Raw genomic sequence first — 72,089 nt, 5'->3', positions numbered from 1 at the left:
AGTAAACATTGCTTTTCTAATTGAGTTCTTGTAAGATGGAGTAAAGTGTGTTTCTACAGGTGGTTTATCAAGCCCACTTACCTGTGTGAAGCACACTCAGAAATGCACAATATTTTTTATAGAGATATGAAGTGATTTTACGAAAGTGTCTGGTGAAAATTTTCAAAATGGTGATGTTATGTGCATGAATATTTTATTTTGTCTTTAGTAATCAGCGAGCTTTTTGCAAGCAAAAAAAAAAAGTAAAAACGGTCAATGCAAAATAAGTAAGCAGTATAAAGAATACTGTAAATAAAATGCTATATAACAGTACACTCATGAGTTTTTTATTGTGATATTACCACAGAACATTTCATTAAACAATTAAAAAAAAAAACCCTTTTTTTTTACTTGGGGTAAGGAACATTTTTAATAATCCAAACAATCAAAGAAATTCTGTTTACCATGCGTTATAGCTCAACCAAATTAGTACAGTGTTTCATATGTTATCACTAAAGTCGATATCCAGGAAGCATTTTCTGTGAATGCTGAATAATTGTTTCATTCATAATCAAAAACTTTTAATTTTGTGATTCAATGCCCCATGGACACCTTTAATTTTAAATAGTACTAAAAGTCAGATCTATATGCTGTAAAGCCATAAATATATTTTAAAATCATAAAATATGCTTGAATTAAAATGTTTATACCTTATGCAGATCTAAATCCATATGTGTCTAGATTGTAGATAAAAAAGAAACAATTAATTTGGGATAAGAATCAAGCCCATTTCCTTTGAAAACAGAGGCAGTCCTGTGAAATGCCATAATCAATACAGTATCAGAGATTAAGATAACAACAGGAGAATCAACAGTGAATTCATCTGTAAAACTGTTTGCTTCTAGATGATTATCTTTGCTGGAACATTACGTTAGTCAATAAATGAGACCTTTGTTGTCTGTAAAACAAGAGAGGATGCAGATGTTTTCCACCACATTACGTTTTGTATACATATTTTGTATAGAATATACTCCTGTGTATTATGCGTAGTCTACAGCAGCCACAACACATGAGGAGGTAAATAATGTGTGGAGGCATGAGCAATTAATGCGCTCGGGTCACAACAGCTAAAACATATATAAGGATGCGGTGCAACCTGTTTATACAGTCTATTGGTGCGACTCGCGTGAGTGATGGTCTCTTTGAATGTATTTAGGCCTTTTTACATATAACAACTGAAAGTTCTGTGTTTCTGACAATATTGCAAGTTCACTTAAAGCTGGCTGCAACTATTAGAAAATAAAACTTAAAAATATATTTTTTTTATGAATAGTTAACAATATAATTCTTGTATTATTATTATTATTATTATTATTATTATTATTATTATTATTATTATTATTATTATTATTATTATTGTTATTATTATTTTCTGTAAAGCTGCTTCTGGGCATGACATGTTCACACCATAATCGTTATAAGAGATGTGTTTAAGTTATTAAATGCAGCAACCTTAATTTATTCTCTTAGGTGAGATCAGAATGTTACTCTGGATTGGCCGATCACCATGAAAAAGAATCGGTACTCTGTATCGGCCACATAAATCCTGATTGGAGCTTCCCTAACTGATGCATATTAGGGGTGCACAATATATCGTTTTAGCATTGATATCGCAATGTCACATCACAAAGATATGCAACGTCCAGTCTTGACAAGGAGCTACAGAATTTTATTTAATCACTGTATTTGTGTGGGGTTTATACAATTTATGCAAAAAATACTTCTTATATTTTTTATCTCGTTTCTAGCCCAAATATCCACATTTCAAAGTGAAAACATGATTATTTTCTTAAAACAAGCAAAAACTCTTCCACTTATATTGTCTGACGGTAAAAACTAAACAACATTTTACATGGTCTATGAATTTTTTTGATATTTAGACTAGAAACATGACAAAACAAAGACATTTTTTATATTTTTTTTGCATTGTGATTATTCAATTTCTGTACTTAAATACTGTTAGACTCCCCAGAAAACTGTCAAATAGAGCTGTTAAAACCATCTTCTGAAACTGTATTCATATCACAATATTTATCGTAGAAAAATACAATATTGCAAAATCTGATATTTCCAATATCGTGCAGCATACATGCTAACTTTTGAAAGTGCCATTACTGTTTACAAAAAAGACAGTAAATATATATTTAAAATACATATTGTTTTCATAATCATTGAGACATTAGAGTAGATAGTTTACTTGCATTTAGTACATTTTCATATACTATCACATTTGTAATTTAATTTCATTCAGACAGCAAACTATATTTGTTTTGTTGGTAAATTACATTTGACGTGTTGACTTGCTGATTGGCCTGTGGGGACAAAGGCAAGGCAAGTTTATTTATATGGCACATTTTATAGACAATGATAATTTAAAGCCTTTACCTACACAAGAATAAAAGAAACAAGAAAATAAAAAAGGTTACATATGATTAAAGACAGATTAAAATGTGTTAAATAGGTTTTAAACGAGTGAAAAATAAAAGCACAATAGTGTGATCTGTTGGACGTAGCACAGTGCTCAGTTAGTAAAGGCACAGCTAAACAGATGTGTGTTAAGTCTTGATTTGAATGTGCCTAATGTTGGAGCACATCTGATCATTTCTGGAAGTTGATTCCAGCTGGGGTGCGTGAGAGCTGAAGGTCGATTCGCCCTGCTTTGACTGAACTCTTGGAATTTCTAATTTACTCTATCCTAATGATCTGAGTGATCTATTGGGTTTGTATTCAGTGAGCATATCTGTAATGTATTGAGGTCCTAGGCCATTTAGTGATTTATAGACAAGTAATAATACTTTAAAATCTATTCTGAATGTAGCTGGGAGCCAGTGTAAAGACCTGAGGACAGGTGTGATGTGCTCTGATTTTCTGGTTCTGGTCAGAATCTTGGCAGAAGCGTTCTGGATGAGCTGCAACTGTCTTGACTGTCTTTTTGGGAAGGCCAGCGAAGAGTCTATTACAGTAATCCACCCTGCTGCTGATAAAAGCATTGAACAAGTTTTTTTTAAGTCCTCACTGGAAACAAAGCATCTGATTCTTGCAATGTTTTTGATATGTTAGTATGCTGATTTACTTACTGCTTTGACATGACTACTGAAATTCAGATCTCCAGAATCTCACCAAGATTCTTGACCTTGGTGTGATGAAAAACATACCTATACATAGCCTACAGACAAAAAATGTAATACAAGAAAAAGTGATGTCAGCAACATCAAGATTACATTACCACTATGAATAGCACTTGAGGCGCTGATGTGTGACTTCAAGTAACTGGTCTCCATCTGTCATGCACAATTGACCCAGATAAAAAGCCTTTACAAGTCAAATAAAGTAATACACGGGCAACTCATTCTCCTTTTATTTGAGACCTGACTATTGTTTTTATGATATAATTGTTCATACTTAGCCTTTGTGCCGGTGTGTATTTTCTCACGAGTCAGCCAACTGTAAAATGGGAGGTTAATTGACCCAGCCCACGGGGGTGACGCGAGGTCACCGCCGCCGTCTCCGAAATATCCTCTGTCAGTTTCAAGTTCTCCAGGGATCTGTTTTGGGCCCCCTCCCTGTTTTATTTTGGAGGAAACCGTTAAGTGTCCCTCGGGTAATGCTGAGTGATGTAGCCCCAAGTCTGCACACATGAATAAGCACCTTGAAAATAAGCACACTGCCTAGGCTGGATGGGGGAAGAGAGCGAGCCTTTGAAGTGCTGTAATGTACACCTACCCCTCCCTCTTTCTCTTTGGCTTATTTATGGTATTTGTTTCAAGTGTAGTTGAGAAGAAAAACTTTTCCCCCTTCCTTGCATTCATATTTAGAGTGAGGGCCGGTGAATGGGCCCTGGGTAAGGAGCACGGTTGCTCCACCGAGGAGATGGATGGTGTGCTCTTTTGTTTGCGGAGGAAGTGTATTTGAAAAGGTCATTGATGGAGACCCAAGGATGCCCCTCTTTCATGTGGATCCAAGCAGCTTGTTTGTCATTAGCACTAGGCGCTGAGGTGCTAAATGTTGTTTGCCTTTCGACAGTGGCCAAAGCCGCTCTTTTTGAAGTGGCCCCTCCAAATTAAGGCTGCCCGCTGGTGCTCTCGGATGACACAGATAAACTTCATCGACACGTATTCGGTCGCCCTGAACCCTTGTGCAAACGCGCAGAGAGTAATGCATGGGTAATAGCCGGAATTAGGGCCAGCATTGTTTCGGTCACCGCCTCACGCAACGGCATGCGGACCAAGTAAAGCCAACACATTTGCACCTCACTGAGATCAAAGATTCGAGGCCTTTTCGTGGATGCAATCACTTAGGCAAATGAGATTCTGTGTAACCACCTCTTTGTGTAGTTTAAGTTGGGCTTTTGTGTAGAACAAATGGGGGCATTATGGGTTTGGCGGAGGAAGAGGTGATATCAAAGGGAAGCGGCCTGCCCTATTAAGCCCAGTAAACTGTACGCGCTACAAAGGAGACAATTGAGGAACATTAAATTGGCTTTGGCTACTTCCCTTCAGAGCGGGGAGAGTAGAAGTGAATGTGACATAATTGTCTTTAATGATGAAGATCTGCGGTCTGAGCGCTCCTCTGGAATGACATTGTCTCCTTTCAGAGGGAGACAGGAGATATGGCTTTCTTTTCCAAAGCGATTGTGTAAACCTCTGTTGAGATTTGCAGTGTTATCTGACTTCAACTTTGGGTGACCTACAAACCTCAAAGAGGAAGACGGCTAAAGCGTTTTACCTTCAGGGAATCTCAGATCCAGACTCATGACGTCAAATGTGAAGCACATTGAGATATTTAGTTTGACTATATTTAGTTGCTGTCTAAATGGATTAGTTCACATGACATGAGAAGACCATTGTTAAGCAGTCTTTTACCTTTTTTAAACTGTCTGCTTATTCAGAACATATATAAATAAAAAAACACCATAAAAGTTGCCTGTATATTACATGATTTTTGCTATCTGCTATCATTGGGATCGTTTCTATTCTTTAAATGTCAACAACCCAATTGAATTCAATCCAGTTTCATATTCAAGTTGTTTGCATTAACCCTAAACTTTGCACTTCTCATTTTCAAGTATTCTGTATATGCATATGTATTTGACTAACATGTGTCTGAGATAGATACTGTATATGATGGTATCTCTATGAAGAAAGTTGGCACACAGTTTGGGCAAGATTGATATCTGGATGAAACATCTGCATAGTATTTGCTTTTAATGACCATCAAGATATAAGCAATGGGTTATATTGAGAAGTGGATGACAACACTTAATTTTGGAAAAATTGACTAATTAAAATGTTTATAAATTATTTGGCGAGAAGCATAAACTAAAGTTTATCGAACAGTTTATTTTATTATTCAAAAAAAAAAACTAAATGAAAGTCACAGGAAATAAGTAATATACACTCTCAGAAATAAAGGTACGCAATCACTAAGGTGGTACCTTTTCGAAAGGTGCAAATTTGTACCTAAAAGGTCCATATTAATAGCTCAAGGGTACATATTAGGACCTTAAAAAGTACAGTGTTCCCCCTAAAATTTTTAGATACTAATATGTACTTTTGAGGTACCAATATGGTCCCTTCAGGTACAAATGTGTTAATTTTGAAAAGGCACCACCCCAGTGACAGCTCGCATACCTTTATTTCTGAGTGTACTGTCAATACAACATAATATTGTTAATATTTTATTGATTGTCCTTTGTGTTTGGATATCACTATCAACCACTTTCCTTTACATTTTTGTATATTAAGCAAAAACATTTGGGCTATATTTACACAACAAAATTTTTAAATCAATTCAGAAAACTTTATGCAACAACACTATTTTGGTTGCCTGAAAATGCTTGAATTGCAAAAAAAACTATATATATATATTTTTTAATAATGTGAAAACAGTGATGCCTTGCACACACATATTACATGTTCAGTTGTAGGCATGCTCAAGTACTGTACTTGACAACCAAAATAAAAATAGCAGTTTAGGAAATTATGTGTGGCAACCTACTAGCTTGGCATGCATAAAACAGCTTTTTTTAGCCATTATTTATTTAAATAATTTTAATGTTGTAGTATTTACATGAAGCTTTTAAAAAAACTAAACTTGCAATCATAATAATCTCATTTATAAGAAGTAAAACTTGCAGATCTCGCTCTAAAACGGCTGTGGTAAACATATTGCAGCATTGTACATGTAAGGCGTTTTTTAAATTTAATTGAAAAATCTGATTCAGACATTTGTGTTCCTTTTTTCCTTATTGCTCATAATGTGTCTACAGAACTGTTATTGATCTGTTTGTGATTTGATTTGGATCAATCTTAGTTGAACTGATTGGGTGTGAGGGTTTTAAGGAAGTTTTTTTTTTTAAATGTACCCATCAATCGTATTAACCAGTTAAACTCCGGGTCCGTGACATCATCGAATTTCGCTTTAAGATTTAAAGGGCTAACATTGCACCAGACCCCTTTAAGTGGTTTTGTTTGAAAGTGTAGAAGCTATATTTTATGCACATATGCATCACTTTGGTTTTTATTCTACTGTTCAAAAGTTATTTACACTGAAATACACAGTATTTTGGATACCCGAGGTAGGTATTGAACATTGGTTCATTTTCATAGTTTTCATATAATTCATATTTGACACATGTACCAGTTATAGCTCAAATGAAAGCTCCTGCCGGTGCTCATTCAGTTCTAGCATTCTTTTTACTGTATTTTATTCACATATCAAACAGTTGTCGAATGAATCGTGGTGTTTCAATGGCGCCGAAGTGAAAACAATACATTTATGATCAATAAGCAGCCCCAGATAGCACAGTCAGCTGATTTTTATAGGATCGTAACTAAAAACGTAATATTTAAAATAAAAATAAGAAACCTTTTTAACTTGTATTTAATGTTTATAATGCAAATCCAATTAGATCCACTTTGTTTGGTAAACAAAGCAAGTCTCTTTTTATAATATATCTACTAAAAGACAGAAAATATTACTTGACAAACTGTATTGTAAGTAAATCATACAAACTTTGTAATATAACTTTTATTATATCACAAAATATTAGTAAAATTAATTTAAAAACTGAATAAATATAAATTTACACAAGTAAATACATAGACTCAATGATTTCTGCGTGCACAGATTCTGTGTGGGCCATCCATAACATTATATGACCACTCACCTTTTGACCAATTGAACCTGCTTTGGACCAGAAAAACAGCCACAAAAACAAGGCATTGATTTACTGAAGGGCATTAGATATATATCGAGCATGTCAGTATAGCGGTGGGATTTTTGCCCAGCGTTCAGAGGGCGTTTGAGATAGTCAAATCTGTGTGTATTTCATCAAAATCACAATAGATGTATTTTTATATAGTTTAAGTGTAAAAAAAACAACAAACATTTATTCTCATGCACTTTGTGTTCGCTATGAAAGAAAAAACATACCAAGTGCTTGTCGGAATCATAACTCTAATATGTGATATGATCATTTAAATTACAGTTGAAACCAGAAGTTCACATACACTGTATAAAAAGGCACATAACCATTTAAAGTAAAGTCAGAAGTTAGGGTGGCTAAACTTTCTCTGTTTTAGGTATTAGGTTTATTTAGGTTAGGATTATCAAATTTTATTTCTGTTATGCCTAATAGCAGAATAATGAGAGAGAGATTTGTTTTGAGAAATTGTTATAACTTTTCTTGAGAGTCAAGTTTACATACAATAAGATTATTATGTCTCTGAACAAGCTCAGATGATGGTGTCAAGGTTTTGGATGTTTCTGATTGGCTAATTGACAACATTTTAGTTAATTGGAGGCACAACTGTAGAATAGTATTTAAGGAAAACCTCAAACACACGGCTTCCGTTTGTGACAACATGGGAAAATCGACAAGCCAGAATCAACAAAAAAGCCAGATTACAATTTGCTTAATTACACTGGGAAACAGACTAATTTTTGGAGACATGTCCTGTGGTCTGATGGAACATAGATTGAACTGTTTGGCCGTTATGGCCACTGTTACATTTGGAGATAAAGGGGAAAGCTTACAAGCCTAGGAACACCATCCTAACTGTGAAGTATAAGGGCGGCAGCATCATGTTGAGGGGCTGTTTTGCTGCGGGAGGGACTGGTCCACTTCACAGCATAGATGGCATCTTGAAGAAAGAACATTATGTAGAAATACTGAAGCAATATCTCAAGACATCAGCCAGGAAATTAAAACTTGGCCACAAATTGGTCTTCCAAACAGACCATGACCCTAAGCACACTGCCAAATTAGTTAAAATGTGCTTTAAGGACAACAGAGTGAATGTTTTATAGTGGCCATCACAAAGCCCTGATCTCAATCCTATAGAAAATTTGTGGGCAGATTTGAAAAAGCTTGGGCGAGCAAGACAGCCAACAAATCTCTCAAAATTCCTTCAAACTATTTTGAGAAGCTTGTGGAAGGATACCCAAATCATTTACACAAAGTTATACAGTTTAAAAGCAAAGCTAAAAAAAAATACCAAGGAAATGTATGTAAACTTTTGACTGTCTAGAAATCAATAAAAAATTCTCTCATTATTCTGGCATTTAGCAAATTTAAATCATTTAGGTAATCCTAATGGACCTAAAATAGTAAACGTCTGATTTACCATCAGACATTTAAAAAAAAAATGGTTATGTTCCTTTTTTTAGTGTATGTAAACTTCTGGTTTCAACTGCATCTGCGCGCCAGTTTCACTTTCACTTCCAAGTGCGGCTGTCGTCACTGTGAGAAAAAAAACACGCATGCAAGTCATACTTCCCACGCGGCTCCCAAATGATCGCTCTGTGCAACAAACTGAATGTTATTTACAGCCTTATTACCTGTTATTGACAGACTATGCAGGTTGTGTTCACTAAAGTAGGCATCATTGGCAGCCACGCGCGTGTCCTCTCGGTAGTAAACAAACAGCTCGCGGTCAACTCACGTGTGATTTTGCGGCCACGTCATTACATTAACACAGAAATGACATTTTTGGGAGAATTAAATCTTATAAATAAAGTATGTGACACTTTCAACACCATTTGGAGGTGCCCATGTTGCTGTGAAGACTTGTGGGTCCGCCTTTACACTTCTCTCCTGACCTTGAAAATATAATTGGTTGAATAGCAGAAAAACTGAAATAAGATCGCATGTAGGGTAGAATCAGGATCGCGATCTTTTTTTGATTAGTTGTGCAGCCCTACAGTGGAATTTTCATAATTTTCCACTGAGGGATCAAGGAGTGAGCAGAAATTTAGGATGATTGAGAGATGGTGAACCTGGAGGGTGGATCTCATATTTTAATCCAGAGACTTTTAGATTATTTTTAACTAAGCAACAATCATGTTGGCTGGATTTTAGACTTTTTAACCAATAGAAACACAAAGAGTGCAAATAAACAGTTTCCTGTCAGAAAGCCTGTGCTTCTCCACCGGATCACCTCAGGGGTGTAGGTTATGCCCACTTTTATTTATTCTGTACACAAACATGTGTCAGAGCACATTTGAAAATCATTTTATTTTAAAATATGCAGACGACACTGTGATTGTAAGCCTCCTCCAAGGAGATCAAAATTGTCATGGTCCCATAGTGGATCATTTTGTTCAGTGGTGTGAGGAGTCTAATCTAAAACGTAATGCAACAAAAACTAAGGATATGATTATTGATTTTAGAAGGAATCAAACAGCAGCTGAGGTGACTAATATCAGGGGTCAAAAAGTAGAATGTGTGGATATCTACAAATATTTGGGTACCATTATTGACTGTTTTTTGAGGTACAATTTGAGGTAAACTGTGATGCTGTGTGCAAGAAGGGGCATCAGCGCCTATATTGTCTCAGGAAACCATCACGTTTTCACATTGGCCCCAATACGTTTACTCTTTTCAATCATGCTTTTATTGAGTCTATTCTATCCTATGCTCTGGTGGCATGGTTTGGAGGTCTGTCTCTCAAAAACAGGAATAGACTGAGCCATATTATTAGGTGGTCTAGCAGGTTGATTGGTGAATCACAGCTGAGTATTGAATCCCTGTATAGTAGGCAGTTTTTACGGATTGCCTAAAACATTAGTAGCTGTAGCTCTCATCCTCTGTTTGAGGCGTTTATCCTGCTCCCTTCGGGTCAAGGGTTTCAGATGCTTTTTAGTAGGACAAAACTGGTTCAGGAATAGCTTTGTCCCATCATCTATTGTCGCTCTGTATAATTTTGTAATCTTTTATAAGGTACTTAGTATGTGTATATGTGGATATGTATATGTGGGATTTAATTGTTTGTATCAAATGCCAAACTTTGCTGCAAAAAGAATCTATCTGTACTAATAAACTCAACTCATTAGAAAATTCTTTGAGTGCGGTGCTGAAATTCTTGCCGCTTCACACCATTCATATTCTCTGGTGTGCGTGAACCTGCTTTTTCAAACTGAATCGCAAATATTTGATTGGGTTCATGCATTGACAGAAATTGAGCTGCTTTTTCCTTGAACCATTCTTGATTCGAGCATTCTGGTATGGTGCATTGTCTTGTTGCTATGAATGTGTGAACTTGGTCCACAACAATATTCAGCCAGAAAATGGCTGTCTGGGCTTGTACTGTTGGACGATTGTGGCTTATTTTGTTCCAAGAAAACCTTGTTGTGTTTTGCAGTATTATATCTAGTTGCCATTAGTTGGTAATTGCCATATCTGTGCTTGGCCATTGACTCGATGCACCAAGAATCTTGATTCTTTAGACCACTTTCTTCCAGGCATCAATGGACCAATCTTGATTATCTGGGCCAATTTCATGCACTGATGAACTCTGTGCTGTCACATATTCACCTGGTCACCACTGTTGTGACTGCTGGTGATTTTTGCACTGTGCCCTGCAGTCGGTGTGGAATTATTCCAAATAAAAACATCCCAATAGTCTCACATGCATTTCAGAAGAGATTAGAGTAGTACACAGAACATCAAATTCACTTCAAACCTGTATTAATAATCTCTTCCAATCACTGATTAATTCATAAATAAATAGTAACAGAAGTAACCATCAGTAACCACAAAAACGGTTGAAATTGCACTATAGGTTTAGATCATTTAATTTGTTTACATCTGGTTTTAAATTTAATGTTTGTAGTTCTGATCCCAAGAGGAATATCTTTGAGTACAGATAAATGATATAGAAAAAAATTTAAGTCTATTTGCCTTTCCACTTTTGTAGTTGAGTGCATAACAGCTAAACAAGAACTCTTCTTGATGTTTAATATTCTTAAACATTATTGGATGTGTTGATAAAACATGCTAACCAGATGTGATTTAATCAGAAATTGCAGTTTTGATTGAAAATGAATAAATAATAAAAGTTTAAACATTATTTACCAGGAGTAACATGTCCTAAGAAATTTAAACTCAGTAACATCTAAAAAAACATGACAGGTGTTTGAGTGATGTTTTGCATCAAACTTCATAAAGTTGTTCTAGCATCTGCTCTACATTAGTCATCTGAAAGATAAAAAGAGGCAGCACAGTGGCTCGATGGTTAGCACTGTCAACTCACAGCAAGAAGGTCACTGGTTCGAGTCCCGGCTGGACCCGTTGGCATTTGTGTATGGCGTTTGCATGTTCTCCCCATGTTGGTGTGTGTTTCCTCCGGGTGCTCCGGTTTCCCCCACAGTCCAAAGACATGTGGTATAAGTGAATTGGGTAAACAAAATTGTCTTTAGTGTATACGTGTGAATGTGAGAGTGTATGGGTGTTTCCCAGTACTGGGTTGAGGCTGGAAGTGCATCCGCAGTGTAAAACATATGCAAGTAGTTGCCGGTTTATTCTGCTGTGTGGCGACCCCTGATATATATGAACTAAGCCAAAGGAAAATGAATGAATGAAGATAAAATGAGGCTGTTTATACTTTTTCACACTTTAAATTCTCCACCAGTGTTTGAAGGCAAAATACTGCAGTTTCAGAGCCAGTCATTTGTCACCACTTCTGAAAATCAGTTTTCCACAAGACATCGCAACATGACAAATATTTATCATGTAATTTAGGTAATTATGCTGACAGGCCTTAGTAACCGAAACGTCTATAAATCACTTCGTAAAACTGTGTGGAACAAGAGCCAGTGTTCAGACCATTCTCAGATGTTCCATGACATAACAAACCCTTTAACGACATACATTTTACTAAACTAAAAGGTTGCATTTATTTTATGTCTAGTATCCTAAGTTTTGGAAGATATATCAACAATATCTTAAACTGCTCTCAGATTTGAAAAAATTATTGAGTTAGAAGTCAGATATCTCAAAATAAAATCAAGCATTTTAGATCAAAATCATTTTGAAGTGTATAATGAAATTCTGTTCTTATACTTTTTCATTCTTCGTTGGAGGGCAAAATGACATCAGAAAAGACTGATCCACTGTGGTATACTGTTTTTAAAGTCACACTTAAAACTCGTAACTATACACCCGAACACAACCACGGCAGCTGAGAAAGTGCAACGGTTTCATAAACATAGACATATGCCAATATTCAATAATTTGATATGATGGAAATGAACGTACACAAAATTATTGATATCGTGGGCACTTAAAAACACAATGAATAATTATTTATCATTTAAACCTACTAAGATTATTCAAATAGCTGGTTGTATTGGCGGTGATGTTCATAACAGCACCAAATGACTGACGATTTTATATGCCGTTTAATTTTAACATTAACATTTTTATATAATGACAAAATTATTGGTACCCTTTCATTTGAAGAATGAACAACTACACTGGTCTCTGAAATAACTTGAAACTGAAAAAACTAATGATTAATCAAAAATAACTGAAAATAAACTCTATTCAAAATCATATATTACTTTCAAACTGTGATTGAACAGTAGTATTTGAAAAAAATAAAAATAAAATGAAACTGGCCTGGACAAAATTGATGGGGACCAACAATTTTGTGCACATCTGTAACCATATTGACGTTGATTTTAATACATTAATTAATATTTACTAATGAGACTTTGTTGTAAAGTACCACCTATTGTACTTTATCATTCTTGTGCAAGTAATTTCTTTAAAACCTTCATTTACTCTGATCATGTATATACAATAAAGCAGTACACTAAGTATTTTTTTTTGTTTTATACCTGTTCTAACTACACACGACTTGACAAGATTCCAGTGACTAGCATTTTGCCTGTTGGCACCAAATGTGATGTGACAGAAACATTTAAATACCAGAAAATTCCTTTAAATATCAGCCACTGCACTCCTGGCGAAATGGTAAGCGTTATAATATATTTAATACATATTTATTTTATTAGTTTATTTTCAAGATCTGAGGTAAACTTTCTGCTGATGTTTTCAGTTTTGGCAATAAATGTCAGGTAAAATGGTATTCAAACTCATATTGGTAACATTTAACTCTGTATGAATAATAAATAAATAATAAAGCACATAATCAGTACCTATATAATTGTCATAGTGGTTTATGCTGTTGTTTTGTTGCCACGTCACGGAAATAGAAACTGTTTCTAAATTAGAAATTTCACACATCACTGTTGCTGATGGTCATGACAAAATTTCAGTATTAGCAATAAGTGACACTTAATATGGTATTCAGACTCATATTGGTAGCATTTAACACTAAATAAAGCATATAATCTGTACCTGAGGAGATAATTGTCATGGTAGTTTATGCTTTTGTTTTGTTGCAATGTTGCAGAAATAATAAACGTTTCTGATGGATAGGACAAATACTCAATTTAACATGAAAAATATTGTGTCGCATGTAGTTATGAAACAGTGTTAATCTTTTTGCAGCTTAGGTCAATACCATAATAATGCCATATATTGTGATAAAATCTTCAGCAATTAGAAAGAAACAACAAGAAATTTTGAATACTGGCAAAAACCTATTGAAAAGTAAACGCACGTTAACGATTCAGAACACACCCACTGATTGCGTCATTTCTTCTGGCTTCAAAGATGTTTAGAACCCATAATGAACTCTGGAATGTCCACTGGTGAGCTGTTTTGATATGGATTTTGTTCAAAATGCCATTTTAGTTTAATTCGATTCTGTTTGAAGTACACTGGGGCCTTAATTTCTAACCCATACAGTCTCAGAAATAAAGGTATTGGAGCTGTCACTGCAGTACCTTTTCAAAAGTTACATATCTGCACATAAAAGGTCTATAATGGAACCTCAAATTTATATTTTAGGTACATTTGGGTAGTAAGATGAACTTTTGAAAGGGTACTGCCCCATTGGTAGCTCTTGTACCTATTTCTGCGAGTGTAATTTGTCATAGTTTTGCATCTACTGTTTTATTGTTATCGCGTGTGTTTTGCGTGATTTTGTTTCAATATTAACTCTGTAAAGATCAGAAAAGGGGCCTTGTGTGGTGTGTTTGTGTGTGTATATGTGTGTGACAATATGTTGTGTTTTCCATCGTGACAACTAATGTTATATGCCAAAATTCTTATGTTCACTCATAGTTGTTGACATTGTTGACTGTGATTGACTGCTTCGACTCGAGGTAAACAGATCCTTTAGGGAAGGTGGCGTTCTGCTCTTTAACTTGGTGTTTGGACTCTGTCAGGCTGCCGTCTGCCGCTGAAAACCATGCATCTTAGAGAGCTCATATCTGTGACGCCTGCCATCATTACAGTCGGATCTCGCTGTCTGTAATTTGCGTGCATGGCAGTCAGTCAGCTAGTAAAACAGCACAGGGTCATTCCAAGCCATTCTACAGCCAACGCTGACCCACAAACCTCTACTGTAAGTGACATAGACGATACATCTCTGTGTTTATGCACATTGCTTGCGTATAAAACACTAAATAGGCTTGTTAATTAAATGCAATATACTGTAAAATAAATTGTCCTTCAGTGTATTGAAAGGTTAATGCTGCTTAATGATTTTCATAATATACTACAATCTGTTTTAATCACCACATCAGTGTTTTCACCTCTTTGATGCAAACATCTAACAGTGATGGGTAGGTAGGTAAGATCATGCTAGTAATTACACACAACCCTTAAATTAAAGGCAGCCGCTTAAATGTCATTCATTTATGAAGCGTATCTGCCATAAAAATACAGAGCAATGAAAAAACATCTCTTACCACACATAATGTTCAAAATGTTTCCTTAATTGTATCCTGTCGGCTCACTTCCACCTGCTCACGGTTAATTAGCATGAAGACATCTGATCTTGAATGAATTCATTTTCAAAGCTGGATTTAGATTGTGTTTTAAGAAGAATGGAATTTGCATGTGTAATTTGTTTAAAGTTGGTTAACTTGTGTAATATTCGATTTTTAGCTTGATCAGTTTTCATATTTAGTTTCTTCTTTTTTGAGAAATCATGCAATGATTTATAGAAGACAACCACTGAGACGTCATTCAGTGTAACAAAACTTTATGACAAACATATTTTTATTTATTTAGAGCAAGAATCATTTGGTGAGATAGTAAAAAAAAAACTTTAAGGATTGCAGTGCAACACCAGAATACTGATTAATTGTCATTTTTAACTATCGTTTCATTATCGATATTGTAATGTGCTCATTCGCAATAGTCAAATCGCAAGATATGCAATATTAAGTCTGAATTATAGTTAAACAGAAGCTACAGAATTAGGGGTGTCAAAATGAATTGTTTTTTTTCCTGATGCACCGCAATGCGGACGTGGACTATTTGATATCGGTTCAGTAATAAATCATAACCGATTATTACGTACTGACGTCATTTATGTCTTATGCGCTACGTTGCGGTAGAATACTATAGCGAAGGAGGTGAGGCTTCTACTGAATGTGATAGATCTATAAAAATATATTTGACTGTTTTTCTATTCTTAAAATGGCTTAATTTGAAGTGCTGTAAAAAACAAACTCAACTACAGTCTCAGAAATAAAGGTACTGGAGCTGTCACTGGGGCAGTACCTTTTCAAAAGTTACATATCTTCACATAAGGTCTATAATGGAACCTCAAATTTATATTTTAGGTACATTTGGGTAGTAAGATGAACTTTTGAAAGGGTACTGCCCCATTGGTAGCTCTTGTACCTATTAAAAAAGATAGTAAAAAAAACTTTAAGGATCGCAGTGCAACACCAGAATACTGATTAATTGTCATTTTAAACTACATCGTTTCAGCATCGATATCGTAATGTGCGCATTCGCAATAGTCAAATCGCAAGATATGCAATATTAAGTCTGAATTATAGTTAAACAGAAGCTACAGAATTAGGGGTGTCAAAATGAATTGTTTTTTTTCCTGATGCACCACAATGCGGACCTGGACTATTTGATATCGGTTCAGTAATAAATCATAACCGATTATTACGTACTGACGTCATTTATGTCTTATGCGCTAAGTCACGGTAGAATACTATAGCGAAGGAGGTGAGGTGTCTATGATAGATCTATAAAAAAAATATTTGACTGTTTTTCTTTTCTTAAAATGGCTTAATTTAAAGTGCTGTAAAAAAAATTGGAAAAAATATGTTTTTAAGGTACTTTATGATATGTTGCCATATGGCAACAACGTCCAATAGTGGATCTAACTTAGAAATTTCAAATTCCATATAATTAATTATTTAGTTGTTTGAAATGGTTACACTTTACAATAAGGTTCATTAGTTAATGTTATTTAATGTATTTACTAACATGAACAAACAAAGAACATTACATTTACTACAGTGTTTGTTCATGTTAGTTAACGCTACTTAATGAAAATACAGTTGTTCATTGTTAGTTCATGTTAACTCACGGTGCATTAACCACTGTTAACAAGCATGGACTTGGATGTTCATAATGCATTAGTAAATGTTCAATTATGATTAATAAATGATGTGCAAGTGTTGTTCATGTTAGTAAATACATTAACTAATGAACCTTATTGTAAAGTGTTACCAAAATGATTTAATTGGTGTTGCAGTATTATAAGCTTTAACACAGAACTTATAAATGACACCTTATACATACTTGCAACAACTCAAATTCCAACAGCTTTAAAAGTGAGTAAACTGGTCTTAAAAGCGACAAACAATTGAGTAAACTTAAGGCAGTGAGTTTATTCCCTTTTTTTGTAAATTCATTTAATCACTTTAGATGGATGGATGGATGGATTGATTGATAGATTTACAAAATAATGTTTGCTCAAACTGCTTATTTTAAATTAGCTGAAACAACCCAACTGTTGAGATTTTTGGGGAGGACAACTTAATTGTATTATGTTAAATCCACCTAAATTTGTAAAGACTAATAACTTTTGATAGATAGATAGATAGATAGATAGATAGATAGATAGATAGATAGATAGATAGATAGATAGATAGATAGATAGATAGATAGATAGATGTAATGTAATTAAACTGTCAATCAAACCAAAAGATTCATCAACAAAATGTTATTAAATCGGATAGTTCTACACATACAGCCTCGTGTCCTATTCCCTTTGCAAGTGGTTGTCGTCGAAAGAAGCCAGACTACCTTCAACAGCACACACATTTGAGGGTAAATGCTCATTTCACATTGATGTGTCTGGGCTCTTTTTAAGTAACTCTGCGTGTGAGCCCCAGTTACTTAACTATTTACTGAAAAATAGTATGTGCCACGAAGTGTTGACTGATCTCAACTTCAAAGTGAAGCAGGCTTTAGGGGCAGTTCACAAACATTCACAGTGCTATGTTCAGAAGCCCTGGTATTGCTGCTTTATTGTACCTAGCTTGAAAAAAGGAAGGAAATCCACCTTTTCACTCTTGTTTACTTATGATTTCTGCCGAACACATTGATTCCTCTTAGTGAAGAAGATCAAATGGCCTTGACCATGCTGCAAAACTCAAAAGACTTAACTGCTCGACTGTATGCTAGACTTTCGAGGTTTGGGTTTCTTTTGCGCCATTGTGCAGCTCGGGATTCCTTCCACAGATGTTTGTGGTCTTCAAGCTGTTGACGGTATTGACAAAAGCTGGGAGAAAGCCTCTCCAGTACCAGCCGAGGCACATGGATGGGAAAGAGACAATTGCAAACTGTATATCCTGTGCTTTGAAATGCTCACCCCACTGCTTTGTCTCTCTTGACAGCTCCAGGTAAAAGCCTTAAAGTTTCCAATTACAGCTGGGAGAAATGCAAAAGGAAGCATGAACCCGCAAAAAAAAAAAAGGATTTTGTGAATGAGGGCGTGCTTTTTTTTGCTCGCTTACAATATTGCGTTCTGTTTGAACTATACTATTATGTTAAAAATGACTTCCTTATTTAACTGTGCATGTATTTACAGTACAGTAAGCTCTATGATGATTTGCTGGAAGGTTTGAAATGCAATAAAAGCGCATCTCAAGCTCTTGCTATGAGCAGACAGCGTCATTAAGCGCTGCCACTATCAGTAAGCATCCTTGAACTTTAAAGAGAAGGTGACCGTAGTCGGTCTCCATGTGCTAGACCATATTAAAGCCTCTCACCTTCAAAGAGAGAGAGCGAATTCACAAGCAGACCTCAAACAGATGCTTGTTTGTAATGTGTGACCTGTCTGTATAAATGCGTTTGAAAGCATTGGATCAATCAGACATGGGTGTCTTTTTAATCTCCATTTTAAGGCGTGTTGGTTTATATTACTGATTGTTGTAATGTTGATCTTTCAAGTTTTTTTTCATGTTATATGCTTCAAATAGATTCAATTTATATTTATTTCTATAGTTCTTGTAGTGCCAAAGCAGCCTAACATAAGCTATGTTAAGCTATCTGAAGATGCAAATTAAATTTATATAGATTAGAAGATAGTATGCCGACATTCAATGAATGCGTGGGGATGTTTGAAGGCGTCACACGCGGAGCACACACACTCTTGACAATTCTGGTGGTAATTAATAATATAAAAACACTAATATTGAAATGGTTAAGGCATTTTAGAATGAACAAAACAACATTTCAGATGTTTTACGATGTGCTCAGCCTGCTAGTTTCTCCATTCACACACATTTTTTCCAATTTCATCATCCAAAACACGCATAAAAATAGGTGGATGGAAACTTACCTGTTGATGAATAAAATAAAATAAAAGCCATAACAATATTTCGGATTGTAAAACATTCCTGCATATCAAACAAGCAGGAGAGTAGATTGTTGGTGTAGTTCTAGTTCAATTAAAACTGATTCAGTTCACTTTAGTTTAAATGCTCAACAACAAATAACAAAATCACATGACTTTTTTATGCGCATACTGGAATTTGATGGGTAAAATTGTGTCCATATTTTATGCGCATCTTTTCTTATCGAATAAAAAGTTTATCCTACACTGTAAAAAACCCTGCTGTTTAAGAAATTTAAGGGAAAATTTTAAGAAATTTTCTGTAATTTAACGTCTGTTGTTTTATGTTAAATGTCTGTAATTTAACCTCCGTTATTTTATGTTTTTTTTTAAATAACAGGTTTTTTTTTTACAATGTACTCAGTTGTCTAGATGTTTTTTATGTGCATTTTCAAAATTTATGCGCATTATGGCGTTTCCATCAATCCTTTTTTTTATGCGCATATCCAAACACGCATAAAAATAGGTTGATGAAAACTAAGCTATTGACAAAGAAAATAAAATAAAAGCCATAACAATATTTCCGGTTGTGGAACTTTGCAGCATATCCAACAAGCAGGGGAGTAGATTGTGGGTGTAGTTCTAGTTCAATTAAAACTGGTTTAGTTCAATTTAGTTGTCGCTGCTGATGTTCAATTTTAAAAACTTTTTCAAATAGCAGATTCCTTGATTTGATTCTTTGATAAGATCCTTCAACCATGAAAACTGGACTGACAGTTTCATTTTACTAGAACTTCTATGTTAATCTGCTTTGACACAATCTACATTGTAAAAGCGATATATACTTTAGGGTTGGGCGATGTCGACCAATTTGGCATTGTACAATGTCTAATATGAATCACGGTGGATGATGGCATCGTCGTCATAGGCGGCTGTGAATTAATTATTTATGAATAATTAATTAATTCATAACGAATTAATTATTTGTAGCCTACCGTTTCAACTACCTGACCCGCGTGGTCTTTGTTTTACCCATAACCAAATCATAAATAAATAAAGATAAGTTACACATAATTTGCCACCTATCAATCACTTTTTCCACGGCATGAATAGGCAGAGTGATCTATGTCATTATAATGGCATCGACAAACTTGGTCGGTAAAAAAGGTGCACAACCAACAGGAACCAACAAACAGTATCTGAGGTTTTCTCTAAAATAGCTAAGTACTGTCGACGCCAATAGCCTAGTGGTTAGTGCGTCGACACATAGCACCAAGGTGCTCACGGCGACCCGAGTTCGATTCCCGGCTCGAGGTCCTTTGCCGACCTATTCCCTATCTCTGCTCCCCACACTTTCCTGTCTGTAAAATCTCCACTATCCTATCCAAATAAAGGTAAAACCCTTAAAAAATAATTATAAAAAAAAAAAAAATAGCTAAGTACAAGCGTGAAAGCGAAAGATTGAAGCAGTGTACTGATGCTGTGAGCCTGTGAAAGGTCTCTTGTGGCTTATTAAACATAGACACACCATATTAAATGCCTTAAGCTTCCAGAATGGAATATTGAAAAGGTTTCTGGCTTTCTTTATATAATAATATCATATTTCGTATCCAATAATAACTCAAACAGGTTTGGACCAAGTGAATAGAGAGTAAATAAATGATGAAAATAAAGATTTTTGGGTGAAACATCTATTCTAATGCCTTTTACACTTTTTTAGACTATTTTTACCATATTCAATATACATTTATAAACACCCATAACTATTTTCTGATATTAAAAACAAAAAAAATGGTAGAAGTTGCAATTACAGTTGGAACAATAAAACTATTTCAATTTGTTTCATCGAGTACAACATAAAATGGCTTTAAAGTAAAAGTAGCATCTCAGATTTTGACTATGAATATATCTTTCAGTAATGGAAAGGTCTCGTGTGGCTTATTAAACATAGACCCGCCTTATTAAATGCCTTAATTAAGCTTTTCTAGAAAGGACTCTATAAGGACTTCAGCTATGACCACTCCTTATTTTAGCATTCTTTACATGCACCAACAAAAATGGCCATTCGAAACATGTACACACTCTTAATTGAAGCATGATCTCAGACATTGTATGTTGTATATCATCTGTACGCTCTTTATTTAGAATAAAATAGACATTTAAATCAGCTCTATATGACTGTAGAATGAAATGTATAAACATTTAAGGTAGACTAGAAAAGACTGATGCACCTTCTTTCAAAACAGGGTTGACAAAAATATTTAAGTGCCAACTGCCTTGTATTATTTACAGTATAGTACAGTAATTTACTGCAACATTTAAGTTCCGTTGAGAAACAATTAAATCTACTCTTCAATGTTGACTCGAGAATATGGAAGAAGCCAGTTGCCAGTTGAAAAACAGAGTATCCCATTCCAAGTCCTGCTTCCCTCGACTCAAGTCTGCTTCTCTGGGAGCTGGTGAAAGAAAATTCCTTGAATGTTCATTTAGTGTCTCTGGCACGTGTGGAGACTCCGTGAAGCCTTGCCGCCATCTCCTCGTTGCGTTCTGCAGGACAGACCTTCCCCGCAGTCGCAACGCTGGAATATCTCCAAGCCATGAGTGCCTTTCCTCTTGTGCTTGGTGCAGACCTGGCCTTCTTTTAGGACAGGCTTGCAGATTTTAGACCAAAAGTGACGAGCGCAGCAAAGTCCCTCTGCACAATCTGATGATCTCAGACAGTTCTCTCCCTCCAGACCTTCAAAAACACAATAGCATTCATTATCATGCACAATTCTCACTTGAAAATAAAGTGGATCTTTTAAAGGGATGCTTCATACTAAATGACTTTTTTTTGTTGAACACAAAAGAAGATGTTTTGAAGAATGTTGTATAATCTTGGCCTATGGCCTCCAAAGTAGAACAAAAATACTATGGCTGTCAATGGCTTATGATTTCCCTCAACAAATCTAATAAATAATGACAGAATGGACATTTTGGAGTGAATTGTCTCTTTACTTGGTCTTTAAAATACATTGCATTACATTAAAAATGGAGTCTTAAAGAGAGGTTTCACCCTAAAATTATAAAAATTTGCTTCAAACCTCTATGCATTTCTTTCTTCTGTTGAACACAAAATATATTTTGAAGTAAGCTGAAAACCGGTAACCAATGACTGACAAACAAATACGGAAGTCGATGCTTACCAGTTTCCATCTTTCTTCAAAATATCTTCTTTAGTGTTTAATAATAACTCAAACAGTTTTGGAACAAATGAAGGGAGATTAAATTAATAATGAGAGGATTTTCATTCTTGGCTGAACTATCCTTTTAAAAGCCTATAAGACTAATTAGACCATATTAAATATACATTTTTAAAACACCTATACCTACTTTCGGAATTTAAACAATCCAATAAAACTCTGAAGTTGAATCAGAGTTAGAACATATTTGAATCTATTTCAAGCATACATCAGTGATACACAAATATATAAACACAACATTGTTTACCTTTCAGCATCTGGTTTTGTGGGGATCCTTGAGTCGCAACTTTCGATGGCATGAGAGCAGTAGAGTTTTCATGGGCGGTGGAGACAAACTCATCCATGCCAAGCTGCTGAATCATGTCAGGATCATTTGGAATGCAAACACCTATATCGAAAAGTTTTATTATTATCCAATGCTATAAACATCACACTACATAATATTAAAGAAAAAGATGTATTCTCCGCGTTACATGAGTTTGATCTTACCATTGCTGCAGTGGTTGCCAGGACAGCACATCGCATCCCGGATGCAGCGCTTCCTGCGCTTCTTGCACTGGAGACAGACACCGCGAGACTGGAAGCAGAACTCCTCTCCGCCGCATTCCTCATCACTCTCGCAGATTAAAGGCTGCTGGAGGTTTGGAAATACACTATTAGTCTAACAACCACCAGCTGTCTGACATAGATTATGCGTATTTGTATGCTTACCTGCGGTGTATCGAGGGCGAAGTTCAGATTGCCGCTGTCCAAAGGTGACACGTCCGGACTCGGGCTGACCGGGTGGCTGGAACCCGCAGCACCTGAACCGACTTTAATAGCGTTGGAGTTGAGCGTCGTAGAACCGGCTACTTTGATGCAGCCCATAAAAATGAGGCATGCAGTAGAGAGCATGGCGATGTGCATCATGGTATTCCTTGAATTGTAGGATGTATTCCCTGGGTGAGCGGAGCTCTTCTGTGGTTCCTCATGAGCGCAAGCCGCTTCATTTATACGCGCGCGGTGTTGTTTGCGCTCCCGCCCCTCGCTGTGAGCAACAAAGGGCTGGATGAAATTTCAAAGCGTTGTGTCATGAGCTGTCTGTCTATCAGTGAATGCACGTCTTTATGAGCTGGCATCAAACACCGCCACCACAGTAATAGTGCTTATTTGATGGGAAAAGCTGTGAGAAATATGCTTGTTTGATGAAGCTTCATAGAGCCTCCAAGATTTGCAGTTTTAATTAAGCTACCAATATTTATTTTTTGTCCATGCAAAATCAAAGTGATGTAAAGTTACACTGATACATTATACTATGATTTTTATAAAGAAATCCGAAAAACTATTTTGGCTGTGCTATTAATGGTCCGTCTGAATCAATGATTACGCATATTTGAGGAGTTTTGGAACATTAAAATAACATTTGTTTATTTATTTATCGAATAAAAAATGACTAAATTTATATTCAAATTTAAAAATCTAGTCGTTTTGTTGAATTGATTGCTGCCACGGACTAAAGAAACCCAAGCTTTAGACCCATTAGTCCAAATCAACGCCTTTACGAATATTTTTGTAATATTGGAACATTAATAGACTATTATTTAGATGATGATTGTGTTAAAGTCGTAAATTGTATTTTTTTTATTGTCTTGGTTGTTGTATTTTTTATTGTTGCGTTCTGTTTATTTAATTGCTTTTCTATTTTAAATTGTAATTAGATATTTAAAAAAGTATTTTAAATTTACTATATTATATTTTGAATGCATGTCATTCGTTGAACAAACAAACAAAAAAACACATTTCCCCCCTGCCATTTTTCCTCTGTGAGGTTGTATATTAGAAATGCAGGTTGATCTACCAGTCATAACCGGGCTCTTTGAAATGCGTTTGATTAAACAAGTGCAAAAAGATCAAAGTGAATATGCAAATAAGAAAGAAGTGAGAAGTTTACCGAATTAATTATCATTCAGTCTGCGCTTTTAAATACATAGTGCGTGATTAGCAACCGAAGATAAGAACGTGACGCTTTTATAAGTGACGTGGTTCATCTATTGATATCTTTTATTATAGATATGAACAATACAATTTTATAACAGATATACAAATTAATAGCTTTTTGAATTGTTAATATCATTTAAATGAACCGAGCATCCCATATGTACATGTGTGACTAAAATTGTACAACAAATATAATACATTACTCTTAAATTTGACCACAGAATTGCAATATCACTGGCGGACATAAGCTGCCCAAATGATTTAACAATTTCAAAGTGTCTCCCTGCCCAATACTCCGGGATAACTCCCAAATCAGCGTCTTTGATGTTGTTGACAGGGGTCACCTCTAATAGACGAGCACAGGACAAACGCTCAATACACTTCATTAAACGTGAATTGGCAGGGTTCATCCCCATCCCTTTGTCTATTGGCTTTGTTTTAATTGTACATCCAAAGCCTACAGTGGTGTAAAATGAAGCTTGTGTAAAGGAGCCTTTGATGAGCTCAGATCAAACAGGACTGAAGCCCGTGTCTTAATCAGACTTCCACAGCGATGGCATTTTCGCAAACAGTCCATTTGCTCGGCTTTTAGCGGCTTTCTGTAGACATTGTACTCAGCAAATTCATTTAGCGGGATGCCAGGTAATCCTGTTTTAAAATTCCTGATGACAGCTCATTCAGGCCAGGATTCTCGAGTGACCCTTTTGAAGGTATTATTCATTACATCAGTCAAAAAAACCTACGTAAATAACATTGCGTTTATACAGAAGGCGGCATTCGTTCATAATTATTATTATCATTTTTAAACGAACAAACTAAACAATTCTTCCAACAAATAATGTTTTTTAACGTACGAATACACATTACAAGTATTCGCAGATACAGGTGTACAGTATATAAATGTTTTAGTGCAATAATTGCAATTAATGTAAGTTCTTGTCAGGTCCGGGAATCGATTCTTTTGAACAGGTCTACTCAAAGCGCTGAATTAGTGACTGTTATCATTTGTAGTTTTGATGTGGCATGCATGTTCTAACATGTCCGAATAGGCCTACTTAGAGGACATGTTGCCTATTGAGACTTTTGATCAGTCTTTTATTGAGGCTATTAAAGGGTTTTGAGGGTGGCTGGCGCGTGTTCGTCATAATTTCTGACGTCGCGATATCAAAACAGTCAGTCCGAGATCGCAACGTGTCGAAGTTTGCTTGAGGTGAGAAAATAATTCAAACCCAACTAAATGATGAACCATGCTTTATCACAAGTTATGACTAATAGACCTATACTTTAGCAGTGTTTGTTTTCTGTCTCTCAAAATAAACCAGGGGTTAACTTAGAGCAAATGTGACCACAAGACCTCTTATGTTGAATTTATTTTATTTATGTTAATTTATTTTGTTATAGATTTTTCTTTTATGCTAAAAACCTTGAAATGTTAAGTAAAGATCATGTCCCACGAAGACATTTGCAAATTCCATATTGTGTATGTATGTATGTATTATTATTAAAATAAAATTATTCTGTTCATCAAGGCAGCTTTTATTAAATAATATTTTTTGAAAATTGTTAAATATTTATTAAATATTTATTTATTACTTATTGTATGTAGTTTTAGATTAAATTATTAGTCCAGTTATTATTGCTTTTACTATTACTATTAATATGAATAATAATAATTATAACAATAATAATTAATATTAGAGTGGTTTCTGAAGGATCATGTGACTCTAAAGCTAAAAATTCATCATTAAAATCACTGGAATAAATTATTGAATTATATTAGAAACTACTTTTGAACATTATATTATAGTGCAATAACAGTTCACAATTTTGCAATTTGTACACTACTTTTTTATCAAATAAATGCAGCCTTGGTGAGTAGGATAAGCTTATTTTAAAACGTTAAAATAACTGTCCTGCTGACCCCAAATTTCTGACCGGTAGTGTATATCATTAAAAATTAATATTTATATCATTTTCTCAGTGACTAAAAGTAGGCCTAATATATTTTGGTGCATTTGAACTAAACAGTTTTATTAAACAGAAACATTTATTACAATACTATTTTAGTCAATAAACATTTAAACTCATTCAATTTTGTATCTTTTGTCTCAATTTTTTTATTATTATTTTTTTCTCTTTTTAAATTTTATATTTAATATTTTCCCCGAACAAACAAGTTTGGGCTACTTTTGGACTGTTAGCGCAAGTTATTTTGTTAGATTAGATATGCAGATATATCTCCAGATATTCAATATGCACATTGCTAAGCTCTTAATTTGAACATCTTTAAAGATGATTTTCCCAGGTTTGTAAATATCAAACTATGTGAATTAAATTTTGGACAGAACATAATTAAAAACAACTCCCCAAAATAGATAAAAAAATACCAACCTATAGACTATACAAGGGCTGCATGATATTGGAAAAATCCTGCATTGCAATGTTTTGTTTGTCTGCAATATACAGTATATTGCGATATGAATACAATTTCACCAGATGACTTAAATAGCTCTATTTGTCAAGAATTCAGGTGCAAAAATTGAATAACCAATAGTAAATAATAAATAATAAAATAGCACTGCATAGAATATTGTATAAATATTTCTACACTTCATTGTATAAATAATTTAATAAATAATAATTTAATAATTTAAATATTTTATTAAAAAGTTGCAAATGTTACAGTTTCTTATGCCTGAAATTGTTAAGCTCTCTTGATATGCTCAAACAGTCACAGGCCTTAAAACACATGCAAATGATCAACTTTTGTTACATTATGGTAAAAATCTTAAAGCTCTTGATCAACTATAATCCCAACTCAACATTTCTGCGATGTGACTATTGCAGATGCGCACTTTGCAATATCAATGCTAACATGATATATTGTGCAGCCCTAGTCTATACTTGCTCAAAATGTTAATGTGTATTAGCAACAAAGAACTGACTGATATGGGCAGAATCATATAAAAATGTGCGTTCTGAAAAATAAGATCAGTGTTTACTGGCACATAACTAATTGTTTCATCTACAAATACGTGAAAGAGCATTAAAAAAAGCTTTCACATTGTAAAATTGCAGTGCTAACATTTTGAATCCCTGCCCCCGAACCAAGCAAGTGATCTAAAGATGTAGAAGGGCTCATTTCATTCACTGCAGCCGCAATGATTCATTTCAGAAAAAAATGATGTAATCAGGTCTGCTTTTGTATGCTTTAATAAAATAAGTTTAAGAAGTTTCTACTGTTTCATTCATACACTGTAAAATTCTACTGCCTTAAATTAGTTGAATCAAATGAAATTTTCTTGTCATCTCAACATACATTAGCCGACAACATATTTACCTAACTAGAATATTAAGTTAAACCATATATATAACAGTTAAAAAAAATAGTTGAAACTTGATTAACTTATTAAAATAACATAAAACATTTGTTGTCATAACTTTTTGTCATCATTATTTTTACAGTGCATGATGAGTCTTAATATGGTTTCATCACATTTTTATCTATGAATTAGGACTGCACAATATATTGTTTCAGCATCGATATTGCAATGTGCACGTCTGCAATAGTTCCATCGCAAGATCTGCAATGTTGAGATAACAATTGAGCAAGAGCCATAATTTCGAAAACATTTCGAGATTTGTAGAATTTAACCATAAAATCGTAAAAGTTTATCATCTGTATCTGTTTTTAAGGCCTTTGACTGGATTCAGGTACAAGAAGTTGTACTAGGGATGCTCTGATCAGGATTTTTGGAGCCGTTATCGAGTACCCATTTCTTATCATGGTGATAAGCTGATACCGAATCTGATGCTTCAAGTTTCATATAACTTCAGTATTGCATAAAGCACATTTTACCTCATTTTACCTTTAGTGTGATACTGAAGTGGAGATCGGGTCTTACCTAAGAGAATAAATGAAGGATGTTGCAAAAAATCCCTTCAACGCATCTCTTATAACCATTTAGTGTGGACACATCATGGTCAGAAGCAGCTTCACAGAAAGTAACATAGATTAAACATAAAAAATTTGGGAAGAAAAATTACTAACAATGCAATTTGGAAACATTGCAAGAGATGGAAGAAGAATTCAATGTGCATCAATAGCTATTTTATGCGCAACACTGGAATATCGCATAAAAGAATATAGCAGCATTTCCATCCAATGAGTCAAAGAGAACAAAACCTTCACTTCCTGATTAACTGGCAGCAAATATCAACATTAAAACGGAATTTGCTGCGGTAGGAGAAGCTGTGTGAATCTTTTCTTTACTTAATAAATTACTTACGCCTCAGAAGGCAGTATGCTGACATGCAGTGAATGCATAGTGGCATTTGAAGGCGTCAGAAGTGGAGCACAGATGCTCTTGACAGTTCTGGAGGTAATTATTAATATAATAACACTAATACTGAAATGGTTAAGGCGTTTTAGAATGACCAAAACAACATTTAGGATGTTTTACAATGCGCTCAGCCTGCTAGTTTGTCCATTCACACACATTTTTATCATCACATGATCTCTTAAAACAAAATCACATGACTTTTTTTAAAAATTTATTCAGTAAAAGTATTTCCATTATAGTTTATCCCATCATAATTTGTTTTTTTTTCTTACAAAATTAAAAGTTTATCCTGCATACATTTCTTATGTGCATTTTCAAAATTTATACGCATCTTGGTGTTTACATTAATATTTGCGCATATCCAAAATGCACATAAAAATAGTTGGATGGAAGCGTAGCTAATAAAGAAAAGTGTGCATATTTGAAGCATATGAAGTTAAAATGCATCTTCCTCTGCTTGTAAACCTGTAAACAAACACTTGCGATTGGTTCATGCAAATGGCCAAATTGGTGAGTACCGATCGAGTCATAAACTGTGATTATCTCCGGCTGATCAATCGGAGCATCCCAAAATTGTACCAATTGTAACCTTAACAAACTATTTATTCAATGAAGACAATAGAGTGCGATTTTTACATATGATTATTCAATTTCTCTACTCCCCAGAAAACCATAAAGCAATCTTTATGTTATATTTGCTCTTGTATTGATTTATACTTTTGATAATTGCTTATTATATTTTGTGCATGATTCACACCCAGAATAATCCCAAATCAGTCTAAGTCATAGGTCTCAAACTCAATTCCTGGAGGGCCGCAGCTCGGCACAGCTTTGCTCCAACCCTAATCAAACTCAGCTGATCCAACTAATCAAAGTGTTCAAGACTTTTTTTTGAACACCTCGATTATTTGGATCAGCTGTGTTTGTTTAGGGTTGGAGCAAAACTGTGCAGAGCTGCAGCCCTAGAGTTTGAAACCTATGGTCCAAATGAAGGATAAAAAATTATTAATAATTAATAATATTCATATCACAATATATATTGCAGAAAAACAAAATACTGCAATGTCTTATTTTTCCAATATCGTGCAGGTCTACTATACTAAATCATAATATGGTAACTTGTAAACAGAGGACTGTGTTAATTAGTTTTGCCTACCAGATAACACTAACAAATTAACTTAAATGATTCACAAGGGATAGTTTAATCAGACTTGCAGTTTACGTAGAGAACAAACACACCTCACTCTGTAGCTTAAAAAAAAACACAGTTGCAAGTAGTTATTATTCACATATACGTTTCTTTGTGTGCTGTGTTCTGCAGATGCAATGCAAAGGTAATCCAAGCTCTGTTGTTTATTTTGGTAGTTTGCTTCGTGTCCTCCTTCGGTGTGAAAGTATCTAGGCAGGGGGTGATGCATGTCCTCTGATGACTCTCCAAAACAAACTTGTTTCTTTGTTGGACTTCACGTTTGAAGTGGGACGAATACCTTTAGTGTAACTAACTGGCCCCAAAATGGCAGTAATGTGTTTAGAAACAAATCAAACACAAACTAGATCTCTCTTAATGCTGAGGAAAGATCTCTCTCAGTTATATTTAGTGACACTTTTCTTTAAATTAATACATATCGGGACTTTTGAAGCATAAGACGATGAAACTTGTAGGTCTATACACTTTATTTTAAACGCTTAAAGAGTGGACACGGCATTTGTAACTTGAATTAGGGATGTTTTTTCTCCTCCAGTCCATTATGCTACTTGATAATGGTTTTTGGTGACACAGTTTTTAGCCATAAGCATATTTAATTTTACAGTTGAGTACGCTGATGTTACTGTACACTGTAAAAAATATCTGTTGATTAACAGTTTCTGTATTTAAGTGTTAGTTTACGGTTGTGAATTGCATTATGGGACCTTTATCTCCGCTCTGTCGACTTTTGATGTTGAAAATTCAACTCTACAGGTTAACAAAGTGACTTTTATTGACGTTTTAGTAGTTTGAAATAATGTAATGTATTAGAAATAATATATAGACAAATACATCTGTAAAATAACTGAAAATGTACTGGCGAATTATTCCAAGGTTTTTGTACCATAATATAAAACACCAACACAGACAATATATCACTTTAAACTATTAAAAATGTTCATAAAAGTCACTTTTCAAGGTTAGAAGTTGTTGGAAGAAAGATCAAGGTCCCATAATGTAATTCAAAAGCATAGGGAAAATAAAAAAATTAATACATGAATCACAAAATATGGAAAACTGCTAGTTTATGAATATTTTTACAGTGTAGTTATGCTGTTAATGGGTCATGACCAGAATACTTAAATTGACCCATTGCTTAAATTGTTGATTAGTAGTAAGTATGCCATTACCTACATTTTGATTCACCTATTTAGTGCATTTTTGAGTATCGCTTAATAGTAATTCCAAGGTGCAAATACATTTAAGAATAATGTGCTTTAAAAAATCATATGTGCTCGACTTTTTAGCCGATAAGGAAAAAATGTGCATAAATTATGATATAAACACATTTACTGAATAGATTCCAGCATGTACATCAAAAAATGTCATGTGATTTTGTTTTAACAGATCGGTGATAGGGTTGGGCCGATAGAATGATGCCATCGTCCATGGCCGATAGACACCACAATGCTGAGTTTGCATCGTGATCCTCTGCCCTGCCCCCGTCGCAAATCTGTTCATGAAAAATGCACACTAAGACCCTGTTACGCTAATACGTCTTAGTTTTAAAATGACATTTTAGAACGAAAATGATCCACATCCACTCTGGCGTTTCATCTAGAATTTCTGAAAAGCCCTCCGTCCACACTACCGCTGAAAACACATGTCACCTGACCACACTCACTGTCATGCGTTCGAGACAGTAGGTCCAGGCAGTCAGCGGGTCAGTACACTGCTTCAATCTTTCGCTTTCACGCTTGTACTTTGTAATTTTAGTGAAAACCTCAGATACTGTAGGTTGTTTGCTGTCGGTTGTGCAATTTTTTTTACCAACCAATTTTGTCAACGCCATTATAACGACACAGATCACTCTGACTATTCATGTCAGAGTCCCGTGGAAAGTGATTGACAGGTAGTAATTTGTGTGTAACTTATTTTTATTTATTCATAATTTGGTTATGGGTAAAACTAAGACCATGCGGGGCAGGTTGTTGAAACGGTAGGCTACAAAGAAATAATTCACCGCCGCCTATGACGATGATGCCATCGTCCATCGCGATGCTTCACATTAGGCATCGTACAATGCCAAATTGGTCGACATCGCCCAACCCTAATCGGTATACAAAAATGATCACAATCGGACATCGTTAATGGACAAACCAGTGGACTAACCACATTGTAAATAATCTGAAATGCTATTTTGGTCATTACAGAATCCCTCAGCCAAAGTCTGTCATCAAAGTGGTTCAGTATTATTATCAACAGAACTGAAAGCCACCGCAATTCATCGCGTTTTTTTCTTTATGTAATTTATTCAGTGCTATCTCACAGCAATTTGTAACGATTTAGTGACTAATTTGTATGAATTCGTACAATCTCATTTGACCAATTTAATACGTTTCGCTCATCCCCCAATGACGGTTGGGTTTAGGGGTGGGGTTACCCAACCTCACATTTTCGTACGACTGAACTTGTACGCATTAGTCACTAAACTGACAAAACGTTAAATAGTTACATTTCCTCGTTGATCAGGCTGAATTTATTATACAAGGAAAAAAGGCACACAGTGGCTACTCCTACTACAGGAAAATCCATTGTTGGTTTTGATATTTGCCGCAAGTTTATCAGGAAATGACGATTTTGTTTTCTTTGACTCATTGGATGATTTACTCTAAAATGATTAATGTGATATTACATGTCTAATTCGCATCTTTGAATGGAAACATCTATTGACTGATGTTTTGCTGTGAACCGGAGGTCAAAGATGTCTTCTTTACCCCCTGGGTTTATGTCTTTTGATGTCTGCTGGCAATGAAGAGCTGCCATGCTCATGTGTTTATCTGTTGGTCAGAGGGGAGGGCAGATGTTTACAGAGCATTATCACCAGCTGATATGAGTCAGACCCTTCAGAGCGCTAACACCTCCAGCTAAATCTTGTTTGTAGGACGACATTGCAAGCTTTGTTTGCAGGACAACTTCTGAGAGCTGTAATAACTAAGATGCAGGTGCAAATTACTAAAAAAAAACTTACGCAGGCACTACTTTGAAAGATGTTTTATTGTAAGAAAATGGCATATAAATCTCTGTACCTTTTTTTAAAAAAGCCACAACCGATTGAGAAGAGCATTTTGAGGCGTGCAGCATCAAAACAAGCAGGGTGAACTCTGGATGCCATTGTGTTAAGGCACTTACAATAATGCCAAAAGATATATCTATATATGAACAGTGAGCAGAATATCCATCTTGAAAAGTAAAGAGAACTACCAAAAAGAGCATACAAACCAAATGTATTCCAAACAAAAAACTAACCCCTAAGCAATAGGACTGTGACAATAAATCTCTACAAATATCACAAAAATATTACCACTGTATATGTATATATTTACAGAAATATTTACCTCTGGTCCTACAATAAATAAGATTACTTAATTGGTTTTTCCAGTACAGCACTTTGTGTTCAAGCTAATATTAGCCCACAGGCAGTCTTCTCGTCATGAATATAGTGAAAATAATAGGAGAAAATGTTCTGTCTGGTATTAATAATAGAGCTGATAAACACAATCTGAGGCGTCACTGGTCTTCCACTAAGAAAGTACATACAGTCAGTGTGAATTTGAGTAAAAAGTCTGCCCTCTAGTGGTGCACAAACTGTATTGAGTTAGATTTTTTCCCTTGGTGATGTAAAAAACAAACATTCAGAGCCTTTTAAGATTCTCATACTTGCAAATTTAAACTTTTAAAGAGATAGTCCACCCAATAATGATATTTACTCACTAGGCCTGTCACAATAATCAATATATCGACAACACATGCAAGTGACTTCAAACATTTTTGGTGATGCAATATATATCGGCCTTAAATAAAACCCAATTTTAGCTGATTGTGCAACATCTCTATCTCTAACGGAGGTGTCAGTATGGTTAAAAAAACACTATAGTATTTGCTGTAAATTACTTTAGTATATTTTCATGTGGGTGTTTGACAACTGAAAATAGATCTGGTAGCCTCTGTTACTTTTGACCTTGCACTTTTGTGTTAACATTGATTATTATTTACTTAGGATATGCGTTTTCACATTCTGATTCCAATGCCTAATTATTAAATTGTTAAAAGGACTATAATTACATGAAATATTCTTAAGAATAAAATATTGTGTTCTTTGGAAGAGTGTACTTGTATTGTGATGATATTATATACTGATTTATTTATTTATTTTTTCTCTGTAATGTATAGTATTCAGACAGACTCGGTTTTCATTGTGTTTACCGGGTTCCCACACTTCTTGAAAGTACTTAAATGTTAGACATATGGATTCAAGGCTTTTAAAGTACATAAAAACAAACACCGGTCATTGAATTCAGTTTGAAATAAAATTCGTTTATGGTGTTATTTTAGCAATTTTACTTTGCTGCACGATATAAAAAAACTGACATTGTGATATTTTATTTTTCTACAATAATTATTGTGATATTGAATATATAATTTCACCAGATGAAATGATTATGTCTGTTTGTAAAGAATGAATAATTTTCAACAATTTGGGATGATTTCGAAAGAGAGTGCATCTACATAATAAACTAATTGAAATATATTACAGCAACAACACCGTGCTAACAAAATATACAGTGCTATATGATTTTCTGAAGGTCTAGCATTATTTAGATGCACAAATTTAATGATCAAATGTAAAATAACACCATATAGTTTATACAGTTGAAGTCAGAAGTATTAGCGCCCCTTTGATTTTGATTTTCCCAAATTATGTTTAAGAAAGCAAGGAAATTTTCACAGTATGTCTGATAATATTTTTTCTTCTGGAGAAAGTCTTATTTGTTTTATTTCGGCTACAATAAAAGCAGTTTTTAATTTTTTATAAGCCATTTTAAGGTCAAAATTATTAGCCCCTTTAAGCTATATATTGTTTCGATAGTCTACAGAACAAACCATCGTTATACAATAACTTGCCTAATTTGCTTAATTAACCTAGTTAAGCCTTCAAATGTCACTTGAAACTGTATAGAAGAAAATATCTAGTAAAAAAATATTTAGTGTCATGATGGCAAAGATAATGAGGGGGGCTAATAATTTAGGGGACCTAATAATTCAGAGGGTTTAATAATTTTGACTTCAACTGTACATGAATGCAATAAAGTTTCCTAAAGTTAAAATGTAATTTTAAGGTAATATAATTTCTTTTGCCTTTTAAACTGAATTAAAAGATGAAAACACACGAATGTTTTGGTAACTTCATGGTTAAATGATGCAAAAACTCCACAAATCATGAGTGTTTTCCAAAATCTGGTCAATAATAATACTGATTCAACATTGCAGATCCTGTGATGTGACTATTGCGGAAGCGCACATTGTGATATCGATGCTGAAGCGATATATTGTGCAGCCTGTGCTGCTGTTAAAAACAACTAAAATGGTAAATTCTTCATTTAAAAATCTTATACAAGAACTTTGATAAATAATGTCCATTTGATCAATATTTCAAAACCACATTTGAATATTACCAGTCTTGAATGTACCAAATTTTACTAAAGTTCTTTTAACTTGACTCTTTAAAACAAGTGAAATGTTAAGTAGACTAAGGACTTTCATGGTGCTACATGTGCTGGGGGAATTTAAAAAAGATGCTTGATTTGAAATGAATGGTAGGGCTGCATGATTCTGGCTGAAATGAAAACCTTAAAATCTTAAATCTTAATCTCAAAATCACGATCACGATTCTGTAGTAAAATTAAAGGTTAGTATGAGTAGGCTATTATTATTATTGTTATTTCTAAAACATATGATAAAACAACACTAATAATATTAGGCCTATGTGTAGGTCTACTGTTAAAATGCAAAATTTTGTACAGACTTGGAATGGTGGACTTCAACAGACTTTAAAGCTGTCCTGGTTGTTAATTAAAATTGTTGAGTAAATTGATGCATCAGAATACAACTATTCATAATTCTAGAGTTGAATTATTATGTTTAACACATATGCTTGCCATTTACAACATTAGACCAATTTTTTCACTGGTAAAATGAGACATTTGTCATTGTCAGATTCCCTCCTGCATTATATTTAACAGTATATAGGCTACGGTAGTTATAGTGACCCAGTATACATTTATTTTCATGCACAAAACTTTGTGTTTGTGTTCTTTCTATGTAAGAAAAACGTCAAATGCTTGTCGTAATCATAACTCTAAAATGCGATATGATCATTTAAATGATATGCTCGTTTTTGGTTTCACTTTCAATGCTGAGTGCGCTCATGTCATGGCTGCCTCAACTTAGAGAAAAAAAAAAAACACACATTCAAATCATACTTCCCATGCGGCCCCCAAACAATCGCTCGGTGCAACAAGCTGAGCATTATTTACAACTTTATTAGCTGTTATTCATGGCCTTTGCAGGTTCTGTTCACTGAAGTAGACGTCATTCACGGGCACGCGCTTATCCTCTTGATAGTAAACAAACAGTGCGTCAGCTTGTGTGTGATTTTGCGTCATTACATTTACACAGAAATTACATTTTGGGGTGAATTATACCCTATAAATACAGTATGTGACACTTTTAACACCATTTGGAGGTGTCCATGTTGCTGAGCATCGTAAATAATACAATGTGAAGACTTGTGCGCCCGCCTTTACGGTTCTCTCTTGAACGTATACTTGGCTGAATCATAGAAAAGCTGAATTAAGATCATATGGGGGGTCGAATCGAGATCGCAATCTTTTTTCGATTAATCATGTAGCCCTAATTATTGGTGCCAATTAAAAGTCCTTGAATCTGCTGTTCATAAAAGAGTGGGAACCCTATATTTACAATGGAAGTCTATGGGAACCAAATACCATCATTCTTCCAAAGAAGTCATAAAGGTTTGATCGATAAAATGTTACATTTTGGGTGAACTATTCCTTCAAGAGGAGTATGCATGAAAAAAATGACAACGTTACTTTAAAAATTCATTTAAAACCAATCAATTTATATCCATAATAAGGCCTTTGCAAGTATGTCACATTAGAGTCTTTGTTGCAAATGCATTTGCACACAGCTTTGCAGTTCAGAAATTAAAATCCATCACAGTCGTGTCTCTACTTTTATAATTCTGTTGTTTTTTTTTTTATATAAAACACTGCTTGTGCAATCTGTCAAACATAAAACTGCTGAGTAAAAATATGAAGGGCTCATTTTTTTATATCAGATCCAGCGCAAGGCATGATTCCATATGCAAGGCTGTGTCATAAATACGAACTCCTGTCTGTGTTATTGGGACAGTTTTGAGAGTCGCGGGAGCTGGGACGCCCCCAGTTTCTCCGTGGGACAGAAGCATGGGCGAAGGCAACTTGGTGTCACAGAGTTGGGCTTGACGTCTCCATTGTCCTCTTTGTTCATCTTTGGGATGATGAACCGCACGGGACGCTCCAGGGCAGGACATGTTTTGGGTTTCAGTTTTAGAAATCGGTGTCCCAGCCAGAGTTGTCATCGGGAGGAGGGTCCTCGTTGTCCTCAGGAAAGCTATCAAAGTTACTGGTGTCAGTCGGGCTTGCAACCTGATGCGTGAACCGGGGAAATGGCTTGTTAGATGGGCAAATATTGAGAAAGTGAATGATACACTTACAGTACAATGGTGTAGACAAAATAATGCATTGAGCCTGGATAATTTATTGTTTTACTACAAAACAAATTAGTATTTAATTTAAATATCTTTATTTTAAAACCCCTACATTATTTGATTTGACTTAAAGTGTGCTTGACTGAAAGACAAAACTAAATAAGTTATTATTTAACTTAAATGACTTTATTTTAAAATAGCTAAATTATTTGGTTTACATTTTGTAATTCATTATTATTATTATTATCTTAAAGTATCCTTGGATAATTTAATGTCTGAAATACAAAACTATATAAATTTGTATTTAATTCAAATATTTGATTTATTGTTAATTTTATTATTTATTTAATCTGTTTTAAAATACTTCCTAATAAGAATAATGTAGTTTGTCTGTACTCATTAATTATTAAATTTATTTTATAACCCTCCATAATTTTTTTTATAATTTTAGTTTAAATCATAATCACCATTTTCCCCAAAAAAGCCATTTTTACCTAGATTTAATTATCTGTAAATTGTAATCTCATGACTAAATGTTAATCTGTTTTAATTCTCCAGGAAATATATAAAAAAAGAAGTTTTGTTGCAAATTACACTATAAAAATGCTGGATTCCACCCAATTTCGAAGCTTTTTTGGGCACAACTTTTTCTGTTTAATCCAATTAAATTTGGAAAAACGATTACGTTAATTGAATCATTTTTACAAGTTTAAGTGGATTGAACACAAAACAATTAAGTTGTCCCAAAAAAAGCTCTGAAATTGTGTGTATTCAGCTTGTTTTAAATAAGTAGTTTTAAACAAGCAGCAAAATCGTTTTAGTGTAGTTTAACACTTTTGAAATTGTACAAGCCTGGTTAGATGTAGAACTACTCACATCAGGAATAATTGGAGGAATGAGAGTTCCTTTCCGCAGTCCTTCCCAGTTAAAGCCTTCAAACCATCTGTGATAGATAGAAGGAAAAGAGAGCATTACGATCTGTCGTTTTATAACAAAGAAAACTGTGGTACTCTGTAAAATTACTATTATAGTACTCACTTGTGCTTTTGGATGTCTTTCACTCCATTTTTCAAGTTTCCTAACCGCTCAGATGGATTGTCCCTAGAGGAAATTATATATTGGACAAGAATTTTACTCTGTGGATTTTTTTAAGCCTAAGGTTTAAGCTTAACACCTTTAACAGCAGAACATTTTAGGTTAATGTAATAAAAAAGGCATTCATGTGTAAAAAATCAGTGCTCTAATTAGCACAGACTGAACATCAGAAAATCCCCTCACCTGCATAGTTTTTTAATGAGATTTCCAGCATTTTTGGTGATCTTCTTTGGAAATTCTATCATGTCGATTCCTCTTAAAATGATATTATACGTCTTCATTGGATCAGGTCCTGAGAATGGGGGGCTGCACGAGAAATGCACATATATTTTACAAGATTAAATAGAGTAAACAGAAAACTTTTTTACTTAAAGATTAGTTTTTAAGCATGTTTACCTTCCAGTCAACAGTTCATACATAAGAATTCCCAATGACCAGTAATCTGCAGAGATGTCGTGGCCTTTATTGAGTATAATTTCTGGGGCTACATACTCTGGTGTTCCGCAGAAAGTCCACGTTTTCTTCCCAAATCCAATCTTTTTAGCAAAGCCAAAGTCCACCTATGAGGGACCAACAAACAGTGTTAAAATCAAAACAGCATCTTTAGTCCATGTCTGCGTACTCCAGACTAGAAAACTGATGTGTTTAAAGCGTTCATTGTTCTACGGTTAATGAATCAAAAATATTGATGACTCATCATGCACTCTGGGGTGTATACAAAATGCTGACCTATCAGATGAGAAGCCCCTCCCTCTGACAAAGCTTCAGTATGTGTTCTCATATTTGGAGGCACTTAGTATTTATACTCACAAGCTTGGCATATCCTCTGTGATCCAGAATGAGATTTTCTGGCTTTAAATCCCGGTAGATTATTCCCTTGGAATGTAGGTAAGCGAAGGCTTCAACCACACAGGCTGTGTAAAACCTTGTAGTGGAGTCTTCAAATGATCCTCTATAAATATACAAAGTAAAGCACTGATGATTTGCTGGGTTAAGCTCCATCATCACCACCACAAGATCAATGTTTGTTTTACCTGTCTCTAAGAATGGTCCAAAGCTCTCCTCCTAAACAGGCCTCCATCAACATATACAGGTATTTGCTGTCTTTAAAAGTCCTGTACAGCCTGAAAGAACAACCACATTTTGTCCATTATTCTTTTTTTTTATTTAGGATTTGACCTTCTAATGGCCCTTTTCCACATGGTACAGTTCGGTTTGCTACGCTTTCATGGCCGTTTCCACTGTCAAAAGGTACCTAAAAGCGAACCGTACCACTTTTTGGGTACCCTTTGCAAAGCGTACCTAGCACAACAAATGGGTATCAAAAGGCGGAGGAAGGCGCGCAACTGAATGCTATTAGTTTACAGAAATATGTCATTCAACAAGCGAGAATGAAAACAAAGGAACCAACATTTTTAAAAAGACAGCCGAGACATTACACTGCAATAATATATGCATATAATAACGAGCCATGGTCGACACGAGCTCAAACAAACCTTGTCATCGTCTTGATGAACAGCCACAAAGCCAAGAAGAAGAGCAGAATCCACCTGGTGCCGCTTAGTTTTTTACAAGGCTGTCTAAAGCGCGAGTAGTTTCGCATTCTCACTTACGCTCGCTGTGCGTCTACATTTTTAAATAACAAACTTCTTGAGCTGATGATAATAATGTGCGCGTGATTATTGAAGTGCTTCTGACGTTCGATCCTTTCAGAAATGGACAAATGCGAGAGTGACGCATGAAAAAACAAAGGACGAGCCGGAAAAAACAAAAGAGCAAAAGATTCTTTCAGCAACCTAAAACATGAACAAACTGTCATGTTTAGCTATTATCTTCACCTTTTGGACTATTATGAACTCAGAATGATGGAGTCACTCTCTAACAGAGGCTACATGTGCTGGCGAAGATAAATACAGATGAGAGGTTTGCTCTGACTGTGGGCTATATATTGTGTGTTGTTTTTGAACCCAAATAAGGCCTAAATGCATGCTGTGTGTCTGTGAGTGGTAACATATCAGACACTGTAAGGGTCTGTATGTGTTTATATATGTTTTATTTATTTATTTATTTGATATAATTGCAGACATTACAGTAGGCTATTGCATTATTGATCTGCAGTTACAATCAAATCATGTTTAGTCATGGTTAGTGATGAACATTTATACAGAAGTATTTATGTGTATAAAGCATCTGTTTTGTGAGAAGAGCTTCTCATATGATATATGAACGACCCGCTCAGCTTTACTTTGACATTTCCTTGAGCAAGAATGGTGTTGACTGATACTTTGTCGTACACCACGCTCACCAAAAGAGTACCATTGGTACCCTTTTAGCAGTGGAAATGCAAGCCTGATAAAGGTGACCAGTACCGTACTGTACCACTCAGTGGAAATGGTCCATAAGACAGGTTTCAGCACGAACCTTACAATGAAGTCTGAATGCGCCTCTTGCATGATCTGCTTCTCAGAGCGGATGTGCTCCTGTTGTCGCGTGTCCACAATGTGACGCTTCTTTAAAATCTTCATCGCAAATGTTTTGGTCTCTTCACTCTTGAGCTGCACCTGCAGACATGAAAAATGAGCACAGAGAAAATGTTAACAAGCTATTTTCCTATGGAAAAACAAGTGTCAGTGCTCTTTAAGTAGTACTTGAGTCATGGTCTATTAATGTGTTAGGGGTCCTTGAAGTAGATTGACTGAGAAGGAATTCTTCACATTGCGTCTCTGCTAAGGCACTTGCATGTTCACTTGATCCTGGAGCTATCTAGCAAACGGATAGCACTACCGGCATATATCACAGCCTCCAACGAAAGGCCACATGTTTTTACTATGTTGCCGCAGTGCCAGAAATAGGCAGGTGGAAAGGGGAATCCTCTTCCCTGACCACTGGGCTTTCCTTTACAACAGAATGTGATCCGCAATGCGGACTTTTTCCCTCCACCTCCCTCCTCCCTTACTTAGTTTGCATCATTTTTTCCCCCTACATAAATGGTAATATTGACACGGCCATCCTGTCTGTCTATCTAGACTAACTACCTAGCTTCAAAACTGTCTACTTACAGCACACCTACCTACTCATCTACACTCTCAAAATTGATGGGTCAAATATGGACAAACCCAACTGTTGAGTTAAAGTGTAATTTAAATATAATTGAAAAAACTGACCAAATTGTTAGGGTTTGTCTATAATTGGCCCAGCGGTAGGCTACAACAACCTAGAATTTCTCAGAGTATTTGTATAATCCACACAACTACTTACTGTCTATCTCATCTGCCTAAGACTTAGCTGTTTGCCTACTTACTTCATCATTTACTATCTGCCTAACAGATACTTGGTCACTTACAAACAATCTTTCTACCTACCTACACCTTAAAACAGGGGTGCCCATACTCAGCCCTGAAGGGCCGGTGTCCTGCATAGATTAGCTCCTTCAACACACCTGTCCGGAAGTTTAGTATACTTAGTAAGAGCTTGATTAGATTGTTCAGGTGTGTCTAACTGGGGTTGGAACTAAACTTTGCAGGACACCGGCCCTCTAGGACCAAGTCTGAGCACCCATTCTCTAACACCATTCTGAATTTAACTTTTTGGAACAACCCAGTGGTTGTGTTTGTCCATAGTTGGGTTACAATAACCCAGCATTTTTAGTGCACATACAAATCTATCTAAAATCATCTGCCCATCCAATCAAGATAGCCAGGTATTATCTGTCTACCAATGTTACCTACTGTACTATACCTCTTGTTGTTGTTTTTGTGGCTAACTACATGTCTGTATATCTATTTGTCTGTCTGTCTGTATATTCATCCATCCATCTGCCTGTCTGTCTATCTAGATAGTCTTCTTGAACTTTGTATGGCAGTAAGTCAGATGTCTGCCCTATTAGCTCTGTTGTGGAAAGTTACCCTGAATAGAGTTACAGCATTCCCAGACCTGATCTTTGCTGTAGCACTGCAAAAACCATCAGAGCTCATCATCCAGAATGCCCTGCTCTGTTTTAAGCATATCCATATTTAGGGTATTAAGCATCATTGAATATTATAATTGAAATATAATTGGATTGATTCATCTTCTTAATAGAATACCACAAGCCGTCTACACCATATGCAATCACCTTATAGTGCTAGAAGTAGCTGATGAAATTGAATTTGAATATGAAAACATGCATACAGAATGGGCCATCCTACCAGCTCAACTCTCCCAAATCCTCCAACTCCCAAGGTGTCGATAATGTTGAAGTCCACCAGCTTCAGGTTGGAGAAGAAGGCATTCTCCGCCTCGTATCTGCATTTTTTGAAGTGGAAAAAGGGAAACTTCTTAGAGGTTTGGATGGAGTATGTTATAGGGAATGTTGGGGCAGGAATCGGCGCGGGAAGGCTGTTTATTCGCTCCCTCTCTTTCCTCTCCTTGACTGGGATAGGAAGAAGCTCACGCATTTTGACCTCCTCGTGGCTTGACCAAATTGAATACTGAACAACCCTCAACACAGCTAGCAATATTGCAAAGATAACCCTGCAATATCTGCCTTGAAATATGCAGTATAGTCCTCGCTTCAAGAGCACGTATGGCAGAAAAATAATAAAACTCTTCGTTCGAAAGTGGAGTTAAGGCGCCATTTCCAGGTTACATTTCGAGATTTAGGATGTAGCGTATACTTAATGTGCCAAAGGACAGAACGATCCAGATTGTTGGAGTCTCTCCGCATCAATATCAACCTATGAACGATCTTCCAGACACAAAGAAAGGATTCTGAAATACCCAAATGTGTCACTGGCATTAGCAGAGACTGTACTAAAAGTTAAGCAAAAGTCCTCTCTGAAAATCTTACAGAGCTATAGATTGAGTGCTCACAGGGAGACTTGTGACTGCTGAGACTAGTGCTGTTCTTGCAACTGAGTCCCTGTGCCAAATCTGAGCTTGACTGTGTTCACTCTCTGAGTACCAGTCTCTACTAATACTGCCCTGGCTGATCCAGCTTTATTTTTAGCATGTGAATTTGGCTTACGGGTCTCCTAGTCAGAAAAAGGTTTCCCCGCTCTACCCCTCACACCACTGTCTCTCCTTCAAGTTCAAATTTAACTTGAGAAGGACATTGGCACTGCTTAATTATGAGTCCATTTGCATGCTTTAATGCTGACAGAATGTGAATCTTTCAGTTAACACGTATAACAACAACATTAGCTCATCTTGGAAATAAGTGTGATAACTAGGTCCTCTGACAGGAAGACTATAGAAGACGGGAAGAAACGTATTTTTAGATGCTAAGATATCATGTTTATGATGCCAGCAAGAATTATATGAGGGATTGCTAATCCAAAGTAATAGACTTTGTTACTACTCTTAATTTAAATACTCTTAGTTTTGAAAACAGAAGAATGTTGGTAACCAAACAGTTTACAGAAGAAGTTGACTTTGAAGTTGAATGTCTGATTACCAACATTCTTCAAAATATATGTGTGTTCTACTGAAATATGGCATACATGATTGGACTGTCATGAATTTAGGATGAACTATCTCTTTATACTATAATTTCTCAGAGTTCTTCCACTTGCCGTTCACAAATTTAGATGGTAAAATGCTAAAAGACTTGATGTCAAAGTCTCAGTACAAGCACTTGTCACTTTAGAAGCTGGAAAACACCCTGGAGGAGCACCACTGTTATTCGACACGGCAAGGACAGTAGTATCTGCAGTAAGTTTCCACATATAACGAAGATTCCATGGGCAGGGGAAAAGCTGCCCTCTCCAACCTCTGCAGCCAATGAGACAACTCTGACCAATGCATATGTCTGCAGAAGATGAACACACATTGCCATGCCTTGAAAACCCTTTTTTATAGGTATTTTGGTCAGTACATTCTTTCCAAATGAGCACACATTAGTCCAGTGTTTCCCAACCCTGTTCCTGAAGGCACACCAACAGTACACATTTTCAACCTCTCCCTAATCAAACACACCTGAATCAACTTATCATAACATCAGAAGAGACTCCAACACCTGAAGTTAACGGGTCAGAAAAGGGAGACATCCAAAATATGTACTGTTGGTGTGCCTCCAGGAACAGGGTTGGGAAACACTGCATTAGTCATCCAGATATGGTATTTTGGTAACAGAAATGGGGATATAGCCAATTCAGAGGATGAGGATGATTCGGAGACAATGATCGGGCCGATGGAGGTAATTTGGCCAGGATGACCGGGGTTATTTCCCTACCGTTTACAAGTGGCATGGGATGTTTAATGACAACATAGAGTCAGGACCTCAATTTAACCTCTCATTCGAAAGACAGAAATCTTACTTATTGATGTATTCCTCCATGGGAACAATTTTAGTTATATTAACACCTTATGGGAGAACTAAATTAGCTCCTGCTTCAGAAGTCTAATCACCACAATAGGAACTAGTGACCTCTATTTTTGTGGACGCTTGCCATGGAATAAAAAAAACAGCACAGAATTTTGAAGTTCCCCTATTGTGCATTGTAAAAGGCCATAGTTTGGCTTTAGGGGTCTTCAATAACCTTGGCAATTGGCTGTATGTATACAGTATGTAGCTTATATAATCATTTTAATACTGATAAAAGAGTCAATCAAGATAGTTACAACAATTTAGTTAACTTTTATTTAAGTTAACTCAATAGCGCCTGTGCATACATGGAAAGACAGCTTTTTTACTTTCTTTACTGGCTTATTACTTTACATTTAATAGGTTCCTTTAAACATTAATTAGCCATTATTTTTGATTGTCACATTCGTGCATGCTTGTTTTAAAACAAACTATTAGGAGTCTGTCTTATGTTGTCGCTATTATATACTAGTAGTTACTCTTTTAATTCGCATATTGTTACGCGATTTATGAGTAGTCTTTGCCTCATCGTTTTAGTGTGTATGTATATGTATATGTATATATATATATATATATATATATATATATATATATATATATATATATATATATGTGTCGTTCCCTGAGGCGGTAGGCACGATTAAGACAAATGTGAAATGCTGTTGTATAGGGGCGATTTTAGCGTTTTCATTTTAGGGCAGATCAGGAACAGATAATTTTGGGGTAAACAAAGAAAAATGTATATACATTTACACATTTTTAAGTAAGAATTTAAAATAATACACTAAAATTAGGGAAGTTTAATCAAAAAAATAAGTGAGTATACTGAGGGTATATGCAATTATTGATCCTCAGAAGTGGTAATACCCAAACAGCTTGTGGAAAAAAGTAAGCATACTGAGTATACGTACTACACCACTGTGTTCATCCAATAGTTCATTAGAGCAAGGAGAGATCAGCTCATTATCATAGAGCTGCGTTGGATTATCCCCAAATGCAAAGTTTGTTTCAGGAAATCAGTGGAATTTTGACATATTGCTTGTGATACTTCACACATCACGTATGTAAACAAATCCTGAATAGAGACAGGACCTATAGACATTATAATATATGGCGGCTGCGTTGATGTGTTTTATTATGACGGATGAAAGTTTCGTAGATAGTGTGTCAATACGATTCGCACAATGTGAGGTTGAATTTATTTTTAACTTGTGAAATTTTTTATTTTAGGAATCAGTGTGCAATAACCTTTAGGGTGTCTTGAGGGTACAGTACAAGATCTATGAGAATTTAAGTTAACAATTCAGAATTATAAACGCACGTGTATGAAAACACCGGTTCAACAGGATCACTAAGCAACTAATGATCACGGATAAATAAACAGAGCATGCTAATTGGTGAACAAGTCAAGTTATCACCAACTGTCACTGACTTTCAACATCTCTTTTTATATTTCAAATCAACCATTTTTACACAGGTGTCTTCTCCAGGGTTGTTTTTGATTGTTATGGTTACTAGCATGGGCGTTTAAGTGTTTGAGCTTTATAAGCGGGCAGATTGAGTGGGCTGGATTTCACATAAGCTGTTGACAGGTGATATGTTAGGTGTGAGCTCCGAGAAGAGCTACCGATGCCTGACGTCACATAGAGGTCTACTAGAGTGATTTTCCACTGCCCTAGCTGAGAGCATGAGTTACAGTGTGTTATGAAAACCCATATGTACTTATAACCTCTCATGGGACAGTAAACAAGTCCAGGTTACAGACTGAGAGGCATTGATAAGATGATCTGAAATATCCAGAGCGGGTTTACAGTGCTTACAGTACTCATACAAGCTCCATTTGAGGAAAACATTTGATATATTTTGAGCTGCCTTGATGTCTTCATAGGTGCTTCTCTGGATTGATTTGATTTATTAAGCATGAGTTTTACTAAAATGTTAATATTTGTTTTATTCTATAAAGGTCTGTGAAATAAAATGTTTCATTATCCATCATTTTTTGGAAATTATATATATATATATATATATATATATATATATATATATATATATATATATATATATAAATATATATATATTTATATATATATTTATCTTGGTGTTTGAATCTGATGTGACATTGAAGTAAGGATTCGGAAAATGCAGGAACATCGCAAGATTTACAATAATTTACAATTTGAAATCTATAAAATTCTATGAAAACAATTATTTAAAACGGTGCTAATATTTTTATTGCTTGTAATTAATTCTGATTTTTACATCTGTATAATAAATGTAAAAAATATATAAGAATTATGAGCTTGATTTAATCCAACATTCAGATTTCTGCTTTGTAAATGTGCGCAAAATGCATAATTAGGGTTTCTTGCATGTTTCATAAAGTCAAATTTAAGACATTAAGACCCTTTTAAGATAATTATAAATTAAATTTTAGATTTTTTTTTTCTTGCCACAAAAAAATCTAATGTAATTATTTCTTAGCGACATACTTTAATGTGTCACAATAAGAAAACTTGTACACTGTAAAACTCAACAGTCAACTTTGTCAAATGAAATGAGTGTAGTTAACTCAAAAATTACTGAAATTAATTCTACTCATTTGACGCCAAATTCTGACCCTAACATTTTAATGTCGCAGCAGAAATCGAGACTCGTCAGACCAGGCAACGTTTTTTTCAATCTTCAATTGTCCAGTTTTGGTGAGCCTTTGTGAATTGTAGTCTCAGTTTCCTGTTCTTAGCTGACAGGAGTGGCACTTGGTGTGGTCTTCTGCTGCTGTAGCCCATCCGCATCAAGGTTGGACACGTTGTGCATTCAGAGATACTCTCCTGCATATCTTGGTTGCAATGAGTTACTGTTGCCTTTCCATCAGCTGAAACCAGTCTGGCCATTCTCCTCTCACATCAAAAAGACATTTGCGCCCACAGTACTGCCGCTCACTGGATATTTTCTCTTTTTCGGACCATCCTCAGTAGACCCTAGAGATGGTTGTGTGTGAAAATCCCAGTAGATCAGCAGTTTCTGAAATACTCATACCAGCCCATCTGGCATCAACAACCATGCCACGCTCAGTCACTTTAATCACCTTTCTTCCCCATTCTGATGCTCGGTTTGAAGTGCAGCAGATCGTCTTGACCATGTCTACATGCCTAAATGCACTGAATTTCTGCCATGTGATTGGTTGATTAGAAATTTGCGTTAACGAGCAGTTGGACATGTGTACCTAATAAAGTGGCCTGTGAGTGTATATGTGTGTGATGTGTATATTTATTATCTATGTATAAATGCACACATATATTATGTCAAAACAAAAGTTTATTTAGGGTTCGATTAATTGCAATTAATCTTTACTCAGCAGCACTACTAAATCTAAATACATGTTTATGTTTAGCTTGCTTCACATATAGCATCTTTTGTGTTTCACAGAAGCGAGTCAGTAAACAATGATGGTATCACTATAAAATGCATGAACCCTTGAGTTTTCCGGAGGAATGTTCTAGACCTTGACTGGCCTCCAGACTCTTGTAAAAAGCTGAAGACCAGCCGCATTTCTTCTTGCAGAAATGGCAGCCTTTCAACATTTATCCACTTTTGCTGTTACAGCTGTGAAAATAAGCCTTAAGTCCTAACTGTAGTCAGAGCGCGGGCAGTTTGCTCAGGGGTCAGTGGTTAGCTAAGAGCGGCTGGGTGCTGGGCTTTGACCTCATACACCCAACAAAGGAGAAATGGATGAAATGACAGAAAACAGCGTGCTGCGGGCCGCCTGCCCAGGTGTTCTCCACAATGCACCGTTTGACTGCATTACATCCTCTTGACTTAAGATGACCTTTTTTAAGTCTAGGTCAGATTTTGTTGACTTGGCTCTTGTCACGTTACGTTTTACTCATTTAAGTTTACACGTGTCTTACGTGATCACACTGGCACTTTGAATGATTATTAAAAAATGATTGATTATTAAAAATTATTCACAAATGCAAATGCCTTTTGAAATGTCCAGAACTAATTTCTCTGAGGGAGTGTGTCTCTGTGTTAATGGTTTCAAGAAGAACCTTTAACAAACTGAATTTCTTTATTACTAATTACTAATTCTTTATAGTAAAAAAGCATGTTAAAGGGATAGTTCACCCAAAAAACTCAATTATACCATCTTTTACTCTCCCTTCCAATCCTGTTTGAGTTTCTTTCTTCTGTTGAACACAAAAGATATTTAAGGAAAGCTGAAAACATTTACTTCAATGTAAAAAAACAACAAATACTATGGAAGTCAATGGTTACAAGTTTTTATCTTTCTTCAGAACTTCAGAAAATCTTCTTTTGTGTTCAACATAATAATAAAACTTAAGATTTGGAACCACTTGAGGGTGAGAAAATACTGAGTAAACCTTTATTTATTATTATTTTTTTTTGTGAACTATTTATTTAACTTTCAAAATGTTCACACAAAGAAATATGTTGAATGTTCTTTTTTTTTTTTTTTACTCTTTCCTTGCCATTGACATAATTTTCTGTAATTTATATAACACAAGCCCTCCCCCAAACGTATGGAATTTTACAGTAATTCATGTTTCACTGTGCACATCTTCTGAAATAGTGCATAATCATGAAAAAAGTCAATTGTATAATCCTTCAGTGATGCAATAGAGCAGTGTTTCCCAACCCTGTTCCTGAAGGCACACCAACAGTACACATTTTTAACCTCTCCCTAATCAAACAAACCTGAATCAACTCAGCAAAACATTCGAAAAGACCCCAAAACCTGACACAAATCTGAGACATACAAAATATTTACTGTTGGTGTGCCTCCAGGAACAGGGTTGGGAAACACTGCAATAGAGGAACCATTTAGTGAACAGGCCTTTAATTAACTTCTTTTTTTGATTAGTGTGATATATCTAATGACTAAAGAAACTTTGTTCACTATAAAGAACATTGAGTAATAGAACTCTTTTTGAATGTAAATGGTTCTTCATGAAAACTTCAATGGCAATACAGAACCTTTATATTTAGGAGTAATATGTTCAGACTAATATGTTGAACCCAAAACTTTTTTTTAATCCTACTATTTTTTTTTTCTTGGACCATTCTGACCAATGCTTGGCTGATAAAAAAATCTTGCAAAATTACTATATACCATTTTCTTTTAGGGGTAAATGGATATTCAGAGATCCTAATTTGGTAGATCCAAAGACTAACATCTGAGAGAGTGAAATCCAGCTCTATACATAGTAGCAGCAGCAGCACCTAATTTCAACCAAGGCTCATTATTGATGCGTAACTCTGAAGACATTTCTAGACAGGGTGAAATGTGTCCCAGGTGCTATGTTTTTTTTTTTTTTTTTTTTTTTGAGTTTTGTTGTTTCACAAATCCACTAGAGCAGAGGTTCTCAAACTTTTTTCATCAAGTCCCACCTCAGAAAAAAAGTAGTACCCCAGTAATGACCAGTATTAAAATACAGTAGTGTAGCAGGCCTAATTAAGCAGCTACAGCTCTGCACAGTTCAAAAACAAGAGAGATTAATTACTATTATTATTGATATTGATTATTGTCGGCCACTTTAAACATTATAAATAGTTTAAATATTAAAACTGCACTTTGCCTACAGATAAAAAAATAAGTAGTTTAAAATGTGTTTTTAAAAGTTAATTAAAATAGCACTGTTCTAAACTTTTTTTATATACATTTTGAAATAAATGTTGCATATATATTTGAAGTCAGAATTATTAGCCCCCCTGTTTATTTTTTCCCTCAATTTATGCTTAACGGAGAACAAATGTGTTGTTTTATCTTTGTCATTATGACAGTATTTCCCAGAGGTGGGTTGTGGCTGGAAGGGCATCCGCTGCGTAAAACATGTGCTGGATAAGTTGGCGGTTCATTCCGCTGTGGCGACCACTGATTAATAAAGGGACTAAATGAATGAATGATGACAGTAAATAATATTTGACTAGATATTTTTCAAGACACTTCTATACAGCTTAAAGTGACATTTAAAGGTTTTAGATTATCGGAAAAAAAATCAGCTTAAAGGGGCTAATAATTTTGACCTTGAAAATGGCATAAAAATTAAAAACTGCTTTTATTCTAGCTGAATTAAAACAAATAAGACTTTCACCAGAAGAAAAAAACATTATCAGACATACTGTCAAAATTTTCTTGCTTTGTTAAACATAATTTGAGAAATATTTAAAAAAGAAAAAACAATTCAAAGGGGGGGTAATAATTCTGTCTTCAACTGTATATATGACTTATTTGTATATCTTTAAAATCTAAACATTAACTTGTATTTTAAATGTGATTTGGATTTACAAATCTACACGTTAGAGTAGGCTCTGTGTGTCAGAAAAGATAGTCATTAACCCATACTTGTCAACATTGGGATATAAAAATACGGGATACGCCCCCAAAAACCATTACATGGGGAGGAGATAAGCTTCAATTAATAAAATACATAACAAACATTATAAAATTAAAAAATATAAAAGGTTTAGCCTATTAAAATCAATTTACTGATTACATCAGTGTTATCATATGCGTCAAAGGGTTAAAAGTGTGTTCATTTTTTTTACTTTAATTATTCAGTAATTCCTCCGCATACCACTAGAAGGCAGCCTGTGTACCACTGGGGGTACACATACCACAGTTTGCACTAGAGGCCGCTGTGCTTTTCAGATTTCAAATTTCTCTCGCTAGTGCCATTCGTGTCTGCTCTTCTTGCGTAAATCCACCAAAGGCCGCTGTCAACTGACTGCTTAAACCGACCGATTAATTCTCCCACCCTCACCCTTGCCTAAACCCAACCGATAGTGTTTTCAAAAGCGCCAATTGACCTGCCCACTGCCTTCCCTAAACCCAACCGACAGTATAAAGCAATCCAGGAAAAGAAAAGCTTGTGCGGCTGCTTGATTTTTACCACTTTTGCAGATCTTACCACTTTCTCACTCTGTTATTTACTTGTTTGTCTGGAACTGTTCTTCGCCAGACTCAAACCCTGTCATTGAGGTCAAAGGAAATGTGGGTTGTTGTTTCAATCATCGTTGAATAGAAATAAACCCATTCATTTGATTAAAAACTTGATTTAAAAATGTATGTATTTGTCTGAATTTCACCTAAACTAAGTACAGAATACTTTTTTGTGAAGATTTAATTAAAAATGTTAACAGGTTTTCACTGAAATGTTCTTTGGAGACCCCTAATCTATTTTTACATTGCTTTTCCATGAAGGCCACAGTGCAGAGCAACTAAAAAAAATGTAATTTAACGGTTGTCAAGCAAGCTCAAGTTCAGTGCATGCATGTGACCATTCCATACATATCTGAAATCTGATATGCTGTACAACCACCAATGTAAACAACACTCATGCTATAGCACTATCTAGACTTTGATAAAGTTCAAACTGAAAATAAAGTCCACATATCTTAGTATTTATATATTGAGTTTAACAGTTCTAAAGTTAACCAATATGCAAATCATTGGTCCATATTTACGCCATTTATTTTTGGGCTTTTTTTATACAATAAACAGTACAATTATACAATGTAAAATTGGACATTAGAAGTAAAATGCACGACTTGAGAAGGATTTACTACGCTTATCAGCTTTGCGCCCTGATGTAACAACCATTAGCAGTTGGGTCATGCATCATTGGTATAACGGCCTTACATGGGCTCTGTTTCTTGGGCTGTTTTTAGATCTACGTGCGAGGTCTCAGTCACAGGAATCCTAACAGCATTACTGACCTCGCACCAATCTCAGCTTTGTTCCTTCTACACTCTCTTCTGATACCACAGATAACAACTGTCATTATGATGTGCGCGTGGCCCTTCTCCAAACTACAGCAGGACAGTAAAACACATGACGAGAATGGCTTGACTCTTCTACCAACTGACAAAGTGACAAGGTCTTGCTTGTATAATCATTACTGGTTACGAAGTAATCATATAAACTCAAGTTAATTAAATTCTTGCTTTCCTTAACAATCAGATTCCATAAACAATCAAGAATGTTCTCAGTCCCCCAGGAACAATTTTTTTCTTTTAATAAGCAATATATGACGGCCATCAAGCACAGCATTCAACTAAATCAATGTTGAAGGTGTGCTTTTGTTGGAGTTTCACATGAGTTTTGTGATTTTGAGAGTAGCAAATACGTCTAAAAGACACAATCCCCTGACAGCTTGTAATGTTACATATCAGAGGCTGAGAAAAATACACTGCCATAGACAAAGATTACTGGTCAATGCTGATAATATTAGCTTTCTCCTTGTATGTTTTGTAATACTTTATTGTTACAATTACTGCCCAAATAACATACACTTACAGTATGCCATTATAGGAACTAAGGTGTCATTCACATTTGCGCAGTTTAAAGACACTTCTAGACTGGCATTTTTATTGCAATTCAGAAAATGATCTCCGTCCATACTGTACAGCCTAAAACGCATGATATGTGACCATTCACGCTCACTGGGCATGAGCATATTTTGTAGGTATCTGAACTTGCAGTTTACCAGTTGTATAATGGTCATATGGCCCATTTCCACTGAGTGGTACAGTATGGTATGGGTCATCTTTATCAGGTTTGTGTCTCCACGCCATGGTACCCCCCTTAGAAAGTTAGAAGTAAGTAAATTAGAAGTAGAAGAAAGTAAGATAGAAAGTTGCAGTCGATCATTCTCGCTTGAACTTCACATATAGTATGAGAAACGCTTCTTACTAAACAAATGCTTTATATACATAAATACTTATGTATAAATAAATGTTTACTACTAACCTTTCTATGAGCAGAATTTCATTATAGCTGCAGATCAATGATAATAGCTTACTGTAACATCTGTAATTATATAATATAATAAAAATAAATCATTTATGAACACATACAAAGACTTACAGTTTCTGAAATGTTAATAATTACAAATAAGAAATACCCAAAACTTATGTTTAGGCCTTATTTGGGTACATAAGCGATACGAGACGCATAGTCAATACAAACCTCTCATCTTTATTCTTCACCAGCATGTAATGTTAACATGGTAGTTTGTTCATGTTTTAGGTTGCTGAAAGAATCATTTGCTCCTTTGTTTTTTCCGGTTTCTCTTTTATTTTTTCTGCGCTTCACTCTCCCAAATTTGTTATTTCAAATATAGACACGTGGCGAGCAACCACGAGATCTCTGGAGAAAGTGAAACCACACATGCTTTTTACAGGCCTACTAAACAACAACAGGACAATAGGTTTATGTCCCTGGCTTTGTGTCTATTCAAGATGACGAAAAGGTTTGTTTAAGCTCGGGGGTCGACCATGACTCGTTATTATATCTATATGTTATAACGGTGTAATGTCTCGGCTGTGTATTTAAAAATGGCGCATCCTTTGTTTTCATTCTCCTGTCTTGTGCACGCACTCTGTGACGTTTCTCTGTAAACCAATAGTGTTCAGCTGTGCTCTAGCACCACCTTTTGGTAACCTTTTATTGAAAAAGTGGTATGGTACCTTTTAACAGTGGAAACGGGCATAAAAGTGTACCATACTGTGGAACTAAAAAGTTAACCACTCAGTAAAAAAAGGCCATAAGAAGAGCTTGATGAATCGGTGAACAATACGTGATGATCAGAGAGCGATTATGGATAAACTTGCCTCCATTTTCAAAAGTTCAAATGGAGCACCAGTGTTTCTAAAGGAAAAGTTGTGTTTTGCCAGGGGCAGGGGTGCTGCTAAGCAGGGGTAAGTTAGGAGTATTCGAAGGGTGCACTCACACTATGCTATCCGAACCGTGCCCAGGCGGGTTTCCCTGATCGTTCCCTGATCAGTTGGGCTTTGGCGTGGTATGCTTGTAGTGTGACTGCATATCGCGCCTGAGCCCAAAACCAAAGACGCAACATCACTTTTAAGGGACCGTTTGATATGAATTTATTAATCATTCTTAATTTTCAATGAACGCGAACTGTCATAGTTTATTACAGACGCAAACCCCTAGCTGCACATCAGCTGATACCTCCTAATACCTGCAGTACGAGAACTTTATGATTGTTTATGAGCGGCTAAAGTGGTGAGTCTGTTCAGCAACACTGTGTCACTGCATCCCAAACGAAAAAATAATACAAAACGATATAACTAAAGCAATTTCCACTGTGCTGAGCAAGAGTGCTTCTCTTCCTGTTAAACTGAACAGTCGCATCATCAATGAAGTAAGCATGGCCAGGTAGGTAGGTAAAAATGCAATGTGAGTGCAGGGAGAGGGGAGGGGGACAATCACGCTTCGTCATGGTTCAAGGCAACTGTACCTAATGTGATTCCGCCCAAAGGGCCCATGCATTTTTGAGACCCCCAAAGATCTGCTTTATTAGTGTTGACAATGCTAGCCGGAGGCCTAATCTCAAATATTATTTCATAGGGCTCAAAATTTATTGCGTCGCCCCTGGCCAGGCTTACAGAAAGGTTGATGGCTACTTCCCTGCAGAGATTATCTCCAACCCTGAATAAAATATACACTCAAGACCTTAATTAGCTTGTTCAGGTGTGATAAGGGTTGGAGGTAAACTCTGTGGAGACCTTGGCCCTCTAGGATCAACGTGACCTATAGTTTAGTTCTAGGGACTATGGCTATATCAGAAATTGTCCCTATACCCTTAAGCAGGTCGCACACCGGAAGCGCCGCTTGGCGCCGCGAAACGGCGCGCACATGACAGTTTAAAGTATCACACACCAGACGCGGACATTTGCATGATATTTAACATGAAACTAATCAGATGGCGCTCTGTGGCGCGGCAGAGAAGGGAACAGTGTCCTGAGTCGTGGCTGGGTGCCGCGGACAGCCGCCAACTTGCGGCGCCGGTGTGTGTACCCTGATAGAAACCTATGTTTAGAATTCTGAAATGAGTGGCGCTGCCCGGCACGCCACCGATCGGTGCTTCCGGTATGCGACCTGCTTTAGTGTACTATTTGAGGGAGCAGCAATTTCTAGTGCAGTCCGAAACCATAGTATACATTCTGAAGTGTACGCAGTCAATCCCACAATGCACTGCAATAACAGGTGTACAACCCATGTACATTCAGCAGCTAGAAAATACCCATAATGCACACGCCAAATGAATTTCCATGTTTGAAAACAAGATTACATTCACAGGAGAATTATACATCGATGTGGTTTGACTTAAACTTTAGCAGGACTTGACTTAGCTTGCTTTGTGTACTCCATGACTTGGAACTTGACTTGTACCACCTCTGCTAAACAGCCAATCAGAGTGATTTGTCTGACCAACAAAGGTTCAACATGCTTTTAGCAACCGAATGTCCTCAGTAGGGACGAGATTGTGGAGCACGTCTTTAAGAATGGAGCTGACAGACGCTCAGCATTTGTCCGATGTTGGTTGATGGCTCTCATAGCTCTGACGTTTCACGACCTTTAAATGTGATTGGTTTCATTCAAATGCTCAGGGTTTGGCTGGTTAGTTTTGGAATTTATTAACAAAGCTATCTCTAAATACTACAGATCTACTTGGTTTGATTGAGCTGAAGAAATCTGCTGAAATATTTATCAGGAAAACAAATGGGAAAACACTTTAAACCAGTGTGTTCAGACTGCAACATGTCAAACACATGTAGTGACATTCTGATGGATATGGAATTCATAGTGAAAGATACATAATACAGCTGAACTTCTGGAGGATGTAAGCAACTGCGTTTTCAAATGGGTTATAGGAGCGTGAAAGGCCAGGTGCAAAAATAAACGTCTTGCGTAACAGTTTGTCAGTATTATATTTCTGGAGTTAAAGGACTCCACTGTGTGTATGGAGAGCATCTAATATGCTAAATGAAAATTGTTTCAATGAAGATTGTGTTTAGTGTGTCTTATGGCTGTAAACAATTATATGAACTGCTCCGGTTTCCCCCACAAGTCCAAAGACATGCATTATAGGTGAGTTGAATAAGCTAAATTGTCCTTAGCGCCTGTGTGTAAATGAGAGTGTGTGGGTGTTTCCCAATGATGGGTTACAGCTGGAAGGGCATTCGCTGCGTAAAACATGCTGGACAAGTTGATGGTTCATTCTGTTGGGGCGACCCCAGATTAATAAAGGGACTAAGCCAAAAAGAAAATGAATGAACGAATGCTATGATGATATGAAGCGCATTGTTATAAGATCTGAAATAATAATCAGAATAACAATTATTATTTTACTGAAATATTACTAATATCTGAATCATATTTTAATTTAAATGCCATCAATTCGTAAAGCTGCTGTCTCCTCTGCTCAGCCCACAAGAGGGCGCGCTGAGCAAATATAAATCATATCATGCACAACATCCAACTCTTTGTTCAAGGCAATGAAATGACTTCTGCTTATGACTTATAATATGAGGTTAGTATGACACTAGATGATAATTTAATCCTCAATGCATGAAAAATCTGTATTATATTTTTGTATGGATCTAAAGAATCATTGTTTTATAAGGCAGTTTAAAAAATAAAACTTGCAATAACTGTAAAAATAAAAATAAAACTGATTATATGGTTGTGTTGTGAGGGTCTTTGAGTTTTGTCCCTTATTTCTTTTAAAATAAATTATACTAAAATATGTAAAAATAGCCACAGATACATTAATTATTCAATTTTTTAAACTGCAATTTACATAATCAATTAGAGAGAAAATAAGCATAGTCATCTTGTTCATAGAGCCGGCCTATTTGGTACCAAAAGTGGAATCTTGAGCAGGCTCTTATGATTTAAAATCAACATGAGGGAAAAAAGTTGTGTGGTTAAAAATGTAAGTTTGTAACATTGGCACTGTGTTCAACGTACAAAGTTCCACTTGCAACAGTCAAATCCATCAAACTAGTTCATGTTTACATGCAAAATCAGTTTGGTAAAATGCAAAAACATATTCTGTGTAAACGAAAATTAAGTTGTTTTGGTCTTAGCAAGCCTGGTCCAGATGAACGGTGCTCAAAACCAACCTAAAACTACATAGAAGTGCCAGTAAACTAGCTTAGGCCTGTTGACTGTAATATCTAGGAGCATCCCAAATCGCATACTAATGCACTATTCTTCGCCATTTTGTAGTGTAAATAGTGCATTCATGCTGTAATTCTAAAAAGAATGAGTGCGCTTTATACCCGGATGATGCACTTATTCAACTGTTAAAAAGAAGTGTGTAATGTTGAACACTTCACGCACTGAACGATTGCTGCTTTGCTCACATAGCGGAAGTGAAAGAGCTTTCAGGCTCTGATGTTGGATTGCTGTATTGATTTTGAATTGTAACGCCTTCAGGTGGTGAATATGGTTATACTTATGGCAGGTATTATTTGGTAGTTTGGTCATTTATTTCCCTAATTTGACAACCGTCACACGCCATCAGCATTTCCGCTGAATTTCCGCTTAGTAAAAAAAACATTAGTGATTTATTTGGGACGACACTACATTCATATACTATGCTGTTGAGTGTGTAAGTGCATAAATATATAGTGCATAGCACCATTTGGGACTCGGCTCATAAAACGAAAAATAAAATGGTACTTTAGTAATATTTATACTCAGTAATATGTCCTATAAACTGTGTGATTGACTCTGCAGGGTCTCCTCTGCCACATATAGAGGCTGTTTATGTCAGGCGATTCCCAGGAAAAACAACATGATAGTAGGAGGGACAGGAGACAGCTGCCCACCCCGCAGCATGCCCAGCTCACGGTCAACACACATCCAGAAGCTAAGAAAGACAAATAAAGGTAATCCCAAAGTATTGGTTGACTGACGGCAAACTGCCAATGTGAAATGTGTCTACAGAACATAGTGTCCACAATTTTTCTCCTTCAACACAGTGTGAAATGACATCTGCTTCATGTCTGTGCTAAGCTCGGCCAAAGCTTTTGGGGTAACCTCAGAGCAGACTTGACAGACCTGTTGCCAAATGTCTGTAGTCCCCTGTCACAAGTCCAAGTCAGTTTTACATGCTTCAGGTTAGTTGTTTTCGGACAATACGTTTTTACAGTTTGAGGTCCAAAAAAAAGTTTTTAAATAGTTTCTTCTGCATGCAGGGGCGCCACTAGGGGGGGTAAGTTAGAATGATTCCATACATTTAGGGGGCCCGCAGAGACATTGTCAAGGGCCTGCTCCTACAACGCCCCCGCCAAACCAAACCTCCCCCCCAACCCCCCCCTCGCCCTGCACTTTCAAACGCGGTCTTCACTTTCAACCGCGATCACAACCAACCCCCTATAATTTTATTTATATAGCACTATTAAACACAACCAGAGGTTGACCAATGTGCTGCACAATACACATCACAACAAAGAAAAAATATAAAATATAGCTAAAACGGACAATTTTCAATGATAAAAGAGTTTTTAAGAGTCGAAGCTGAAAAAAAGCAGGATTGAACCTCTGCATTTATCTGTTTGTCAAAGCTCAAACCACCATCCAGAATAACACCCAGATTTTTTACCCAAGGCTTCATAGAAACTATAGGTGCTCTAGAAGAATTTGACAGTCCGAACAGAATTATTTCAGTCTTACTTTCATTAAAATCTAGAAACTGAATTCATTTGAATAAAAAATATTTAGCAAAATTTATTCCCAAACTTAAATTTTTGTGCATTAATAGATTACACAATTAGTTTGTAATTAAAATATGAATTTTATTTTATTAATAAGATTTAAACAACAGTTTGATGGCATGAAAAATTAACAACTATAATAAAGAAAATCAAACATGGAGTCTAAAAATCCTTTTCTATGAGGAACTACTTGCTTCCGCCGTTCATTTACATCTGCAGCTGACAGTCAGAACAACAGAAACACGTCGCTTTAGAGCTGGTATTTGTATGATTTTCTAATGATCTCTAGGTGATTTTGCTCACATTTTAAGATTTCCCAGTATTTCTCTGTTGCAATTGGGAGATCATGATAATTAACCCCGGAAATACCAAAGCAAAGCAAACTCTACCAGATTACTATGGTATAAATACAGCATTACAAAATACAAGGAGAGATTGACTTAGAATGTAATTTACCTGTCTTGTAATGGTTTGGTCAGCTGTTGTTTAAAATTTGAAAAGAAAACACAGATTTTTTTTCTTCCCTGAGGACTTATTATGCGCTCTTTGTTGCCATCTTGTGGCAAAACCATCTTTGCTCTGATCAATGATAGGCTGATGGCCACCGACGCGCTGTATCTAATTATTTAAAAAATATTAAAAATAGGCACTATTCTTTTAAATAAACTGCATAATTGCAATCTAAACAACTATTTGTCAAACTGTAGTGAGTTTATTCCTCTGCTTGTCATGTGGGCAAAGTAATACACAAGGATAAAGAGGCTGTAGAGTGCTGTTATTGCAGAATATCACACGGCTATCAGCCAATCAGATTCGAGAACCAGACAGAATTGTTGTATAAATAAATGTAATTATAACAGTTTATTAATGATTTACTTACTCTTTCTGAATGACCTTAAAACTACTCTTAAATACAGATGGCTTGTAAATAATGCAATACTCAATTTAGTAATGGAAAATGAGTCATTTAGAAAGTATCACTGATGTGCAGCTGACAAATCTATTGCAACTGCGTGATGCTGTCATGTCAATATGGACCAAAATCTCTGAGGAATATTTCCAGTTCCTTGTTGAATCTATGCCACAAAGGATTAAGGCAGCTCTGAAGGCAAAAGGGGGTCCAACCCGGTACTAGGAATGAGTACCTAATAAAGTGGCCGGTGAGTGTAAATGCATAATATTATTGTTATCACTATTAATAATTCGATAATAAGTACTGTAAATAATAATTGAACTGTTTATTTCTGTGATTACTAATCATTACACTATACATTACATATATTATTTGACCCGTTTAAAAATAACAGTCTGTTATTATGAGCATGTCCTTGATTCTTGTACATAGACACATATTGCTCAGTATAAGGTTGTGATAAATATCAAGCCCTACCAAATACAAGATTAAAGTCATTAAGAAAGCAATCTACATATATGAAACACACATGCACACAAGCGCAAAGTCCAGTATCCTAGTAACTAATGAATGTAATGTAATTCACTTGGGTGGTAGAGGCTGTTTAGACACTTGCTATTGTGAGCACAGTGCATTTCATTAACACAACTTCATAGCTGCATTCAGCACTCGAGACACCTGATGCTCTAATGAGGTGCTGAATACACACGCCACCATGGCAACAAGGCCAGCGTACAGTAGCTATGTTTGCAGACGGTCACTTTAGGTGCTACACTGTGCCATCCTTCCTTTGAGAGGACTTGTACATTTACTGACCTTGGCCACCTTTTTTTAACATCAGAGCCCTGTTTAATGTCAGTGTGGGAATCAGAAGCCAACTTATCTGTCTTGCTCTATGTTGCTGTTTGACCCTAGTAATTCTACTGGAAACAGGTAGTGCTTTGTGATGTGTTTCGGCTATATCACAGCAGTATATTATGGCCCGTTTCCACTGAGTGGTACGGTACGCTTTTATGGCCGTTTCCACTGTCAAAAGGCATACGGAGCCGTACCGTATCAGTTTTCGAAAGGGTACCAAACACGAGAAAGGGTACCAAAAGGCGGTGCTAGACGCGCTGCTGAACGCTATTGGTTTAGGGAAATGTGTCATTCGATCACGCAACAAGCCAGAATGTAAACAAAGGAACCGCCATGTTTTAAATACACAGCTGAGAGATTACAGTGGAATTATATATACATATAACAATGAGCCATGGTCAACCCGAGCTCAAATAAACCTTGTCGTCATCTTGATGAACAGCCACAAAGCCAAGAAGAAGAGCAGATTTTACCCTGTGCCCTGTAGTTTTTTACGAGCCAGTCTGAAGCGCAAGTAATTCCACTTTCTTGCTTGCTCTCGCCGCGCGTCTATATTTGAAATAACAAACTTCTTGAGCTCATGATAATAACTTGCGCTTGATTATTGACGTGCTTTTGAAACCCGATCCAGTCAGAAACTCAGTCACATTGATCAGCTGATTTTCTATAAGCTGAAATACAAGCGATCCGCTGATGAATCGCAGATAAATCACCATTTTCGATACTCCAAGGAACAATTTCCATAATATTTAAGGGTATAAAAATGAAATAAAAACTAGTACATAGCATTTTACAGTAAAATTTAATTATATTCCAGGTATGTCAGCAGTCCTTAAGTTCAAAAGACAATTAATTACTAGTAAAAGCAAAATTAGTGCAACGTTATCTTATTTTCTGATTAAACATTCACAATTTTTTTATTTTTATTAATGAATATTTTTAAAAAGGACCAGAGCTAACATGAACATTTGCACTTTTTATACTAATAATAACAAAAATATATAAATACTTTAGCACATACAGTAGGTCTCAAACTCAATTCCTGGAGGGCCGCAGCTCTGTACAGTTTTGCTCTAACCCTAATCAAACACAGCTGATACAACTAATCAAGGTGTTCAAGACTACTAGACCAGCTGAGTTTGATTAGGGTTGGAGCAAAACTGTGCCGAGCTGCAGCCCTTCAGGAATTGAGTTTGAGACCTATTCTTCAGCAGATCTAGTACATATTGCTTGTTAGTGGAGTAGATCATGCATTACCATTTATATGATAAACATGTATTTTTTCGGCCATTAACCATTGCAGACAGACCTTTTTTTCTTACAGACTGCAGTGCCACATTGTGTATTATATGGACATAGTATAATCAATGTATAGAGACATAGTATATAGCAATGGAGGAGCTCCGGTGTATAGGAAAAAAGAAGAGTGGTGATTATAGTAAAGGATGGGCTTTAATTTTGTGTATTGTTAAATGTTATTAAAATGATTATTGCTAATTATTTGCCAGTTTCAGCCTGCACACACAGCAGGAAGCACAGTTAATGTGTTATTTTTATATGTGTTATCATATTTACTCAATAGAATCACATCCCATTCAGAGCAGGGCAAGTAGAATCAGAAAGGATACACTTGTACCATGACCTGAATGGGAGTGATAGTTACAGAGGCCAGCTAGTAACAGCTGTTTGAGTAAACATCACTCTCCTGGCTTCAAGAGGTGTGTTGGAGACTACAATCTTAAGTGTCTCTGTTAATGTGTCAGCCTCTCATGTTGGAAATTGCAGTTTGAATCATACTTTGAGCAGGGCACTTAGAAGTGCAGGGGTTACACTGGTTTTGTGATTGGGATGGAAGTAAGGTTTAAGGTAGTAGTAAACGAGCTTGGTCCTACAGAGTTCAACTCCAACCCTAATCAAACAGACCTAAGCAAGCTAATCAAGGTGTTACCAGAAAACTGCAGGCAGGTGAGTTTTCATCAAGGCCGGATTAAATCTCTGAAGGACTATGAATCTCTTGGAACAATCTTGTGTATGATTGGTTTAGGGCAGGGGTGCCCAATCTCAGTTTCAGAGGGCCGGTGTCTTGTTGAGTTTAGCTCGAACTTGCTTCAACACACCTGACTGGACATTTCTTGTATATGTAGAAAAAGCTTGATTAGCTGGTTCAGATGTGTCTAATTGGGGTTGGAACTAAACTCTGCAGGATACCAACCCTGCAGGACTATGAATCTCTATGAACAGACTCGTCTATGATTGGTTTAGGACAAGGGTGCCCAAACTCGGTCCTAGAGGGCTTGTGTCCTGTAGAGTTTAGTCCGAACTTGCTTCAACACACCTGCCTGGATGTTCCTAGTATACCTAGAAAGAGCTTGATTAGCTGGTTTAGGTGTGTTTAATTGGGGTTGGAACTAAACTCTGCAGGATGCCAACCCTGCAGGACTATGAATCTCTAGGAACAAACTTGTCTATGATTGGTTTAGGGCAGGGGTACCCAGACTCAGTCCTAAAGGGCCGGTGTCCTGCAGAGTTTACCTCCAACTTGCTTCAACACACCTGCCAGGCCGTTTCTTGTATACCTAGAAAGAGCTTGATTAGCTGGTTCAGGTGTGTCTAATTGGGGTTGGAACTAAACTCTGCAGGATACCAACCCTGCAGGACTATGAATCTCTAGGAACAGACTTGTTTATGATTGGTTTAGGGCAGGGGTGCCCAAACTTGATCCTAGAGGGCGGGTGTCCTGTAGAGTTTAGCTCGAACTTGCTTCAACACACCTGCCTGGATGTCCCTTGTATACCTAAAATGAGCTTTGTTAGCTGGTTCAGGTGTGTCTAATTGGGGTTGGAACTAAACTCTACAGGTTACTAACCCTGCAGGACTATGAATCTCTAGGAACAAACATATCTATGATTGGTTTAGGGCAGGGGTGCTCAAACTCAAGTAAGAGTTGTGCGAGTAAGCATTACTACCATGTGCTTAGGTGGAGAGTCTTAATATTGTCATTGTGTGCTCAGCTGTTTCTAATTCCAAAAACGCAGAGAATGAGAAAGCAATAATATGCAGCATTTATCCTGATGGTCAGATGACCTTCGTGCATTTTAACGGGAAAATATTTAAACATTACAGCATTATACAACGATTTATGATTTAGATTTATTTTCAAAACATATAACATGCAATTACTATACAAATATTTACAAATATATCTTACAAATAGACTTTGCACAATAGAAATGAAGCAGCTTAAATATGAATTTCAGCAAATAAACACTCTTTTTTTGTTTAATAATAATTTTTTAGGGGGTTTCACCTTTATTGATAGGACAGTGGAGTTTAAAGGAAAGTGTGGGGAGCAAAGAGAGGGGAAGAATCGGCAAAGGACCTCAAGCCGGGAATCTAACTCGGGTCACCGTGAGCACTTCGGTGCTATGTGTCGACGCACTAACCACTAGGCTATTGGCGCTGACCAAATAAACCCTGTTTGTTCAGCCGCAATGTCTCATGGGACTTCTAAAGCAAGTATTGTTCTCAAGTCTGCAATGATGCACCCTCGATATAAAGAATGCATCCAGGTTCTGTCGCGCATCCTCCTTCTTGAGTATTGGAACTGAAGTTTTGCAGTTGATGATGACTTTACATGAACACAAGGATGCAAGATCGCTTAAGAACACTTATTGAGAAACAGCCTGTGTCTCTAATGCCAAAATGCTAGTTCAATAGCTGCTCATAACGAAGGGGTTATAGTCTGTGCCTGTGATTCAGAAAATTCAAATCCCACTCAGATTGGGCAGGATGTGTTACATTGGAGATCTGGATGAGAGCAAGGGTTAAGATGCAAGGCAAGCTAGTAAGAGCTGTTTAGGTAAACCTGGCATCAAGGGTGCATTAAAGCAGTGTTTCTCAACCACGTTCCTGAAGGACCAGCTCTGCACATTTTTCCATGTCTTCTTAACCAAACACGCCTGATTGAGATCATCAGCTCCTTATCAGCAACTGAAAGACTTGTAATGGGTGTGACAAACAAAGAAGACATCATAACATGCAGTGTTGGTGGTCCTCTAAGAACGTGGTTGAGAAACGCTGCATTAGAGGAGTCTTAGTGTCTTTGTTAGGGTGCCTGAGTGTATTAGTTTCCTCCTATGCCTGAAATTCTGGTTCAAATCCCACTCAGAGCTGGCCAGCATAACTGGAAGGGTGACATTGGTGCCATGACCCAGATGGAGTGAGGTTTTGGTAGGTGAGTGAAACAGAAGCCAGCTAGTAAGAGCAGGTACACTTTACTCTCCAAGCCCCAAAAGATGAGCTGGAGTCTGCGGTCTTTTACATCCTTGTTAGTGTGCCTGTCTGCCATGCTGGAAATTCTGACTTTAATCCCACTCACAGTGAGGTCGTGGGTATACATAACTGGAAGGGTTACATTGGTTCTGTGACCCAAATGAGAGTGAGGTTTAGGGTAGTGAATGTAACAAGGCCAGCTACTAATAGTAGAAAGGTACACGTCACAACTCTGGCTTCTAAAGAATCCAAGAGGCTTGCAAAGTGTGCCCGTCAGCCAGTTTGGAAACACTGCTTTGAATCTCACTCAGAGTAGAATAAGAGGGGTTACACTGTGACCAAGATGATAGTGACGGGTATAAAAGATGGGTATATGTTACGGAGACCAGCTAGTCACACTCCCCTGGGTTCAAAAGACATGCTAGATGCCATGTCCATGTTAACACACCCATCGCAAATGCCAGAAACGATGGTTCAATTGCCACACAGAGCAGGGAGAGAAGAACCAAAGGAGTTTTCACAGCATATACACTGAACAAATATTTGTTCTAGACAACATTGCCTTGCCTTTCATAAAACATTTCCAACTCATCACATATGGGTGCTTTGTCAGGACCCCTTATGCATCAGTTCTCATTAAATAAAATACTGTTTTACTTATACTAGTTCTGACTTATAAAATGTACGAAAATAGAAATAGTATTGTGAAGAAAAGTTTAATGGAGTACACTGACCATTAAAGGGCACCGATGGTGAAAAATCTACTTTTCAAGCTGTTTAGACAGACATATGTGCATGTATGGTGTATAGACCGTCATATTGGGGTGATATAAACACACCCTGTCCTTTTTTTTCAATTTAGCAACATAAAAAACGGTGGACCAATTGAAGCGGTTTCCAGATCGACTGCAACTTTACGTAGGAGTGCGGTCCCCCCGCCCACCGAATTGATTGACAGCTGCACGTATTAACATGTCCCGGTAGTCATGTGCATAATCATATCAACAAGACCAGACGAGCGCAAAGCAACCGGGAATAAAAGGTCTGTTCAGTTCGCTAGGATCATCAATCATCATCAAATGTGATCAAGAGTGAGTTTCACATGTTTAAAATGTTTTAAAACAGAGCACGTGTGTCATGAATTATAGCGATTTAGCTTAGCTTTACTTCATCAACACAGCCGCGAACAATTATAAAAGAAGACGCTTCAATCCCAGTTTGTAGACGTTAAATCAGGTTTATTTTGTACATTTCTATAACAGATATCCATACAGCAGTGGAGATTAACCTGTATCCTGTCACATTTGCGTGAAAAAAAGAGTGCAAAGCTAAACGGGCGCACTGTCTGTCTGTGTGTGTCTGCTGCGGTGTGTGTGTGCGCGCGTGAACTTTGTTTGAACCTGCCATGCAACTGCACAATAAATACTAATTGGTAAAGTTCTTACTGTAGTATTTCTCACAAACGCTACGTGAGATCTGCTTCCTTTAAGTCTGTCTGTTGTCTGACGCTGTCGAGGGAGGAGATTAAGGCACGCAGAAAGGCACGTAGAAACGGTGGGTGGGGAGGACTAGCCTTAAAGAAGCAGTATACCAAAACCGCCACCCAGTGAAAAAATGTATAAATAGGAATTTAATAAAAGGTATAATAAAAAATCTGATGGGTGTTTTGTGCTGAAACTTTACACACACTTTCTGGAGACACAAAAGACTTTTGTGGGCTAACCTAGGTGCCCTTTAAAGAAAATGACCTTCCATGCAGTGTGTAACATAACATGTGAAATATCTAGCTAAGGTTTAAATCTGAAAGTGCACCGTGTTGAAAAACTATGGATTCATCTAAAAATTAGTCAACTCAGAGTGGTTCAACTGAATCGTCGTGGTAGATATATTGATATATGGGACTTTGTCAGAGCTTTACAGTACACACTTCATGGATCAGTTCCTTCATTTCACAAGTGTAAGTAGCTTGCGAAAATGCTTAAGTGCGACAAAATGGTTGCCTCCTTATTTTCTCTGGCTTGCGAATTATGTATTTAATTGTGTTTTGTTACTTGTAACCACTCCATGTGGCTTAACTCTTTATATTGTCATATAACCACGCTGAAAACGCAGTGCGTGCTTTCTTTACGGATTAAAATGTGCTTGTGAGCACGCAATCAACTACCGTTTGTCGTTGCTATGGTCACCATCAGCTGTTCCTACACACGTACGGTGGTCAAGTTTCAAAATAGATTTGGCAGTGTGTAAATACTTTTAACACAAGCCTCTAGTCAAAAATGTGCTTGTATGTATGACATTGTTTTTTGTTATGTAGACACAAATAATCAACTGTATTAGATATTTGCAAGTTTTGTACAATGAATCGTAGGCATTTATTACATCATTCAGTGCTATCATTTTGTGACATATAGAGTACCTCGTCACAGTGCAACAAACCCATTTGACTGATCAGAGATCAACTGTAATTCAGCTACTAGAAACCGAAATATCAGGGGAAATGGTTATTAGCTCAGTATTTAATCTGCGCCATTAGACAAGCATATACTAATACTGTACACTGTCAAATCTAATTAAACCAAATCAAACCAGGTCTCAAAATGGCACTTTTTTTAGTTGGGGAGTCATAAGGATTGGAAAAATATAAAGATGATATATAATGATAGTATTTTTTTTGTTTTTGTTTTTTTTGATGAATTAATCCGTAATTACAACTAAAGTAAAAACAGACCGTCTACAGCTACTGGCTAATTTGTGTTTGTTAATTCAGCACTTCAATCTCAACTCGTGCTCATGTCTGGCCTTTTAACAAGCACTCTCTTCATTAAACACGCATCTATTATCACATCTATTTACAGCTTGCACTCAACAACATGCAACTATATAATTGCAAGCTTATTGAAACCACCCCCTCATACAGTATCTGCAAGTTACTTGCGTATAATTATATTTTTCAGTCCGCTGTACTGGGTTTTGCAAAGGGCACAAACCTTGTAAAATATATATCACTAATTCATCTTGGTGCAATATAAATACTCCATGCCTTATTGAACTAGGTCTATAGTCCACAGTAGTTTAAAAACAATGAGCATATAATTAAAACCAAATAGTATTTGTACATTGTCAAGAGAATAGACATCTATGTATGGCCACAAGAGGGCACTCTTAGATCACTGCAGGTTTCCAAGTTGCTTTGTCATGTTTCTCAGATCAAAATGGAAGTTATTGAAATTATTTGTTCAAACATCTTCTAGTTATAACCTTAATCATGATGTACTCAATCATTCAAATTCTGACAAAACAGCTAAACAATCTGTACTGTTCTGCAATACCGTATACTTGAAAGACCATCATGTTCACACCACAGGAATTGGGATTATTTAAGTTCTAGAAACATTATTTGGGGGAACTAAATTAGCTGCTGCTTCAGAGTATAGGGTCTAACCCAGACCAGGAACTATCAGTGACATACAGTAAGCATACTATGAGTTGTTGGATGCCATATGCAACAACACCACATTATTTAAACATGTTAGAAGACAAACATAAAGAAAGCCAAAGATACATTAACACATCATCTTTGTCTGCAGTGTTATTTTCTGTTTCAATACATAGTACTATAACTTCTCAGCTGACTTGGGGCTTCTTTTTGCACTTTTAATAGCATAATTTCTAACAATAATCTGCGTCATTTCGAAATCCATCACAAATTCTTACTTTGAAAAATTAGCTACGGATTTTGAGAAAGTTACAGGCTTCTGCCGGTGATCCATTATGATGTGCTGTTTATAGAAACTGCTTTGCATATGTTAAGGGTCATTCAAGAAACTGTTATGATCATAGTGAAATGTCTGATGATAACGATCAAAAAGCCTTCAAAATTAAAGTTGTAATTAAAAATGCTTGTAACATTTAATCCATAAAGTTGCGCTTTTACAATGTAGATTGTGTCAAAGCAGCTTAACATTGTTGAAGTTCAGTTTAGTGTGGTATAATTTTCACTGCTGGAAGTCCAAACACCAAAGAGCAAATCGATTTATGCGCAGCTCCAAGTCCCAAACCAAGCAAGCCAGGGGTGAGGAACAAACAGTAAAGTATCTATTTTCATGTAATTAGCACTTAATTTCTGTAGAATAATATGTTTCTGTAGAATGATATCTTACCAAACTGTATTACATTAGCACTGCCAAGCTAATTTTGTAATTTAATGATATTTAAAAACATATAGAAAAAATACTTTAATCATATTAATAATTGTATGTATATATATATATATATATATATATATATATATATCGTTCCTTATCCTCGCACTGCAGATGGTCTGTTTGACTGTTTTCTTGCTAGTGAAGCGTTTTCCACTTACCAAGTCTATCATTTAAATAGCAAATGCACCGTGGTGCAACACAAGTGCCTCTTAAAGGGAATGGAAGATGGGACCCTGGTTGGTTTAATGCACGTTATGCCCAAAACACACCCATAACTCAATAAGAGAATAAGCACAACCCTGTCAGACCATGTGCTGTGGCGCAAACCATATTTTTCCACCCTTAAAATAGCAAAAGTAAATTCGGATACATCCTTAAAGCTTTTGCGCCATGTGCTTCAAACTTTGTGCCTAGATTGTTAAAATAAAGCCCATAATATCAGTTTTGCTCTTTTGTAGCTCAGCAATTAAACAAACAAACAAAAGGTTACATTAAATTAGAAATGACGATCTCTGTTTAAGGTATTCGCCCCAAACTTCCCCATCATTTGTCCCCAACTGATTGGTTGGCGGCCCAACTCAAAGGTTATCATGGGCCAACTTTGGCTCTAGTTAGGAAATCTCTGCTTTAGATACTTGTACAGTATATTTCTAAAAGTCCTCTACCAGTGTGTATTCAGTATGCATTACATACTAGAACTCATTTATTACATATCCCCATAGTACTATAGACACTACTTAGTCATTACATATATTAGTACTTATTCATTAGATTCTAACACATGCAGTACAAGTAGACACTTGTACCTTTTATTTACATACTATTATTTGTATCAGTATTGACCAGTAACCAAATTTTTTTATTTTTTTATCGTTATTGGCATTTGCAATTGATTTATCAACCATTCAGTTTTGACTAGTACATATTTTTAATATACCTGTAGTTATTGTTTACGTACTAGTGCTAACTTTTTTTTAAATTTTTATTTATTTTTGCATACTTGTACTTAATAATTAGACATATATCTATACCTATCTATAATATATATATATAACTATACTTATGTATAAGTACTATTTATTATTACACAATATGTATTCATTACTTATTGCATACGCATTCATTAGATACTAGTATCAATTGGAAAGGTACTTGTAACCAGTACTTATTCATAAGACATTACTATATTTTGTAATTATTACTAGTAACAACTAGTTACGACCACTTTTTTTATACATATGGCTATTCAAAATGACCACTGTAGTTAAATTAAAAATCTTACCATGATAAATAAGTACAGACAGACAGACTGAAGAAAAGAAAAAGAATGAGAGAGACTAATATACAATACATAACAATAAAGGAATAAGGATCTGAAGTGCAACTGCACTGAAAAATAATGCTACACGTGTCTCCAGATATGGTGAAAACTATAATGCATTTGCTTATAGTAGGTTCTGCATTCCTGAAAACCTGTCCATCTGAGATAATTATAGCCACAAGGAGGTCGGAGTCATGGCCAGACATGCAAATCAAATAAAAAAATACAAAGACCAATTAATTTCTGCCTGTGGATCTTCATCATTCAGGCTGAACTTATTACAGGGGAGACGAATCCACAGAGCAGACAAAAGTGTTATTAATGAAGGAAAAGGGTTGTGTTTATGTGTATAGATTCTCTATACATTGGTATTATAGGTCTTAGAGTGTAGAAAGTTAGGGGGAGGGGGAATGACACACTGTACGAGCTTGATTTTATGAATGCACCATCCTTGACTGAATCACAAAGAATCAGTTTCATGTACAGGGCTCCATACAGTCTGATATTATTATCAAAAGATGTTGAGTGTTGCACTTACTTTGCTTTGGCGCCAGCATCATCATAGCCTTTGTTTGAGACATCGTCAAGACCGCCAATCAAGTGTTTGAAGGAACTGCAAATATATTAAAAAAATGAGAGTGATTACCTTCATCCATTCTGTAAAGAAAAAAATATGGAAGTTAAAAAAAGGACAAGGCCAAGACACTTAATGAGAATGAATGACTGATTATTCGATTACATAAGAAATTATGCAATAAAAATATAAAGGAAGAAAAAGAGAGGGTTGTTGGAAAGTTGAATTGAATATTTCATAAAAAAAATAATAATTCATTTTCCTTCAGCTGATTTATCAGAGGTCGCCACAGCTGAATGAACCACCAATTATTCCGGCTTATATTTACACAGCGGATGCCCTTTCAGCCGTAACCCAGTATTGGGAAACACCCATTCACACACACTAATACACTATGGCAAATTTAGTTTCCCCAATTCACTTATAGCGCATGTCTTTGGGCTGTGGGGGGAACCGGAGCACCCGGAGGAAACCCACATTAACACCGGGAGAACATGCAAACTCCACACATAAATGTCAACTGGCACAGCCGGGACTCGAACCAGCGAC

At 36.0% G+C, this 72,089-nt stretch overlaps 2 protein-coding genes across 3 annotated transcripts; both read right to left on the bottom strand.

Moving 5' to 3' along the window:
* Positions 1 to 21,178: 21,178 nt before the first annotated feature.
* Positions 21,179 to 23,240, bottom strand: dkk1b (dickkopf WNT signaling pathway inhibitor 1b). Of its 2 annotated transcripts, none has more exons than XM_056469773.1 (4): positions 23,003 to 23,240; positions 22,781 to 22,925; positions 22,539 to 22,679; positions 21,179 to 21,786 (listed from the first exon to the last, which is right to left on the bottom strand). In XM_056469773.1, exons 1-4 carry the CDS (start codon positions 23,198 to 23,200, stop codon positions 21,536 to 21,538), a joined length of 735 nt encoding a protein of 244 aa, XP_056325748.1. In that variant the 5' UTR covers positions 23,201 to 23,240; the 3' UTR covers positions 21,179 to 21,535. The 2 variants fall into 2 exon arrangements, with proteins under 2 accessions (XP_056325748.1, XP_056325749.1); XM_056469774.1 differs by having other exon boundaries at positions 22,781 to 22,922.
* A 13,518-nt stretch (positions 23,241 to 36,758) lies between these two features.
* Positions 36,759 to 43,449, bottom strand: LOC130238606 (cGMP-dependent protein kinase 1-like). Its single transcript, XM_056469674.1, has 9 exons — positions 42,692 to 43,449; positions 40,926 to 41,065; positions 39,539 to 39,628; positions 39,315 to 39,456; positions 38,901 to 39,064; positions 38,688 to 38,810; positions 38,448 to 38,510; positions 38,286 to 38,352; positions 36,759 to 37,347 (listed from the first exon to the last, which is right to left on the bottom strand). Exons 1-9 carry the CDS (start codon positions 42,938 to 42,940, stop codon positions 37,249 to 37,251), a joined length of 1,137 nt encoding a protein of 378 aa, XP_056325649.1. The 5' UTR covers positions 42,941 to 43,449; the 3' UTR covers positions 36,759 to 37,248.
* Between the last annotated feature and the right edge of the window lie 28,640 nt (positions 43,450 to 72,089).

The sequence above is a fragment of the Danio aesculapii genome, chromosome 12 (assembly GCF_903798145.1).
Source record: "Danio aesculapii chromosome 12, fDanAes4.1, whole genome shotgun sequence".
Lineage (NCBI taxonomy): Eukaryota > Metazoa > Chordata > Actinopteri > Cypriniformes > Danionidae > Danio > Danio aesculapii.
This window is presented reverse-complemented; position numbering and strand designations above follow the sequence as displayed.

Bases quoted from the DNA above. Each gene is read 5' to 3' on its own strand.
- dkk1b (XM_056469773.1), bottom strand. From the start codon at position 23,200: ATGATGCACATCGCCATGCTCTCTACTGCATGCCTCATTTTTATGGGC. The intron at 22,926-23,002 runs GTAAGCATACAA...CCAAACCTCCAG, and splicing joins TCGCCCTCGATACACCGCAG to CAGCCTTTAATCTGCGAGAG. The intron at 22,680-22,780 runs GTAAGATCAAAC...TTTTCGATATAG, and splicing joins TGGCAACCACTGCAGCAATG to GTGTTTGCATTCCAAATGAT.
- LOC130238606 (XM_056469674.1), bottom strand. From the start codon at position 42,940: ATGCGTGAGCTTCTTCCTATCCCAGTCAAGGAGAGGAAAGAGAGGGAG. The intron at 39,457-39,538 runs GTAAAACAAACA...GTATATTTATAG, and splicing joins TGGACCATTCTTAGAGACAG to AGGATCATTTGAAGACTCCA. The intron at 38,811-38,900 runs GTAAACATGCTT...TTTCTCGTGCAG, and splicing joins TATGAACTGTTGACTGGAAG to CCCCCCATTCTCAGGACCTG.